Genomic DNA, 72,089 nt, shown 5'->3' with positions numbered 1-72,089 from the left:
GAGCAGCCGGGCAGCTGGTCCTCTCAGGCAGGGAGCAGCAGGGGACAGGCCGGAGCTGGGTGGGACACAGGGGATACGATCTCAGTCCCCTCCCCGGGTGACTTCTAAGAGGCTGACCGGATCTTCCCACTTTCTCCAAGCAGAGGCTTAGAGGACCCTTCTGGACACGAGACCTTTCCAAGAGGAAATCCCACAGTCTAACCCAGGGGTCCCCAAACTACGGCCCGCGGGCCGCATGTGGCCCCTGAAGCCATTTATCTGGCCCCCGCCGCACTTCCGGAAGGGGCACCTCTTTCATTGGTGGTCAGTGAGAGGAGCATAGTTCCCATTGAAATACTGGTCAGTTTGTTGATTTAAATTTACTTGTTCTTTATTTTAAATATTGTATTTGTTCCTGTTTTGTTTTTTTACTTTAAAATAAGGTATGTGCAGTGTTCATAGGGATTTGGTCATAGTTTTTTTTTTTATAGTCCGGCCCTTCAACGGTCTGAGGGACAGTGAACTGGCCCCCTGTGTAAAAAGTTTGGGGACCCCTGGTCTAACCCATGGGGAACTCCACAATGAAAGAGCAGGTTTCTGCTTGATAACCCCACAGTGAAGCCACCAAGAAGCCCTGCACTTGGATGCAGAAACCCCAGTGACTTTGCCCTGCCTTTCCCATATGTGTACAGATGGTTGAAGGCCAGGAAGAATACACCACCCCAGGAACTGATAGCCACAGACCCCCCCGACAACCTGGTGAAAACACGGAGCCCTCCACAGAGTCATGTAAAGTGCATGAAGTAGGCAGGACTACAGAGGAAGCTGATTCCTGAGGAACACAGTTGTTAAAATGTTAGAAAGCAGACCAGTGCTAGAGTAATATGTGTGGTTCTCACAGCACATTAAACATGAAACCTAGAGGTGGCTCCGCAAGTATTTGTTGAGCACAAATGTGGTGAAAACACAGCAACCAGCAGAGTGGAAATGAAGGCATATCTAACTACTAATCAACGCAACAAGTGATTTATTTCTTATAATACATTACAGGCTATGCGGGGTCAGAGGGAGGAGTGTCCACCGTGGGTGGGGTCTGGAAAGGCTCCGTGGGTGGCATAGGGGGGCGGAGGGGGACAATCGACCTGAAAGAGGACGTCTAGCTTGGTGGAGGGTGTGGACGCTCCAGGGGGAAGAGGCCCAGACGGTCACAGCAGAGGACCGCGCTTGCGGAGTGTGGAGGGGAGGCTCAGACCACGTGCTGGAGCAGCCGTCCTCTGAAGGCCCTGCTGTCCAGTCAGGCCATCAGACAGGCCACTTCCAGCTGGGCAGTTAGTGCCCGGAGGAGGGCTTTACCCATCGGTACCTTAATGCTGTGAGGAGCCTTCAATCCTTTGCCCAAGGGGCTGGTTAAGGGAGTAGTTTCAGGCTGGGGGGATGGATGAGCTTGTTGCCTTGGGAACCCAGAAGCCTGGTCGCCACTGTGCACAGTGCTCCTTCCACACCAAGGCTGGCACTGCTTCTGGGGTTGTGCTTGGCCCGGTGTGAGTGAGGGCAGAGAGGCCCTGGCTGCTGAAGGCAGTGGTTGGCAGTGTGCCTGCCTTCCTGGGTAGGAACCTGTCCTCTGTCCCTCCCCTTCCTCCAGCTGGAATTTTCCACGGGGAGGTGGAAGCATGGCTTTCCTTCATTGATACCACTTCTTGGTACAACTTAAGGGGCGGAGACGTGCCGGCTTCCCATAACATAAGAAAGAGAAGTGCATTTTTAGCTGGTTCTGAGGAGGAAAGATCAAATCCATTTTCTGTGTGTGTCTCTACAGAAAGTTCTCTGTAGAATAATCTGATGCAGGTAGATCAGCTCACTTTACCAAGATCTCTTGAAACTAAGCCATCCTGAACAGAGTATTGAGGTTTTTTATTCTTTTTTTTAAAACCTCTTTTAATCTTAGAGTTTCAGCAAGAAAATCAAGACAGTTTTAAAAGAACTTGAATAATCACACTCTCTTCCTTCAGTCCAGACGGAAACTAGCAAATATGCACCTGTCAAATATTATCACCTGCCCACATCTGGATTTCCAAGTCCTGGAAATTGGTTATTGTATGTCCATGACTGAAGAGTCCAGAGACACTTGCAGGTGTTAGAGGTAAAAGAGTGCCCTTGAGACCCAGCAGAAGGTCCACCTCCTCTACACAGCTTCCTGCTCGTGCCAGGTTTTCCCTTCACTTCTTCCCGAGACTCAATCAGCTACAATGATGATGAAGATAAGTGTGATAGACTGACAGCCTGTCATCATCCAGGAGCACTGGACGCATCATCTCGTTGTGATCCCCGCAAAGGCTCCATGATGCCGGAATACTAATGTTGATAACAAGAGTAATGCAAAAGATGATGATGATGATCTGATGATAATGAAACTATAGACAGATTGATCATGAAGCTAAAAAAGCTTAATTTCTAAATTTCAGAGTCCCTCCCTTGTATGGCCCCCTTTCAAGGACCTGGAAGAAGCCCTAATGATGTTACCTGGCTGCATAATTTGTAAATTTGCAGAAGTAAAGTCTTTTTCATGTCAACACCCCTCTGTATTGTCTCTGTAATGGCTACGGGCCTCTTGAGGGTGTCCCTAAAGGGGACGGCGAGTTGGGGATGCATCAGCTTGGGTTTAGTGGATGTACTTGAGTTGTCCAGTTAATTTATACTGTGGTTAAGTGGTGGCATCCCGGAGTACTCCCACTGTCCTCTGGCCAAGTCACCTTGTGTAAAGGAACAAGGACACCAAGAGCAAGGGTTCACCAGCGCTGATTTTTCAAAGGGTCTTTAAGATTGGTCACTTTATAAGAAGACCTGAAATGCCCTGAAATCTTAGCGCATATGTAGAAGAGGTTTTTATTTCTATATTTGACCACAACCCTCAAAATTGACATAGTGCTGCAAATAAGTTGTAAAATTGAGAGGAACTTTTCAGAAATGTCAAAAATAAAAAAGAAAATCTCTTAACTGTGCTAGAGAAAAAGCTGAATCTCAGTTTCCTAGCTTCTCAATAGAACATACACAAAACTGTTGTTCTATGAAGGGAAGGCCTGGAACGTCTGAAAGGGTAGGAAAGGTATGAAGAGTGTGTGTCAGTTGACTAGCAAAAATATTATATTCTAGGTTGTGTAATGTTTTTGATATCTGTCAGCTTTTTATAATTTGTTATGAACTCTTTTCTCATTCTAAAGAATTGTTTTCACTCATAGTCTTCATTCATCACTTTGCATTCTTTTTTTGTGGCAGAGACAGAGAAAGTCAGAGAGAGAGGGACAATAGGGACAGACAGAAAGGAAGGGAGAGAGATGAGAACCATCAATTCTTCGTTGCAGCTCCTTAGTTGTTCATTGATTGATCTCTCATATGTACCTTGACCGAGGGGATACAGCAGACTGAATGACCCCTTGCTTGAGCCAGTGACCTTGGGCTCAAGCTGGTGAGCTTTGCTCAACCAGATGAGGCCGCGCTCAAGCTGGCGACCTCGGGGCTCGAACCTGGGTCCTTTGCATCCCAGTCTGACGCTCTATCCACTGCGCCACCGCCTGGTCAGGCTGCATTCCTTTTCTTAAAGAGGGGTCCTAGCATTGTATAAGGGTCAGGTCCTGCAGAGCCTTGGCTCGGCTCTGGAGGAAACTCAGGGAAGTCAGAGGTCAGGAATTTCTCTCCTCTACTTTGAGCCAAGCATCTGGTAAAAGCACCAGGCACCCTTTATTCCTCAGATGTGTTCTGTCTCCTATCAATGGTGAGAAAGTGAGTATTAAGACTTCCTGGTCATTAAAGATCCATTATTGTGAACAGCAAAGCTATTTTGAAGTTTAGTCATTCTGGAAAAATCATTTTGGGGAGCTAGGAGGGATTACATTCTCTCTGCCTGCTTCAGTTGTCCACAGTTGCTTCTTTTCTGGGGTCAAGATTGAGTGCTGCCTAGCAGAACTCATCATTTTCCCTAGAAGGCCTTGGGGTATCAATGGGTGAGAGACGTCCTCTATATCGGTCATAGACTAGGGAAGCACTTAGGACACTTCGGAAAGAGGACAGAGCATCCACACTGTAGACAACTCTCATAGTTGTCTTCTATGCTAAACAGGGCTGGACTTACAAAGACAGTGGCTTCTGTACACAGGGCATAAATATAGAGAAAGACAGTAGAAACATTTATCCAAAAATGACTCTCCATTTCTAGTCACTGGAGGTTCTATATTAGAATTATTATTTTTTGGTTTCAAGTAAACTCTCTTGAGACAAGAATACCTTAATCCTGACTATCAGATAAACAGTTCTTTCCAAGATTTTCCAAGTGTCTCTCAGCTAAATGGTCTTCTTTCTCCAATTCAGGAAAAAGATGAGGTTGACACATAGAAATCTTATCTTCTGAGAAATTTCTCATACACGTTTCGCAGTGGCAAACAGTCACATGTTAAGAGAGAAAATAAAAACTGAGAATTTTTACCTGCCCTCCCCTGTCACCTAATGGTGACACTCTAACCAAATAGAATCACATGCTAGTTCCCTAGCGAATATGAAAAAGGTGAGGTTTCTCATCTGTCCCGTCTTTCCCCAACTCCCTGATCCATGTCACCATTAGCTAAATGGCCCTTTCCGTAATTTTATGACTTAGGCATGAATGACTATGTGTGGTCAGGCTGAATCATCCAGAGTAAGCACACATCATATAAATATCCAGAACCTCCACACAGGCAAATTTCAGATGGACAGACCCCCACAACCAAAAGTTTTCATAATCAAATGGGGCTATGACCAAGAAATGCCACATGTGTGTGGAGAAGCCCTTTTCCTCTCTACAGGACGTGTCATAAGGTGGTTAAGAGCCTCGGCTCTTAACTGGAGAGCCAGTCATTTTGACTTGCTAGTGTTTGTCTTAAGAGAATTAGCTTATCTTTCTGAGACCCAGTTCTTTCCATGCATGAAATGGGTATGGCAACACTCCCCGCGTCAACTGCTAGTGTGGTCTCAGTCCATCCCTGCACTTCCCTTGCTGTCCCCTGTATCACCGGAGAACTTGTTTCCCAGGACCCTTTGCCCTCTGGCTTCATGAGAGTGTTTTTCAATAGGAGGCCTGACAGAAGACTGCTTAGAAATGGGGACAGGAAGAAGAGAGAGGTCAGAACATTCTTCCCTCCCTCTTTCTCTCTCTGTGCTTCCTGTGGGGTGCTGGACTCAACTTTCTGACTTTGTGTCTCCTCTGTGATTCCATTGCCCAGCAAGTAGCTCTCCTTCCATAGACTCTGCTCTTACATGCAGTCTTCATGGCAGTTCCAGTTCTTGCCAGCTTACGGGCTCTGGGAACATTACCCTCTCCCATCGTCTCCGTAGCCCCACGGTTGGCGGCAGGTTGCTGCAGTCTAGCCGCCCCCGTTTGGCCTCTCAGTGATCTGGTCATGTGCAGAACTAGTTTCCTGTATTCAGTCCCTTCCATCTGGAAGACCTAGAGTGGTTTCCGTTTCCCTAGATCGACTCTGACAGTTACAGATACCAAATCCATAGGGCTATTGGGGAGACTGAGTTAGAGTCTTTAATTGTTCAGTGTGTGTCCTGGAACATAGCAAGTCCTCAATAAATGGTAACTATCAACATGGACCTTCTCAGCAATGATTCTGGGAGTGCAGTATAAGGATGAGAATTCTTTTTAAATCTTAATGGTTACAACGTGATAGCACTTAAAGCAGAGAAATCTAAAATGGACACACCAGCCAGGGAAGACTATTGAGTGTTTCTAGCTCATGTGCAGTTTCCAGTTTCCATAGAAACCAAGCAAAGAAATTTTGCTGAAGGAAGCCTAGAACATAAGTAGATTCAGGTCTGTATGATTATGTCTCAAATCCTTTAACGTACAAGGAGGCTCCTATTACTATTATCTTATTGTCTCTTTAATATCTTTCTCCCCCCTTGTAAACTGCAATAGGCCTGGACTCTTTCTATGCAGAGGGCGACAGAAAGTGTAGGATTTCTTCTGCCACGTTCCCTATCACATCTCCAATAGCAGTGCTCCCAGGCCACTGTTACTGTGTTTATCTGCTAGATAAATCCAGCTTTTGCCATTCTGTGAATATGCAGAGGTTGCTTCTTGTTTGCTGGGTTTTGTTCTTGGAGCAAAGAACCAAAAATTCTAGTTTAAGCAAAACCCTGGAATGGAGAAGGGCAGACAGAAATCCCAATTAGCATTTTGGCAGTGAGACCTCAGCTCGAATGAAAATATTAATTCCCCCTCAGAGGGAGGGGTTGGGTTCTGGGGTCATTTGATTACAGACCTACTCCTTGGAGTCCCTCTGTAGCCATCAGAATTGGTTACAGGAATGAGAGGAACAGCTCTGAGTCAGATCTGCTGAAATTTGAATCAATAGCCATGCAATCTTGCTTCAATTTCCAAGCAATTTTAAATCTTTCCTTAAAATGCCTTCACGAAGGGGGAAATTGAAGCAATGGGAGGGAAATGGAAGCAACTAGAATATCAAATTGAACTTCATTTTTCTGTGCAAAAGGCTTGGAGAGCCGGGCTCCACTATGGCTGTTCCTCGTGCGATGGGTTCTCTTGATGGTTCACCATTGTCAAGTGCTTAGCACAGAGAAAATGAAAACAAACTGTGTGTGTGTGTGTGTGTGTGTGTGTGTGTGTGTGAGAGAGAGAGAGAGAGAGAGAGAGAGAGAGAGAGAGAGAGAGAGACCCTTTACAATAGTAAGACATCTCTATATTGGTCTCTGCCCCGGTTCTTGACACAGAGCTGCTGGAGTCTTTCTAAATAGGGCACTAGGAGACTCTTTTGTCCTAAGAGTTAGTCCTTGACCCTGGTTCCTGAGACAGAGCTCCTGAGACCTTTGTAATTTCTTGAGTGATAGAAGCATCTGACACTGAGCTCCTAACCCCCTTGGAATTTCCTGGGTGATGGAATGTCACCTTGTTCTGATGAGGTGCTTCTTGGTGAGCTCCTAGGTAGCTTCAGGATGGGGGCTTGTCACGAGAAAGATCAAGCTGTGATTTGAAGCTTGGAGATTGCGCCTCATCCCCACACTTTTTCAGAGAAAGGAGAGAGAAGAGGGCTAGAAATGGAATGAACAGTTGCTTGTGCCTGTGTGATGAAGCCTGTGTATAAATGCCCGCAGTCTGAGAGCTTCTGGGTTGATGCACACATCCACATTCCAGGAAGGCGGAGCACCTCAACTCCACGCAGACAGAGGCTCCTGCACTTGGGGTCCTTCCACACCTCACCCGGTAAATCTCTCCATCTGGTTGTTCATCTATATTCTCTATCAGATCCTTTACTATATAATGTGTGGGTAGACATACGTGTTTCTCTGAGTGGTGTGAGCTTTTCAAGATGATGGTGTAACCTAAGGAGGGGAGTCGTGGGAATCTCTGATTGGTAGCCAAGTTGGACAGAAGTTGTGGGTAACTTGGGGACCGACTACTTGCATTTCCCCCATGCCTCTGCTTCCCACTGGGAGTCCCAAAGTCAAAAGCTTTCTCACTGCACTTTGTTTTTTAAAGAAGGGCAGGTCTTCACCTTACGGCTGACGTAAGGAAGCAGAATTGCACAGGGAATAGAGGGATGTAGGTTTTCATCAGGCGTGCCTTGGTCGCCGTGGCATCCAGACGACCACTGAAATCACTCCAGGGAGGGTCAGCCCGAAGGGGACAAGGGGACTCCCAAATGTGCCATCATTTATGTTCCTTCATCGCAAAGTTCCTCACGATTGCCACTGAGCTAATCCTCCCAGCAGGCCTGATGAGGCAGATCAATACTATTATCCCTTTTAGAGCTCAATATTATTATCCACTTTAAGGCTCATTATTTCATCAGCCCAATTACTCCGTTTTTAAAGTCTCATCAGTGTCCTTTTGGAGCAATACCCTAATTTGTGACTGTGAGTCTATGTCACCTGTGAAATGCTGTCTCTGCTTTCCCAAGAGAGCGTGGAGCTGGGGTAGGTGGCACAAGAGGCACCGTGGGGCTGCGTATTATCAGCGTTCATGGTTCCTTCAGTGTGAGGACTGAGTCACAAATGCTGGGCAGCAACCCAGAGGACAGGGCCACCGCCCACTCACTGGGTTACCTTGGGAAAGTCGCTGCATTCTGGGACTCTGTGCATCTGTAGAATGGGGATCAGAATAAATCTTATTTCTCCTTGACTTGACTTTTGTCTTTCACAGAGTTACTAGAATAAAATGAGACCATAGCTGTGAATATACTTTGGAAGAATATGCTGTAGGAAAATACTAGAGATAACGATTGCATGTATCAAGGCAATAATATTGACTCTTCCAGCCTGAGTGGTTTCTGAGAAGTCAGGTGTAGTTCTGAGTGTTTGTTCCTCTACAGGAAAGGTGTTTTTCCCTTTGGTTTTTTTTTTCAGGACTTTTTACTTATCTTTCATTTTGTAAAGTTTGAGAATGATATGCCTAGGTGTTGGGTGGTTTCTAAAACTTAGTTTTATTAATGTGCTTGGTGTTCTCATAGCTTCCTGGATCTGTGGTTTGGTGTCTGTCATTAATTTGATGTGAGATCTGATTTCCCAAACACACCTGACTACCGAGGAACCCGATGGTGCAACCTGGAAATGCAAGGGAGTCAACTCCCTATGGGGTAAAGTTTGACTAATGGAAACCAGGTGACAGGAGGGTAAATATCCTCTCCTTACCTCCTTCCACAGAATCTTCCATGGCAAGGTTTTGCCAGTCTCTGGGGACAACCTGTGTGACTGAGAAGGTGCACCTAGTGAATGACCAGCTGTGTCTCTTTATGGCTCACAATGGAGTCACGCAGTGTATTAACCTGTCACATGGCGTTCTTTCTCGGCTCACGTCCCTTCCCCTTGCTCTCACTGCCTTGGGATTGCACCTCTCACATACCGTCTTAGCACCGAATCCTTTTCTCAGGTTCTCTGTCTTCTAGAAAACCTGAGCTAAGACAGAGCCTATAGAAAAACTCGCATCCTCCAAATTTGTCATTGTACCTCCACCCCCAAATTAGTGTTCTTTTTTTTTTTCCTAGTTCCTTCCCTTCCAAAGTGTCAATCTATTTGTGATTTTGAACCCTCTCCTCTTACCTGGCTCTTGCTTGTAAATATCCTTCTCAATGCGGTGCTGAAAATGGAATGTCACAGGTGATAGGAAGTATTCTGCTTCAAAGAAGTATGAGCTGAGATCATGGTTTCACGTTTTAGAAAGAGAAATAAAAGTAAATGGAAGTGAAACTAGATTGATTAGATATATTGAGAAGACATCTTTGATGATAATCATTATAGTTGAGATTTAAGGGGCTAGGAATTGAGATATAGAGAAAGATCATAGTTTTCCTGAAAACTTTCTATTATATCCTTGTGTGTGGAACATTCCTATTTGTAAAAAAATAAAAAATTCATCTTTTTAATTGTATTTGACCCCAGTAGCCACTGGATCATGCAGTTTTCATCTCCCTACTTTACACCCAAGACAATTGGCTCCATGATAGTTAATGAATATCTCATTGCTAATAAGTGACATGGTGAGGATTTGAACCCGTCTCCAAACCTCGGCTCTTTCTATGACCTAAATCTGTCTCAGTATACTTCAAAAGGTATAACAGTAGTTACTGGGAGTGGAGCTATTAACTTCAGATCTCTCCCCTATCACCAAACTGAGGAATAGCTACTGAATTAAACACCTGGGCTCAGACGCTCCACGGCAGACAGAATGCCAGCAGCCTATTCCCCGAAAGAATGAAGTCAGCCTATTGTTTCTCAAGATGCTACAGTGTGGCTACTGAATCTAATTCCCAACAAGTGTCCCATAGGTGAGAGAAATTAGTAAATACCATTTCACCTCATGAGAGAGGGAGGGTGACTGGATAGAAAGACAAACAAGGCAAAAATCCTTCATTGTACTTGGGCTGTGTATTCAACCAGAGAAGCTGGAAGCTCTGTACTGAGAAACCTAAGAGACTTTCTGAGACCCACAAGACAGTGAAAGAACAATACAGCAGAACATAATCAGTGTCGTAAAGTATGGCCGAGACGGTAAGCGCGGCCAGGGTTGTGCCACCCGTGTGCTGCGGCTATCGAGGAAGGAATGGAAGGATTGAGAAGGCCTTCACCTCAGCAGCAGTACAGCCATGTTTCCTAGTGCCTGGCCACCCACAGGTCCCCCTTATCTCTCAGACTTTTCCTTTCTACAAAGAGTCATCCTGCCTAGGATCACAGACAGGATGAATAGCTTACCTCATAGCCTGCTGAAGAAATGTCAGGAATTGACGCCTAACACGGCTCAGTCAGTATCACCAGGCAATAGCCATTGATGGGTTTTCATCTGAGTTTTTTTTCTCTCTCAGAGTCAGAGCTCTCCCAGTGGAGACACAGTAAAGACATCCTCAGCATCTTTTCTCCTCCATTGCAACTGTGCATGCTCTTGTCAGCTCCTGAGCAAATAAATCATAACCATAATCCAGACTCGTTTCTCTGTCTGTGCTTTTCTCTTCCTTCCATCCACTCTTTACATTGTTGACAGAGTTAATTTTTTAAGACACATAGTCTCTAGTGTGGAAGATTGTATTAATGTACCCAACTTCTCACTCTTTGCCTTGGACTTTGCAGTTCCTCTCACATAAGAGGAAGAGAATATTTTCTACCTCTTGATTTTGGGGTTTGACCGTGTGACTTGTTTCAGTCAATAGAATGGGGTGAAAGTGATAATGCACTAGTTCCCAGCCCAACCCAACACTAATTACATCTGAGAGAGGATTGAAAAGGGTGGACGTTGTTAACAAGTGAGCCAGAAGGTTAAGAGCAGTGTCTTACTATCTATAAAAACACAGAAACCAAAGCTAATAGGCTTCTCTATGTGTTAATGAGTTTGACGCCTCATTAGAACTGGACCGAGCTGAGATGGTTAGGAAGACAACTCTTAACCTCTCCCACCCCTGTGGCCAACTGAAAAGTGTTTTTAAACAAACTTTGGGAAAAAGTCAAACGGACTGAGCAGGATGCATCCTCCCCACCCTTACCAAGGGACCGATGGGGACAGAAGGGGTGGTCTCAGGGCTAACCTGGAATTGTGTTCTCAGCCATCTTCCTAATCCTGAGGACAGCGTTCCAAACCAGTCATTTTCACAGGTTGCAGTTCACAAATGTCCTCATGAGAGGGAGATAGAGGGAAATTTGACACCAGAAGAGGAGAAAAAAAGCAATGCAACCAGGGAAGCAGAGATTGCAGTGATGTGGCCACAAGCCAGGGAATGCTGGCAGTCATCAAAACTGGAAGAGGCAGGGAACGATTCTCTCCTGAAGCCTGTGGAAGAAATCAGCCCTGACAGCACCTCGATTTTAGCCTACTGAAACATAGTTTGGACTTCTGGCATCCAAAACTGTAAGAGAATAGATTTGTATTGTTTTAGGCCTCCAAGCTTATGATAATTTGTTATATTAGTCATAGAAAATGAGTCTAAGGACTCTATGTACCTTCTGGTGTTTGGCTTAAATACTGCCTTGAGTTGTCTTTTGACTGACTCAAATGTGAGAGTTTTACTTCTCCAACTATATTCAAAGTTCCAAGAGGACAGGGCACCCATCCACAACTTCTAGCCCAAATCTGGTCGGCAAAGATCTGTTGGATTGAATTTGGTTGAGTGTCTCAGATGGATAGATTTGCCTCTTAAGTAGAAAAATGGTGCTTACATTGATCAGAACACAACGTCAATGGATTTGACTCTAAACTATTTTTCAAGGTAGTTGTGAAGAAGATTCAAATATCAGTGGTGTCTTCTACTGACCAGATGCATCCTGAGTTCGCCTTGATGTCGCGATTCTTTGACTCCGAGAGGCTCTGGTTTTCTGAGTACTGACGGGCTTTCCCATGTCGCCGTGCCCCGCCTCCCTAAGATCACAGCTCTCTTCCCTTCCCGCCTGGAAGTCAGTGCCCCTCAGCCGATGCTACCATTGCTTCAAGATGGAGATCAGTTATGGCAAACCTTCTCATGTGGAAAGTATTTCATAATTTTCAGAGCATTTTCCATCCATGATCTAGTTCATCACTTGATTCTCATAATAAGCCTCCGCGGTGGCATCGCGGGAAATAGTTTTCTGCTGAGAAATTGAGCTCCACCTAAGTCAAGCACCCTGCCCAACCAGCATGGTTCTACAACATGAGTGGCACCAGAGACACCGAATAGCAACTGCAGTCTGAAAGCCATTCTGCCAAAGAATCAGGAAGCTGCCGTGAAGACGGAACGGGACAATCTCCTGTGTCCCTGCCACTGTCCACCTCTGTGCTCTGCGAGGCAAGTGGAACACTTTGTCCCTGTCTCGGTGAAGTGTGACCAGAGGAGTCCTGAAGTCCTAGGACACGCACCGTGCCTCCTGGGAGGCAGGTATTTGACAGTTTGGGACAAAAGATTGTCTCCTGTTTTCCACTGTTCTTTGCGTTGAAACTTCTAGATCTGGCTTAAATTTCTATTTTATCACATCACATAAAATAAAAATAAAAAAAGAAAAAGAAAGAAACCCACCAATATAACCGCTTTCCATTACTCTTGTTTTTGGCCAAATTCCCTTTCCTTGGGGCCTCTATTCTATAGCCATGAAAATACCTGATTTACATCTGTTTGAAATTGAAATTTGAGTTAAAAGCTACCAAGCAATTATTTCCCACTTTGGTAAGAACATCTTTTTGCAGTAAGAAAAAAAAGAAAGAGGTAACAGAAATTCTCACTTCCATTTTCCCAAAGGCTCTGTAAAAATGTAATCCACTTAAATACTATGTAAGTTTTATTTTATTGTATTATGTTATATTTAAGTAATATATTCATTTTTAAATGTTTTATTGAGGTATGATTCACAAATACTATACAATTCACCCATTTAAAGTGTTTGGCTCTTTTAAAAAAAATATATTCACATGGTTGTGCACCCCATTACCACAAACTAATTTTAGAACATTTTTTATCCCCTTTGAAAGAAACTCCATATTCTATAGTGGTCAGTTCCATATAACCTCATCCCTGCCCCACGTGACCACTAACTACTTTTGTCTCTATAGGTTTGCCTATCTTGCACAAAATTTTTTTTTTTGTATTTTTCTGAAGTTGGAAATGGGGAGGCAGTCAGACAGACTCCCGCATGCGCCCGACCAGGATCCACCCGGCATGCCCACCAGGGGGTGATGCTCCGCCCATCTGGGGTGTTGCTCTACCACAACCAGAGCCATTCTAGCGCCTGAGGCAGAGGCCACAGAGCCATCCTCAGCGCCTGGGCCAACTTTGCTCTAGTGGAGCCTTGGCTGTGGGAGGGGAAGAGAGAGACAGAGAGGAAGGAGAGGGGAAGGGATGGAGAAGCAGATGGGCGCTTCTCCTGTGTGCCCTGGCCGGGAATCGAACCCAGGACTCCTGCATGCCAGGCTGATGCTCTACCACAGAGCCAACTGGCCAGGGCCTATCTTGGACAAAATTTATATAAATAGAATCATACCACATGTGTTCTTTTGTATCTGGCTTATTTCATTTAGCATGTTTTCAAGCTTTATCCACACTGTGGCATATAAGTATTTTATTGTTTTTTTTATGGTCAGCTATTCTATTTTATGGATTTCCTACATTTTGTTAATTCATTCACCCATTGATTTACATCTGAATTGTTTCCAGTTTGGAGCTGTTATGAATAATACTGCTACAGACATCATGTGCAAGGTTTTTGGGTGGCCATCTGTTTCCAGTTCTCTTGGGTATATACCTAGAAGTAAAAATCACTGCTGGGTCATTTGGTGACACTATGTGTACTTTTTTTGGAGACTTCCAAATTATTTTTAATATATTCGTTTTAAAGGATATCATGATAGTTTTGTGAGTGAGAGAGAGAAACAGACAGAGACACAGAGAGGAGAGAAGAGAAGAGGCAAGGAGGATGGGAAGAAGGGCATCTTCATGGTGCTGGTGCTGCTGGGAGCTGTGGACGAGGCTCGGCCAGGAGCATCGGGTCTTAGGCGGACATGGGAACCGATCCAAGTTAATCTACGGAAGTGCACCACATCTTGAAGGCAGTTGGTTGTGTTTTGCCAAGCCCAAAGAGTGACCTAGAATTAGATCTTCTGATTGGAATAAAAAATGGAACAAGTTCATTTTTGACCTTGGAGCAAGATGAGGAGACCAACACATCTTGTTTGTTAGCCGAGGTGATTGCTGTAAATAAGGGGCTAATTGGCAAACAAGTGGTCCTCTCATACCAGCTCACCCCACTCAATGGCGGGTCTGGCTAGAGAATGTTTTCTGGCTACCTTTGTCCTCTTATCTGCTTCAGCTAGTTACACTGTCACTTTGAGCTATGACTCTGCTCTTTCTGGCTCTGAACCCTGTGGAAAGGCTGATGCCCAGATGTTTAGGTATTTAGCAAATGCACTTTTCTGATGCCTTAGCAGGGTTACTTTTAGATGGGGATGAATATTTGATGCTGTTGGCTGTTGGGAACATGTACACTGAAATGACCAGCAAAGTCCCTGCCTCAGACTCCCTGCATCTCTAATTCTCTTTATGGTGACAGCTGATACATCATTTAAAGACAACTCACTGGGGAGCATAGAAAAGCCACCACTGTTGTCTCCCCTTTGCACTCTCTCATGGGCCCCGCACCAGCCTTCCACATAATAGAGAGGAGTGCCCTAAGTGGCTCCCCAGGTTGTCGTCTGTCTCTGATGTCTACTGTCATTTTTCTCTCTGATTTGACTCCCCTCTTTAAATGACTCCTTCCCCCATGGTACAAAATCTCTTATCCACTCTGTTCCACTGCCTAGTTTACTATTTTGTGTCATTTTAAATCTTTTTTGAGCTAAGATGTTAGAGAATATTTAGATCACTCTCATATTTTACAGATGGATAAACTGAGGCTAGAGAGGGAGAGAGACTTTCTCAAGGCCAGTGGTGGATAAGAAGACATCTAACTCCTATAACGCTTCCCATTGTGTCCCTGGGCTCAGGCGTAACCCTTCACCATCCTGCGACTCTGGGGTGTGGTCCGCCGTTATATCTCCATCAGTCTGGTCTAGTGCCTGGCACAGGTGTCTGGAGCCAGGCCGGGTTTGAATCCTGGCTCCAGCATGTAGGCGACTGTGTATTCCTATAGAACTGATGAACACCTGTGTCTCAGTTTCCTTTTGTAGGAAATGTAGTTAACGATGAAACCCATCTTAAAAGATACTTGGGAAAGGCAAACAAGTTATCAAAAACAATGAGGACAGTGCCTTTTATAGAGCAGGGGCTCAATGAATGTTGGCTCTTCCCGTTATTATTGAATAAATGAATGAATGATTCTACGCATGTTCCCTCAAGGTCCAGCTTGATGTCCTCCAATCTGTTACTTGCTTTTCTAAACAACCACGTCGTAACCCTGGGCTAGGAGACTGAGCTAAGAAGGGCAGAGCTGTAGGGCTGATGTTTTTGGTTGGAGGCTTTGTGGTGGAGCAACTCTCTTTTGGATGTTACTGCAACCCTGGGAACTTGCAGGAGAATTTCACAGGGATTTGGAGGCAGAAGCACGGCCTCTGAGCTCTGGATACGACTCGTTGCTCTCATTTATCACCTCTCTGCCTTGGAGTAGATTTTTGTCCCAACCACTTCATTAGTGCAAAAGCCTTTGGACACTTAATATGATTTTGTGAAGGTCTCTAACTCCTTTGGGATCTGCTTAGGAATATAACAAGCCAAGGTTTCAGCATCTCAAAGGGAGGCTTAATCTGATAAAAATACAAATGATCGACAGCTGAGCTTTGGCGAACATTTCACTTCTTGTTATTCAGAGCAAGCTGTCTAGCATGAACGCTGTCACTGAGAGGTTGCTGTGACCCGTAATGGCCAGTGCCTGGGCCGAACTGCACTTGGGAACTCGGAGATCTGTGCAGGAGGGTGTGTGGCCAGCCCTCGTCACAGCCACCAGTCCTGAAAAGCAGCTCAACTAGATGACGTGCCCAGGTCCAGGCAGGACGTAGAATTGGGCAGAGAAACCTGTTTCCGACACTTTCCCTTCTCTGGCTGCACCACCTGTCCATCCCTCCTTTGGTTCCATGAATTCAGTGATGTCACAATGGAAGTTCGACTTCCTGGACAGAGATGTCCCAAAGGAGGGTGCTGGGAGGCAGGGAATGGGTACTGGATGTGGACATTTCAGCTGTGGCCTTTATGTCAGAAAGACACATCGAGGAGCAACGAGCCTCCCAGAGATCCTTCGACTCTGAACATGTGAGAGATACCTGTGATTCCTAAATATCAATCTGGGGCTTACCTGCAATGATATGTTTTGAAAACAAAGATCCTGTGGGCCCTTAGAGTTTCTGATTTTGTGACTATGGAGCAGAGGCTAGGAATCTGAATTTTTACGAATGTTCCTCTGAGTAAGTCTGTTACACGGTCAGACCTGTGAGTATGTGAGTCCGGGGCTCTTTCCCGGCTGCTCGTTACCAGCACTGGCTGGGGAGCTTTCCAGCGACGCCCCCTTGCTTGGGCCTCACTCCCAGGCCTCTGATTCAATAGTTTGGGGGGGGGGGAGGGGTGTTGGGAATTCAGTATTTTTTTAAAGGCTGCTTTGTGAATACAAGTGCAACCATCGTTGAGAACCATAAAGAAAACTAGACAAATAACTACCAGTTTTCTCAGGAAGGGCCGCGCGGAGCTGACCTGCAGCAGGGCGGCGGTCAGGCAGAGGGCGTCTGAGCCGCAAAGGAACTCTGAGAGCTTCCCTTCCATTGGTTCTCAGTCCTGTCAATCTGATGGGTCAGTGCAGTTCAGAAGGTATTTGGGGGACCAACAGAGTTGTCTTTTTTCTTTCTTTCTTTCTTCATTTTACCAAGTTAAGACAGTAAAAACAAAACCAAGCCAAAACAAAATGGTCACTTAATATTTTGAAATGAAGTTTTAACATTACAGGTAAGAAAGACCTAAACGCAGGCTTTTAGACGGACTAGGTTTGGCTTTAAGGGGAGCTCGTTGCATCGTCCTCGTCTTTCTTCATGTCAGTGGGAACTTTGTGACTGGTTCAAAAGTAGCCCGTATCCCAGCCCAAGTCATAATTTTCCAGATGAGGACACTGAGACCTGGGGAAGGAGGGTCCTCGGTTCAGGTCCCGGCTCCTGAGACGGCAGCTGGGCTGGGGCTAGAACCCACTGTCCTGAGGTCCGGTCACACCCCCTCCGTGGGGTTCTGATGGAAAGCCTGGCATTCCAGGGGCCCCCAATTGACACCCATGGGGCAGAGCTGCCGGGCGTGACTGCTCAGTCCGCTTGGCCATCCTCAGCACCGAGAGCAGCAGCATGGACCACTGAAGGACATGAGCGCTGTTAGGAGGGGCTCCATCCTCGCCTCTTCAGAAATGACGGAGAGTGAGTATCCAGGTCTTCTGACTGATGGAGGGGAAACCAGTTGCTTCAGTTGCAGAAGGCAGAGGCATGCTATTGCTCCATCGCAATAGGATGCTGTGCTTTGAAAGTTAAATCTACAAAGAGTTAATTTCTTTTTTATCATTTCTTGCAGAGTCCAAGCCATCCCTTCCCTATGCTGTTATTTTTAAAAAGTCAACACATTGGCTAATTCTCTTGGAAATGGTTTGATTTGAGGAAATGGACATTTTACACAATTCCCTTGGCGAAAGAAGAAAGCAGACTTCCGAAGGCATTATCAATAAGCAGGACATTTGGACCCTGTGATCGGAAATACGGAAGACACGGGGACCTCTGGGGTTCAGTTGTCCGGTTCAGTATGCAGAGAGGGTGGTGAGCACGGGCCCTGGCAGGACGCTCGCTTCCTCTGGATGGCCCAGGGCGGCGGAAGGGCAGGCCCAAAGCCAGCTTGGCTCTCAAGTCACCTTCAAGCGCTCAGGTTCACTGCCTGGAATTGTCAGGGACAGAGGCAAGAGGGGACATTCTCAAGCGTCAGCCTTGCAGCTGCCCCTTGAGGACAGAGCCATGTCCTATTTGGTCTCCTAGCATAGATCTGGTCCCACACAGATAGCAGTACCTATTTGTTGAAATGAAGTGGCTTTTAGGGACCCAAAGGCATTTCCCTACATTGAAATCAGGTGACAGCTAGAGCACTGGACTTAACCAGGGCAGTTTTGTGCAGATGGGAAGAGTCAGGAGGGAGTTGTGTCTGTCACGAAGCCATTGGATGGCTGTCCCAAAAATGGGTCATGAAGGTGCCCTCAATGGGAGGAACACAGAACAGAAATGTCACTGACCTCATAATTTTGCTAAAATCTGGCCCTGCTTCCCTCCATCCATCCTTCCGAAGCCCAGTTCCTAAAGCAGAAGCCTGCAGGTTTCACGCCCCAACTCCACCCAGCCTCCTATGGGGTCCCACCAACGGCGGAAAAGGACGGGAGGCACTCAGTTCCCTTTAAAAGCACCATCTGACTTCCTTCGACCTCTTTCCTGGTTTCTAATTTAGTCAAATAAAACCACATGCCTTAAAGCCACGCCTTGCATTCCACCAATGCCTGAACTCATTTTAAGTACCTTTGGAAGGGAGGAAGGGAGGAAGGGAGGAAGGGAGAAAGGGAGAAAGGCAGGAAGGGAGGAAGAGAGGAAGGGAGGAAGGGAGGAAGGGAGGAAGAGAGGAAGGGAGGAAGGGAGGAAGGGAGGAAGAGAGGAAGGGAGGAAGGGAGGAAGAGAGGAAGGGAGGAAGGGAGGAAGGGAGCTCGCCCGGTCCAACTGGCTTCTTGTACTTGAGCTCCACTGTTTCTTGGGGACCGCGGGCACCTCCCCCGTTTTCCGTTAGAAAGATGAAGAAAGCAGGGAGGGGGAGCAGAGAGCCACGGAAGTTATTGGAATGTTGCGACTGACATTACATTTCATGTTAGAGTTCGGCTAGAGCACAGAGAGGGAAGTGACAGGCCTCAGGTCACATCAGACAGTGGCAGAGTTGGGGCTGGAATGAGGTCCTTTGATCTCTAAGACAACAACATCCTGGTCTGTTGGTCACACCAACTACTGCCTACCTGGTGAAATCCCTTTTCTTAGTTAAAAAAACAACAGCCTGCAGGCTTCCCTCCCTTAAACAACAATCCCCCTGTTTTTGATTCAATATTAATGTTAAATGGCTTAAACAGGTCTTTTGTAGGGATTAGTTTGGGAAAATCCCTGCTGTGTGTATGCATGTGTGTTAGTGTGTATATGTATGTGATTATGTGTGAATGTGTCTAAGCCTGTGTGTGTGTGTGTGTGTGTGTGTGTGTGTGTGTGTGTGTTTTGGTGGGAGTAGGCGGGGGGTGGTCACTGGGGTTGGGCCGGACCAGGACCAGGCTCCGCGGGGCTAATCCCGAGCGTCAGAGGGCCAGAGCCATGCTCCGAGGGGCTGTTGCCTGGTTCCCACACCTGCAGGACTCCCAGACCACTGGGGGTGACCTCACTGAGGCCACCACTGCCCTCTGCTGCACAGAGGTGAATGCTGCTGCTGCACCTGCCTCACCTTGTCCCGAATGGCTGTGGCTGTCCCGAGGCTCCGCTGACCCACCCCTCCTGGGGTCATTCTGCTCTGCCTCGGACGTTCTTCGCTGTAGGCGGTAGAGCAGAAGCACCTGGCGTGTGGTCCTGGGTGCTCGATTGTGGTCAGTGGCCGTCATTACCGCATTGCTCCCCCCCAGGGGTGGGGTGTCTGAAAATGCGGGACGGTGCCGGCAAAGCTCACAGTGAGCTCTTATCTTCCTGGCCCCGCGGGGGTCAGCCTTCAGAGCTCACCCAGTGCCACTCTGATGGAATTCTCTTTAGAGGTAGAGCCTACGCTGGCCGCGGGCCAGGCCTCCCAGTTCTGCAAGCACAGCACCCTGGGGGAAGGAGCCCAAGAACTGCTTGCAAGGAAGAACACAGCACTTTCATACAGGATTTGTCAGCTGTGCTCCCATTGGTCGTCTCAGTTGGTCCTTACAAACCTGTGAGTTGAACAGAGTAGCAATGACTTCTCCTTTACTAGGCAGGGAAACTGGGGTCTAATCTAGAAAGTTCGTCACTCTTTGATTGACTTGGAGGTGATTAGCTAAGACATAAAATGTACTTTCATTAGGCTTTAGACTAAAATAAAGCTACAAGATAGTTAACACCAAGCAAAACCTTAGGCAATCACTCGGGCATTTTAAAGGGACAGTTCAGAGCAGTCCAGCCACTTTCTAACAACTCTGAGGGCTTCAGCCTCTGAAAAAGCCCCCGAGTTCTAAAGCGAATTTATTTTTAACAGAGTCATCAGCATCTTTGGTCAATAACTAACACTCAACAGCTTTCCTTTCAATGCTTAACATGCTTATAGTTTTTCTGTCTTAAAGTTTAAAATAATCTCTGTGTCTTGGTTGATCCTTGTAATCTGTTTGTAACGCAGGGGCCGTAGTTACTGTTGCTTCATTTTGCTGATGCGGAAACGAAGGTCTAATGAACTTTCATATCTTGATGTCATCAGTGTTTGCTCGGTGTTGACTCGGTGCCAGTCCCCCTGCTAGTGTAGAGAACACAACCGTGAACAAGGCAGCCGTGATGAGCCTGGGTCTCCCAGGAGAGACACCGCGAAGCGCCTGCTCCGGTGGTGGGTGAATGCACACGTGATGAGCGCCGTGCAGTCGAACCCGGCACTGTGAGCACACGGGGCCGGGGCCTCAGCTGGCCCGGGGAAGTTCCCCGAGAGGTCAGCTGGGCATGTGGAGTTGGTCCAGCAGGTGGGGTGCACCCCGGGGTGCAGAGTGGTCCAGGCGGAGACACTGGCCGGGTGAGTCTCGAAGGAGGAAGTGGCCTGGGACATCCAAGGACCGAGATCTCAGTTGGAATAGAGAGAGCAATAGGGAGATAGGCCAAGGTGAGTTCGGCTAATACTTTAGCCCAGCCCCAAAGCTAGTTAGGGGCACAGTGGGGACACACCTGCCAAGGCTGTTCCCCCAATTCTGCACGTACTTTCCATCCAGACGCAATGGCCTGGCCTTCCTGGGTCGCAGCCCCTTCTCTGCTCATCGTGCCTGCGGGACTGTGCCCCTGGACGCCTGCCTCTGTAACCCCGCACGCTGGAAATTCTACCGACCCATCAAGCCAAGAATTGTACACACAAACTGGTCAGCGTGGGAAGTAAATGGCTGGATGGCCTACTATGTTGTCAGGTGGTGTGGAGTGGGCAGACTGGGCAGGCATGCTCCATCGTGTATGCCCCCACGTACAAGCCCCATCGTGTGCGGCCCGTGTACAGTATGACTTTCTGCATGACGGAAGTGTTCTATACGGAAGTCACTGGTCACATGTAGCCAGTGTGACTGAGGAGTTAGATTTTTAGTTTATTTAATTTTAGTTCATTTAAATTCCAACTTATACAGCCGCGTGTGGCTGGTGGACGAGCACACGGACGCTACAGCTCTAGCTGTTTGCTTCTGCTGTGAAGTGTGAGTCCAGCATTGCCAGACAGTCCACCTTTTAAAAGAAGCCAGATCTTTGGATTCTTATTTGAAATCTGATTTTTAAACATTGTCAATAAATTCATACTTTAAAGATGTGCTGCGGGTGACTTCCACCTCCGGAAAGATAGAGTAGTAGACATCCTTTTCCCTGTTGCTCCTGCTAAATACAACTAAAATCCTGAATGCTTGAATCAACGGGAGCAAGCTTTCCATGTGGCAAACTGGGCTTAGGTGACACAAGGAGACCCCCCCCCCCCCCACATAAGTGACAGTTGTGAAAGAACACACCTGGCTGGGTTGCTTCGCTGAATCTCTAAGATGGGCCCCGGGCTTTCAGGACTGTGTCTAATATTTCCTGTAGAGGCAGGAAGAGGAGTTTTCTCAGGCAGCCACCTAATCACCTCCCAAAGATCCCACCTCCTCATACCATTGCCTTGGGAGTTTGGTTTCAACATATCAATCTGGCGGGGGGCGGGGGGCCGGACAGAAACAGTTAAACCATAGCAAGGTAACTTCGGGCAGGAGTCACTTCCCTGGAAATGTAATACAAACCTCCAGGTGTACATCTGTTCCGATGTCAAGGGGAGGGGGGAAACCAGAGAGGAGAGAAGGAGGAGGCCCGTGTTTGGCTGAAGGGTAGTTAACACCTCAGTAGAAACACCTCCTTAGTAAACAGCGCGCATCCTAGCTGCCCAGATTATCGGGCAGGAGATCAATAGGTTCAAGCTGAAATGAGAACCATCTGAAAAGCTAAGAAATATTACCCGAAGGATTGCACTAGACGGCATTACACCCACTAGAGCTCGGTCTTGTCAGCCACTCGCCCTGCCTCCGCTTCCGGGAGACTCTTTTTGAGTTTGGAAGTGGTGTGGCAGGGAAGGCTATTAGATATATGATATGTAGACTTTTGCTTTGGGAAAATTGGATCAAGCCCTGTGGGTCCTCTGGGGGTTTAGGAATCCTTTTGCAGGTGAAAACATGATGGCATTAGGTTTACTGTGGCTCAGTTTCTCTCTGTTTCTATGTCTTTCTCTCTATTTCTTTTTCTGTTCTTCTCTTATTCCTGGGAAGCCTATCATTAAGTGAAACTTCCCACACCCTATTATTAAAGCATTTTCCATGGTGACCCATACAATATGAAACAAAACTAAATCAAAAGTTAAAACTCAAGGAAAATGGACCCCCCCCTCCACCATTTTACCTTCCTTCAGAAAAGTCAGTGACAAGTCCAAATAATTTTTCAGTAATAAATAAAATCCTCATCATTCAGGATAACTATAGAAGTGTAATATTCTGGTAAAAGAGGGCTGTCAGCTCTCTTACACACAGACCACTAATGTCCCGATACTTGGAGTACAGTGGAAGCTGTTGTATGAAGCCTAAGGGCTGCTCCTATTAATTCAGAAGGACCATCATGATCTGCCGGGGACTTGTTACTTCATTATGAGTAATTCTCATTATTTAGGACTCCAGCTGGGCAAGTATAGGAGGCTGAGCTGAACCTCTGCGGACATGTGGACTCCTGGGGGGAAATTTATATATAATCTGTCTGATGTAAGCTTGATTTCTTTGACATTTATCTCTTTCATGAAAGTAAAAGGTTGAGAAAAAAATGTCTGTTTATTTTAGCTTTCCTTGTGTTTGGGTTCTGAGAAGCAGGAGACTTATAATCTTCTGAGCTCCTTACCCTCTTCCCAAAGATTTTCTCACCTATGATTTCACTCTATGGTTCTAGCATCTCTATGTCGCTGGAAAGAGACAAGTAGCACCATTCACAGGCTATGGATCGGAGCACCTGTCGTAGGGAAGCGTGTCTGCCAAGTTCCCCTCTCCCTCCCCCTGCCACCTCCCCTACTCTCCCATCCGTCCTCGTCTCTCCCTTGATCTAAGCTGGGCTTCCTCTGTGTCCTGGTCCGTTGCCTTGCCATCAAGAGCACGGTGGTACAGAAACATCCTTTTTTCTTCCAGGTTCCATACCATGTGTTCCAGCTTTCTGCCCCTTGGCCAAATGGTTTGCAATCTTGGGAGCTTTCTTGAAAGAGGCAACATGTGGTAAGAAGCAGAAGCACTAAGCCAGGGTTTGGGGAATCAGGACTCAAACGTTGGCTTCACTGAAACTCCTACACCTTTTACCAAGAAGGGTTTATTTAGATCTCCTGAGCTTCAGTGCTGTCTGTAAAATAGCCTTGGTAACCCTACCATGCCATCCTCCCCAAGTGCTGATGCAGAATGTCTGAGCTCACTGGCAGGGACGCCTGGGCAGGGCGACCTGGATAGGAGAGCTTGGTCTTTCTCTGTCCTTGGGGACCCCCTATGTGGAGCTGCAGTGAGGGCCGGGTCTTGAGCTGGTCCAAGGCTTAGCGTTTGGCAGGCACGTAGCCGGAGAGTAATGAAGCATCCGTGAAGAACTTCCTCCCAGTTCATCCCTAGTTGGGGGACTAGTGAGGCATGACCTGAACCTCTCTTTCTGAGAGAATGACTTGTGACTTCTACCACTCACTGCTGTCACTCACTCTGCTTCTGCAAGTGGCAAGTGGCCTGGCCTCACCTATGGATGCAGCATCTAGAAACCCAAGAGGTATCATTTGAAAGCCTTCAGAAAGTACTTTGTTCACACTTATCTCTCCCTCCTATCTGAATTCCATTATCAGCGTCAGCACTGTCCTAAAAAACTTCCTGAGATGATAAAAATGTCCTATAACTGAGCTGTCCAATGCACCTTCCACTAGCCGCATGTAGCCATCAATATAAATACTTGAACTGTGGCTAGTATGACTGAGGAGCTGAGTTTTTTATTTTATTTAATTTTAATTAATTTAGCCACATGTGGACATCCAGATCCAAGTGTTTCTCCTTTTCATTAAGGCACTGTGTCCAGAAGATACCTGTTAAATTGCTGATGTATTATTATTTTTTAAAAAAAGAGACCATATGGCCAAAGATGAGGTTCTTGCCATGTGCATGGGGACAGGGGAGGGGAGAGAAGAGGAACCTTGCCAGGAGGCCAGCATGCTGGCTCCCAAGTGGCCTCCAGGGGAACATCTGGCTCTCAGTCTTACAGGCTCAGAAACTAGATTTTTCCGGGCATGGAGAGTCAAATTGATCTTGAGAGGTGCAAACCCATTAAAGTTCCTCAAACTGATGCAATCAATCAGAAAGCTAGTATGTGGATGTGCAAGAAAACTAGTATCCACACATCCCTGGGGGCGTGGCAGAGGCCGAGTCATTTTCTACATGGAAACCAGAGTCTTAAGAGGAGGAGGTTTGGTGAGCGTGGACCCAGAGCAGGTAGATAAGATGACTCAGACGGTTGCTATGACAATGCATTTATTGCACAGTGGATCTTCTCTGTCCTGAGAATGGGCAGGTGTATTTCTGCTTCTCTTCCTGAATGGTACCTGGCTGGTTATCAGCAGTTTTAGCTTCTGACTCTACTTTCTAGGCTTTCATGGTTGTCCAACCCCATATCCATGGACTCTTTCTTCAGTTGTGTCTACATGTACCATCAGGTTTCTGTCCTGTACTGCATACCTAGGGAACATTTGTCTCCTTAAGGCAACTTACCCTCCCTCTATTCTGCACAACGGTGGGTTGACTTCATAATTTAACTCTCTTGTTTCCAACATCTTGACTGGCTGTATCTATTTCCTTTGCGGGTTAGCATATTGATTGGGGGTACTGATATCCATGTGTGTTCCCTTTGGAAAATGGCTTGGGCTGGTTGGGGACTGACCATCACAGTGTTTATTGAGAACAGATAGTAACTAAATGAGTGACGAAGGCATGATGGTGGTAGGCTGTTTGGTGTGGATGCCTTAGAATTGGACAAATGCAGCTTATCTCAGGTTGTTTACAGCCATTCTAGAAAGTGGTCCCAGAGTTGCCAGATCTTCTGAGGTTTAAAGAGAAGTTGAACATCTAGATACTAATGTGAAATCTTATCTTTCAGCATCGGAAACTCATTCAGTTAAACCCAACACTGGATACAAGTCTAGCAAAATACATTTCCATGTTGAATGTAACTCGTGGTCAACAGGTTAGAGTTCTTGAGTTTAAGTCAGGGTCCTGGCATGGAAGTCTGTTAGATTGGCTTTAAGCCCAAACTCTGGCTCTAAATGATCATGATGTCAATGTGTTGGCAGATTTGGTTTCTCCTAAGGACTTCCTTCCTCTTTGGTTTGTAGATGGCACCTTCTCGCTGTGTTCCCACATGGTCTTTCCTCTGTGTATGCACAGAGATGTATATACATCTCCTAAGGGCACCAGTTCTATTGGACTAGGGACACATCCTTGTAACCTCATTCAATTACTTCTCTACAAGCCCTGTCTCCAAATATAGTCAGACTGGGGGTTAGGGCTTCAGCATATGAATTTGGGAATGGAGTGACACAATTCAGCCCATAACGTGCTCTGAGGGTCTGTGCTTGGTGGACTATGCCTAGACCATGAGAGCTGTATTCCCTTTCCTCCTACAGATCCCCCGACACCCTGTTTCACCCAGCCCTGTGCCTGGGGAGGCTGGCCTCTACAGATGGCATCATCTAGGGATAGGAAGTAGATTAGCAGGAGAAAGAATGAATTTGGGGTAGTTTTTCTTCTGGCAGCCTTGCTCCAAGGTTGCCATGGGCTTGCTGGGTCCCTTGACCTTGTTGGACAGTTTCTCTGTCTCCAGGTTCCCCATTTCTTTCCTGGCCCTCACACCTAAGGGTGGTAATACCCCTCATGTTTCAAACCCCAGGACAAAGCACCATCTGTATGGCTTTCCTACACCTTACCACACTCTTGAGAAGAGTCACTTTATTACACTTTTCTCAAATCACCCAATATGTGGGGGCAGGGACTCTGACTGATACAATCAGAGTATGAGGTAACCTCACCAGTGGTCAGCTGTCCACTCCCTCCTTTTCCATCCTCAATCTCTTTGTTCTAATCCCCAGGCAGCTCGGCCGCGGACAGAGGCTTGGCAGGCTTCCCTCAGGTCCCTCATTCTCTCTCTGAGGTGAACCACACCACGACTCTTGCTCTTATCCCATTGTAGACCCTTTGGTCAAGGTGGAAGAAAGAGCTAGTTGAAAAGTTTAGCCTCTAGGCTCTGGGCTCTGTTTGGCGGAAGTGATGTGAACTCCTTGACCACTTGCCCCAGCAAGTAGGCATTTCTTTAAGAGTTGTAGAATGTGTTTAGAATGATAGTTACCCTATTCCAGCTCATGGTCACAGACCCCTCCCTTCTCTTATTAAAGTTTCTTTCACTCAAGTGTCAGGCATTGTGCTGGTTATAGATAGAGATAAATAGGACAAAGTTGGGCAATGCATTTACTATCCAGATTGAACAAAAGGAAGACAAAGACACAGTGATAATTATAATTCAAGATGGAAGTGGGATCATGTATACCCTGAGTTAGTCAAGTGCTAGGGGCTAGGGGTAGCAGGAGAGAGGTTGAAAGGTGAGGGCCTCAGACTCAGGCTGCCTGGGTTAAAATCCTGTTTCACTAGTCAATAGTTCTAACATCTTGGGAAAGAAGCCCAACTTTGTAAACTTTGGTTTTCTGCTCTGCAAAGTATAGCTCTAATAGGTTGTTTTTGCTAGGAATAAATGACATATAATGCCTGTAATGGGCTTAGGCCAGTGCCTAGCATCTCTTAAGTGCTTACTAAATGTTAGCTTTTATTGTTACTTAGCAAATATTATACAGAAGAATGGGGATTGTGGTGACCGTGAAGAACAGGAGGATTTTATGAAGAGGGTGAGATCATCCCAGAAGGACAGAGGAACACGTATAAAGGTAGAAGAATATAATTTTTTAGGAATTATTAATCCCTTTGGCATATGAAGGGTTAATTATTTGGAAAAACGAGCAGGGGACACTATCAAAAAGCACACTGGACACCAGGGTTAGGGATTTATATAGAATTTTATACACAGTGAAGTATTTTAAGGAAAATTAATCTTGCAGCTTTGGGTTGAAAGTGGGGAGAAAAGGTGGAAAAACAGACATGAGGCTCTTAACTGTTGTTCAGGAAAATAGTAACAAGACTTGCCTTAGTGAAAAGTTGATACATAATAATCAAACTCCTAACAAGTGACAGACCTAGTGTGGCAGGAGGCAGAATAGCTGGAAACAGAAGTGTTTAGAGCCACTTACAGTCAGGGACAATCCAAAGTTAAAAAGAGACACTTAATTGTAACGTCAACCAATGATAAAATGACATTCACTTTATAAAATTCTGATTTTAACATGTAATTTTTCAGAAGTGAAACTACAGAGCCCACAGTATTGCCATCAAGTGGTGCGCTGAAGAGTCAAGAACCCTGCTTGGGGAAGGGGGATGGGACAGAGATGCACGTGCTCTCGTGCGGGAAACCACATGGAGCAGCACGTGGCGGGAATTCAAGCAGCTTATGACTGTTATCAAAGCCCATGTCCACCTGCTTGTTCAACCCCCCTCACAGCTCCTGCTCGGCTGTGACAAGGAAGCCTGCTAACATTTAGTTACGTTTTATTTAGAAAGATACTGCCTTGGCTGGTGTTTTAACTTGTAGGAGTTGGCTGTCCTACATGTAGTAGAAAATTGCATTGAAACTCACAAATCAGGCCAAGGGAGGTACAGGGAGGGGCCAGATTATTTTCCCCTAAGAAATGAATGTTAGTCAAGAAACACCATCTTTAAGGATGGAGTCAGAACAGAGAGCCCTGCACTCACCTGCAGGGAACAAGGAGCTGTGAAGGATGGCCCCCTGAGGACTTAGCCTCAGGACACAGAAAGGAAATTCACGTATCTAATCCAGCAAGACCTCCGAGCACTTAGATCCCTTTGTCTGGTAAAATGCACTTTCACAGAAAGACAGAGATGGTCTAAGTGGCTACTGTCCTGTTCAAAACCAGATAGTCGTTCTCAATAGAGGAAGACCACCTCCAAAATGGCTGACCAAACAGAGCTGTCCATGGTACTGTAGTTTCCTTTGCTTGTGCCCACTGAACAGTTTCTCTTAGCTGGTGTATGACAGGGGCTGGGCCAGGAACTTTACACACATTGTGTCCTTTAATCCTCCTGGCAATCCTGCAAGGTTATTATTGTAATCAGCAGCCTCATTCTACAGATGAGGGAACGAATGCTCTGGGCTCCACTTCTGTCTTGTCCAGTTTGAATGCCCTGAATAATCTCTTCAGCCATCAGATTTGAGGAGTGTAGGACTTTAAATACGTTTGTCAAAAGACAAGTAAAAATCAAACCCTCCTAATAAAAGAAAAAAAAAAAACCTCTTTTTTTGTGAGGATTAGTAAGGCTTTGTTATTTTTTAAACAATTTTTTCTTCTCTTTTCTTGGTTATAAGGTGAAAAACAAATACAAAGAGATACCAAGTCAGAGGGAAAAAAGAAGACATCCTTCATTAAATTGGAAGAAGTGTTTGTCAGGGCAGTTGAAACCATAGTAAAGGAAACTGTGTGTGAACTTTTGATGCCAAACACTACTAAGTCTGAAAACCCGAAACAGTATTTGGGTTGGAGAAGAAATTTTGCTCTAACTCTAATATTACAAAAACTTAAGGGCAGAGAAGCATAGTTTCTAAGCTGAGAATGGGGGGTGAGAACCAAGTCAGGGGTTCTTGACCTGGGTCTCTAGACCCTGGGGGTTGGGAAAAGGAGAGAGGTTCATGAATGGGCTTCAGGAAATCCATGTGTACTTTCAAAATGTAGCGACATGTTGCTTATGGGTGCATTGTTACAAGGGGGAGCTGATAACTTTGAAGAGATTCTCAAAATTTCCAGGAATACCCATAAGTTAAAGCCCTACTGGTTTAAATAGTCCTTCCAGAAAGTTAAATCTCAATGAGCAAAGCATCTGATTTATACCTATGTGTTTACATGTCTGACTTTGAAATAAGCAACCCACTTAAGTATGGCATTTATGCTAACTCAAATTAATGCCCGTACTTATATGTTTTAATAAAGAATTTAATTTCATAGGAAACATGTCTCATTGAGTAGAAACAGTTGTGTTGCTCTTTTCAATTGGATTTATTCCTCCAGGGAGGATATAAAAGAGAGAAGACACCAATCAGTCAAGAGACACTTGATGTGAGCTCAAGATGTGGGAAGGCTATCACCCACCTGCCGAAAATTCAATAAAGCTCCCCAAATAAGACATTCGCATTATAGTACCAATGCTGCAGGTCACCCTGTGTCCCTACCTCTCACTGCACGGCCCATTAACATTGCTGAGACACGGAGCAGGGGAAGCACCGAGTGTGGTCCGCTCTATTTTTTTCCCTCTCAGCAAAGTTTCTTACTGAGTTCTGATTGCCAAATATTTTACTCAGCTTGAGGCAGATAAGAATCAGGACTCAGCTGGATTTTTAAAGCCCACAGAGTCAACCTGAAGGAAAAATGAGTGAGAGTATATAAAAAAATCCTCCTCTTTCTGCACTCGAACGCTTCATCTTTTACTGACTCTTCCTATATGGTGATTTAAAGAGCAGTGTGTGTGTGTGTGTGTGTGTGTGTGTGTGTGTGTGTGTGTGTGTGTGTGTAAGTGTGGGCAACACCATTTATGAAGAGTATTTGATTTCTCCTGAGTGTCTTTGACGGCTCAGTGAGCTGACATCATCTAGAACACATGCTGTTATTTTGGGCAGGACAAAAACAACTATATTTTAGTTATCTCAAAGTTTCCCTTGAAAAAAAGCAAATCTTACTGAAGGCAAAAAGGATGTGGTCACTAGGCTGTGATCCATGGGGCCCCAGAAAATTTGAGGTACTTAGGAAGGTAGGGGCTTCACAGATGTGGCAGGTGTAATGGACACAGACTTTCCAGCACCATTGTTTCATTGAAGTCAGAGGCAGGGGTGAGTTGAAGGCAGCCGAGACCGAGAATAAGACCTATCCTGTGAGCTGAAGTAGGCAGGAGGGATGCCAGCCAGGGTTTCCAATGGGCACCGCGGCCACATGGTCAGCAAATCACTTCCCCAGAGTGGGGTGTTGGACAGAGGTGCTGGACTCCAGGGCGTCCCTGTCTTCCCCTTGGGAAGGACCATGGGGGCCATCCGAGTCAACCACTGTGGGGTCCCGTGTATAATCCAAGCCAGAACCTGGACTGGAGCCATGTGTCCTGACTGTCCACTCATTGCATTTGTCACTCTCACGCATGTGTTAGGTTCTACTCCGGACCCTCCTTACTCCCGTTTCCCAATTCAGGGGCTGAGGCCAGGAGCTGTTCCTGACTCGTGTCGTTCCCCCGTGCGGAGGACCCGGGAAGGCTGTGCGTGTTGGCTGGTCGCGGTCTCCTCAAAGGCCAGCAGGTGTGGGACCAGCTCCATTTTCTGGCTCTCTTCGTCTCTACAGAATCCCCTTGGCCCCAACAATAATACAGCAAACATGGAGCATGAGCAGGAACTACTCGAGTGCTTCATATGTGTGATGTCATTTAGTGGTCCCAGCATCCCCACGTGGAAGGCTCTGTTATACTCCATTTTGCAGATGAGGGAACCCGTGAACAGAGAGGTGAAGGAACGTGGCCTGACGTCACACTGACAGTGAGCGGAAGAGCTGAGATTTGAACCCAGACAGTCAGGCTCCGGTATGTTACCCACTCTTTCTTGATTCTTGGAAGTGCCTCTTGGTTTTCAGAACAAGGCCGTCTTTCTTCTACATGGCTTTCTTTGCCCCAAGCCCTATCCTCGCTCACTCAGCCTTTCACCCGCTCAAAGGAGAAAGGAGAGGACAGCTTTTGGGTGTACATCAGGGCATACATCAAAGCGAGGGGTCCAAAGCCAACTTTGCTCGGTGGCCCATTTTACCATGAATTCCCACAAATCAGAACAGATGAGGATTGGGGTCCCAGTACCATCCTCAATTCTGTCTTCTGAACCCTAACTGGTTGTCTAGCAGTGAAAAGTGGTTCATGGTGCTAACTCAGATGACAGGTGGGGACAGCCACCCACGCAGATGGGAGGGGAACATCGTTTCAGAAGGAGCATGGACGGCCACACCCTGGTGTCAGCAGAGGGCGCGTCTCTGTCTGCACCTCGACTTCTGAGGCAGGCGGTCCTTGCGGGCGTAGAGGCAAGCGCATCTCAGTTCTCAAGCCTGGGAAGAGGCGTTGGCACCTGCACTGCTGTGAGGTTTCATGGGATCTGAAATAAAACTGCTGTTCCCTCAAATTAAACTTGAGAGCACTCAGCTCGTAAGTCAATGAGCTGGTAATTCATTTTATCATGAGCTTCGTAACTTCTTTCTTATTGTAAAATACAGGCTCTTAATGAGCTATTTAAATATTAACGAGAGGCTGAACATCGTTTTTCCAACTCATTGAAGTGAATTTATGGTGTGTCGAAATGGAGTTACATTACCTTCCCGAGAAGGGCGAGAATAAAAATCTGATGAAGAAAATTTCCCCCTTCCCAGTGAATTCTGACAGCATTTCATGCGTAAAGCTGAGTCTAAGTGGATGACGTTTGAGCCCACAATAATGAAGTTTGACCTCCAGAACGAGGTGTGCAGGGAGAAACTTGCGATCACAATCCCCAGATGCCCTGGGGAAGAGGCAGCTACACGTGATCTGAGGTTTGAGCTCACGCTCAGCCAAGCACCAAGTCGTGCGCGGCGCTGACCGAACACGGATGCGTTTAGGGCTTGAGCAGAATTCCACGGATGTGGTTTGAAGTTCATGGTAGATGTCTGTGTGTGAACTTCATACATACAAAAGGGAGGTCATACTTCACCCCTTTTCTTCCTTCCACTTAAGATGTCTCCTCCCATTGAATGATGAACTGTCAGAGCTTACAGCATCCTCAGAGATGCTCTGCCCTGTGGGAAACTGAGGCCCAGGGAGGGAGAATGACTCACCCAAGTTACCCACAGAGTTGGGAATCCAGGTCAGCTAATATTTTGCGGGCGATGCCTGTAAACCTCGTTCAGTTCCAACTTCAGCCTTTCCCTAGAGGTTGAAATAGAATTGATTCCCTCACCCATTAACTCTGAGCTATGATCATGTTCTCTCACCTAATAGCATTGTCATGGGCCCATCGTCAATATTAATGGAGGGGGGGTGAATGTGTGGGCTTTGCTATAGCTCATAAATGCAAACAAGGGCTGCACTTTATGCTCTGAAAGATACACAGTTTGAATCCCTTGGAAATGTATTTAGGCCTGATTCTTGCATTCTTTAATCTCTCAGTAAAGCAATGAGCTCGTGCCTGGGAACAGTCGGGGACTGGCCTGTGTCAGAGAGCACTTATCACATTGACTTTGGCTATCAGAGACATATTGACAGTGTGGCTCAGAGGGCTGCCACCAGTTGAGACCTGCTCAAAGGCTGGGTTCCAACTTTCCAGCCAGACCTATTGCCCACCACTCTCCTGGAGACCCTTACTTTCTCATCTAACTGGAGGGCTTCTCTTGCTTCCCTCGCCTCCTCTGTGCCCTCTCACCCAGGGGCCTTCCCTTGATCAGATTGTTCCCATTTTCTCCAATATTCTCGCACCCCAGTATGTGCATATCCCAGTATGTGCATACCCCAGTATGTGCACACCCCAGTATGTGCACACCCCAGTGTGTGCACACCCCAGTATATGCACAGATTGAATTTGGTCCATCCAAATTCAAGTGACCATGCCACTTTTGTTAACATAGTAATGCCTTTGATAAAATAACAGTTTTTGCATCTACAGCTAGTGCTTGACTTATCACCATGATTGGTTCTGACAGACCGGTCATAACACGATTTGGTTGTAAGTTGAGTAGGCTCTATGTACAGTACTGTGAAATGATGTTATAAAAATCTTTAAGTTATATTTTATCATAATTTTCTTTCATTATTGTTATATATCATAATTTTCTTTGTTCATTTTATGCCATTTGTATCATCTCTACACCATTTTGTTTCTTATTTTTACATTCGTCAGGTTTAAGTAAAACACTGCATTACCAGTATAACTGCTTTAATATTTGCAAAACATACAAAATTACAAAATGCAGGTGCATACAAAAATAAAAAATACAGGTGTAAAAAATACCATAGGAAACATTTTCCCAATTGCAAAACATATCAAAATATCTAAACACATATGAAACATTTTATTGGCCAGCACTGTCGTACGCCCAGCTGGGCAATGCTTGCGCTGCCAGACACAGAGCAGTTTTGGCTAGTGATTGTGGTCGTGAAGTTGAATGGTCGTAAGTTGCATAGGTTTGAAGTCAATCGATACCTGTATTTTGCTATGCCCCTTGGCATACGGCACAGTGCCTTATACAGAGGTGTTCTTCATTATGCTCACATTGGATAAATGATTAAAAGAATGATTGAACAACAAAGCAATCCTCCCCAGAATCTTTTACCGGATCAAGGACCATAGAAACCAAAGTTTTGTCATCCCACTTAAAAAAAAAGTCCTTACCCTCATACACTGTTGGTGGGAATGTAAAGTAGTACAACCATTATGGAGGAAAGTATGGTGGTTCCTCAAAAAACTGAAAATAGAACTACCTTATGACCCAGCAATCTCTCTACTGGGTATATACCCCAAAACTCAGAAATATTGATACGCAAAGACACATGCAGCCCCATGTTCATTACAGCATTGTTCACAGTGGCCAGGACATGGAAACAACCAAAAAGCCCTTCAATAGGTGACTGGATAAAGAAGATGTGGCACATATACACTGTGGAATACTACTCAGCCATAAGAAATGATGACATCGGATCATTTACAGCAAAATGGTGGGATCTTGATAACATTATACGAAGTGAAATAAGTAAATCAGAAAAAACCAGGAACTGCATTATTCCATACGTAGGTGGGACATAAAAATGAGACTAAGAGACATTGATAAGAGTGTGGTGGTTACGGGGGGAGGGGGGAGAGGGAAAGGGAAAGGGGGAGGGGGAGGGGCACAAAGAAAACTAGATAGAAGGTGACAGAGGACAATCTGACTTTGGGTGATGGGTATGCAACATAATTGAACGACAAGATAACCTGGACATGTTATCTTTGAATATATGTATCCTGATTTATTGATGTCACCCCATTAAAAAAATAAAATTATAATTTAAAAAAGTCCTTAAAAATGTCCTCCTTATCTATTGCTATGTTATAAAACCACTCTCATCTGAGTGTCTTAAAACACCAAAAGTTATTCTTGCTCTTGGTTCTGTGGGCCAAATGAATGCAGCTGGATGTTTTCCACTTGGGGCCTTTCCAGGTGGAGGCTGGGGCTGTGTAGTCAGCTGAAGGCTCGGGCGCACATGGCTGGCAGTTCATGTCAGCTGGCGGACCACCTATACTTCTTGACAAGAGTGAACCACACACACTTGTCGACTGGACTATAGTATCTACCGTAGTCTCTCTATGTGGCTTGGGCTTCTTGTGCCATGGCAGCAGGGTCCCCGAAGAGAGCATCCTAAAAGTGAGTATTCCAAGAGGACCAGGAAGAAGCTATAAGGTTTCTTGTGACTTGGTCTCAGAAGCCCTGGACTGTTACCTCCGCTGCATTTGATTGGTTCAGCAGGCTACTGACAGCCCAATCACAAGGGGAGGGAGTAGCGTGTGCATAGAGAGGAAAGGCATTGATGGTGTCCATCTTTTTGGAGGCTATCCAGCTACCAAACAAACATATTATCCTGATACTCACCCATCTCTACGAGCAACGCCTTTCATCAGGGGAGCGACTGTACTGCTGAGCACTGGGATGGCTTTAATACTAGGAAATAGTTTGGGATGGTGGATGGCAGGGAGAAGGAGAGGAAGAAGTCAGTAGTTTGAACTACTAGGAATTAGGCCTGGGGGAGGTAATATGAGGTCTAAAATAAGGACACTAGGAAGAGCGTGAATGTGGCCATGAATGGTCAAGAACATCTTTGCCTACCTTCTTTACTTGATTAGTAGTATATGTCAGGGGTAGGTTGGAAAGGAAAGTAAGCTCAAATTAGTTAAACTGCATAATTATAATGAAGATTATCTAAGATAAGAAAAGCATCTCACCAGCTGGACACACCATTCATTTCTCTGTCCAATCGCAGTTCCTCCTTACATGTACTTTACATCTCTGCAGTTGTCCTGCTTCGAACGTGGCTTCTGTCCCTCTCATCCGGGCTCATTTTATAACTGCTCCTCCACGGCAGCTGCCGTCCTCACCTGCATGGTCTTGGAGGCTGCATGCCATTTTGGCAGAGGGAGATTTGTTATGGACCCATGAGCTGAACACGATTAGCAAGGGTGAGCCAGGTCTCCCGCCTTCCTGGGGGAAGCTCCAGGGAAGCTGGACTTGGCCCTTTCGAGCTCTGGGGGACCGTCTCTGCCCCGGCGGCCCTACCAGGGAGGAAGCCTCGGGGTTTTTCATAAATGTTTATAGCTGCCAGCAGGGAACACTCTTCCTTTAAGCAAGGAGACAAGCCAGGTTCTTCTCTTCTTCTCTCTTCAACCTTCCAAGGAGATGTTGGTTGCTTAAAACAGTTAAGCTAGGGCACAAAGGTTTAGATTTCTCATCTAACTTTACAAAGGTTTACATTTCTTCCGGAAAGGTGATTTAATTTTACTGCTGTAGCAACTTTTTTTTTTTTTTTTTGCCACAAACATCTGCTTACTTCTTTTTCTGATACTGAGATGCCAATCTTGGCACATCCTGGGCAGATGGAGGGCATCCGCCTTCAGCTTCAATGCCCTCTGCTCTCTGCCTACTTAAATCCCATCTCATATTATTCTATGTACTCCTTGAAGCCTTCTCTTGCCTTCTGCACCTACACTCAGGATTCTGACAGCTGAAAACATTTACCGTTTGCTTATAGCCACCTTCTCCTAGAGGACAGCCTAATGCAGTGGTTCTCAAAGTGTGTGCCGGGGCTCACTGTGCACCCTAGAAGATTTCCAGGTGTACCCTATGGTATTCCAGAGAAATATGTGCCTGTTGGGGACCAAAAACAAACAGGGTTTTTGGAGTTTAGATTTTGGGGGGACAGAGGTGGGGGGAATTGTCTGTAGGCTGACAGTCTGTCCAACCCCCCACCTCACTTGCCTGATTAGGTTGCAAAAGGCTGTTAAGCTGTGGTGCTGGATTGTTTACACTACCCCCCATGTTCCCCGGAAAAACTGGAGGCAAGTTTCTTCTATCCTTTGTTTGGTGTAAAGTTAAGATGATATGTATGGTGGGGGTTTTCTGCACATGGTAAAATTCTTGGGTTGCTTTGGAAATGTGATCAGAGAGCTCATTGATTTGCTAATGGCCTCACTTTGCCCTGTAAATAAAGCAAGATGCGGTTTTGGGGCACGCTTTGTTCTTGCCAGCAGCAATTACATGGCCCTTCTGATTCCGTATTTTCTTAATTCTGCACCGTTCCCATTTGGGACCTGGAATTACTAGCTGTGCTGGTTCACGGCATGTGCCCAGATACAAAAATAAATATAGTTACTCTATTATACCATTTCATTACAGAAATACCGCTCTTTTTGTTTACACATCATTATTATGTTTATTATTAACAAATCATTATATTATTTTTAGATAAATACACCCAAATAAAATGGGTAGATTTCTCAAAAAGAAGCGTGATATTGAAGAATCCAATTCTGGAAGTGAGCAAAAGTTAAGTGTAGATAAAATAGGACTTGAAGGCTAATGGGCAGAATTTAATTTATAGCATTTTCCATCACTTAACACTGAACAATATGATTGGATTAGAAACCCATTCATGGAAGCTTCAAGTGATTTTGGTTTAACATTAACAGAAGAAGAACTGGCAGCTATATCCACTGATTGTGGATTGATGATTAAACATAAGGAATTGTCTCTTGAAACCTTTTGGATTTCTATAAAAGAAGAATATGCGGCAATATCTAAAAAAGCTTTGAGCATTTTACTACAATTTTCAACATTCTATTTATGTGAATTAGGATTTTCTACTCTCAACACAATTAAGAGTAAAAAGAGAGGAATTCTTTAATGTATTGATGAGGAAATGAGAGTTTTCTTTTCAAATATATGCCCAAACATTGAAGAAATTGCTAGGACACATCAGGCTCATGTTTCTCAGAAACACAAGAATAAAAAAACTTAACACATTTGTGCCGAGACCTGCTGAATTTACTAAATCTTACTAAGAATGTATCTATATATTAAAAAAGATAACTGTTTTGTTGTTTTTTATTTTTAACCCCTCTTTTTTACAAATTCTAAAAAGCATAATTCAAAAAATGTAACATAAAAATGTTTTTTAATGTCAGAATAAATTTAATTTTGTCATATTTATTTCATTTAATTACCATAAAAGCACACTTGGACTTTATATTTTTTTCTTTAATATTTGACTTAATTATTATAACATATTTCACAGAAATTTGTATATAGTGTGCCTACGATTATTTGTAGGATTTTAAATGCTCCCCAACTTCAAAAAGTTTGAGAACCACTGGCCTAATGGCATTTACAGACCCTGGCCTGGAAATCAGGATACTTCAAATCTCGTCCCATGGCTGACCATCTCTGCGACCTTGGCGAAATCTTTTTATCCCCTGAGTTTTAGTGTCTCCAGTTTTTTATTTTTATTTATTGATTTGAGAGAGAGAGAGAGGAAAGGTGAGAGAGACATGCATTGATTTGTCATTCATTGGTTGATTCCTGCGTTTTCCTTGACCAGGCATTGAACCTGCAACCTTGATGTATTGGGACAATGCTCTAACCAACTGACCTACCCAGCCAGGGCACTTCTCCAGTTTTAAAATGAGGGGCTGATCTCCATTGTTTTTTTTCCAGCTAGAATTCTATTATCTAAGTCCTTTGACCTTTGAGGTCACTCTTGTCCATTACTCTAGAGCAGAGGTCCCCAAACTTTTTACACAGGGGGCCAGTTCACTGTTCCTCAGACCATTGGAGGGCCGGACTATATTAAAAAAACTATGAACAAATCCCTATGCACACTGCACCTATCTTATTTTAAAGTAAAAAAACAAAACGGGAACAAATACAATATTTAAAATAAAGAACAAGTAAATTTAAATCAACAAACTGACCAGTATTTCAATGGGAACTCTGCTCCTCTCACTGACCACCAATGAAAGAGGTGCCCCTTCTGGAAGTGCGGCGGGGGCCGGATAAATGGCCTCAGGGGGCCGCAGTTTGGGGACTCCTGCTCTAGAAGACTGGAAATTTATCTGGTAAATTCATGCTCATTCTCCCCAATGACCCTGAGCATTCCTGCTCAGAAGACACCATGTCAACAATGTTGGAATCTGTATTGTTATTGAAAACATGGATTGGGAAATTTCCCAACCTGCCTCCTGCCCTACCTCCTGCTATCTCCTTCTTTTCATCCAGTATGCAGACTTCAGACTGTGTTCTTCATTTGGTTGAAGCTCACAGTCCCTGATGATGACCAAGTGCAGCAAATAGAGGCACACTTTCTGAAAACCGTACTTCAAACACTCGATTAATCAGCATGGCACGGACCAATTCCAGTAGAATGCCCACAAACCAGTTGGATTCTCCTTTGACTACTCGTCTGGGGGGGAGAAGTGATTAGCTGGAAGGCAGCTGAGTCCCTGGTATCAGTACCGCTGGAGCATGAAGGCCCGCTGCAAGGACAAGCAGTCTGTCCTAGATGTCCGTGTTTGCTCAGCCCCAAATTGCTGATGATTTGTGCTGGGAAAAAAAAAAAAAGTCATTAGGAACTGTGTTGAGGGAGATAGACATGATTTGACTTCAAACCAGAAAAGCCAGTTCTTTCTAAAGTGATTTTATGTCCTAGAATATGAGGTCCTCTGTAGAAGCCACCATTCTGGCTAGCTAGTGGCCACCCCAAATGATAGAACATCCTTACTATCCAGCCCGGACTCCACCCTGCCTGCGCACACACCCTGCGCCTCTCTGCCTCCGGCTTTCCCTTCTGCTCTCCCCTCCTCGGTGGCCCATGCCACCCCTGCTAACATTCTGTTCATTCCCTGAGGCCAGAGGAGGAGCTCAGATGACGCCTCCACTATGGGCTTTGGAGTCTGCGTGACTTGAGTTGAAACCCCAGCTCTTCTATCTCTAGGGCACTTCGCTTCTCTTAGCCTCAGTTTCCTCGTCTGGAAGATGGGGCCAACGATACTAGCCTTGCAGCACTATCGTAAGGGTCGTAGGAAGTGGCAGGAGGCTTGCAGCCCTGAGTGTGGTGCCTGCCATAACACGGGCCCCAATGAGAGGCACTAACCCTCACTTCCCCTGTGGATGCCTTTTGGGGGCAGGGACAGAGTACTTACTGTATTTATCCCTCTGCTAGATAGACAACTTCTTGAAGGCAGGAATTACGTTGGCGTTCCTCTTTGTCACTTTCTATGCTCAGCACAGAGCTTTGGGAAGAACAGATTCTTAATATATTTTGTTCAGATGAATTAATCATGTCATTTTACCTTTGTTGGTCATACCCAACAAAGTCAGAAGAAAGTCACTGGTAAAAAAATAAATAAATAAATTACAAAACACAGCAAGAAATACTGTATTTTTCTACACTGGTAGCCAGGTTGTGTAGAGTTAGGCTTTGGGGCCTTGCCTCTTAAACCGTTGTTCCTGGGAGTGGGGAAGGGTGGGAGTCCCTGACCTTTCCCCGCCTGCTTTTGTTATTTCGCGCTCTGCAGGGCACTTGCTGAATAGTTAAGTGTGTTGCTATTCAGGATGAAAGCTGGCGAGCACCAGCTCAGGGAGCAGAAAAACAACTTGGTAATGGATTTGTTTCAAATGCGGGAGGAAGGCTTCCTAAGGGCAGTAATTGTCCTCACCGCTCCAGCCCATCCAGAAATCCTGCCCTCCCACAAATGCAGCGCTGGAGTTTCTGGGTTTCATTTCTGTCATGATCCCCTGGGTCTCACTCCTGACAGTGGAGGGAGAGGCCCACTGGTTGGGCAGCTCCTCTCCTCGTATGTCAATGTAAGGCCCTTCAGGCGAGAATGATCTACATCAGGGGTCCCCAAACTTTTTACACAGGGGGCCAGTTCACTGTCCCTCAGACCGTTGGAGGGCCCAACTATAAAAAAACTATGAACAAATTCTTATGCACACTGCACATATCTTATTTTAAAGTAAAAAAATAAAACGGGAACAAATACAATATTTAAAATAAAGAACAAGTAAATTTAAATCAACAAACTGACCAGTATTTCAATGGGAACTATGCTCCTCTCACTGACCACCAATGAAAGAGGTGCTTCTGGAAGTGCGGCGGGGGCCGGATAAATGGCCTTAGGGGGCTGCATGCGGCCCGTGGGCTGTAGTTTGGGGGCCCCTGATCTACATTCTTCTCAGGGGTGGTCCAGGCTGTGAGGAAGCTGTCGACTAAACTGACTTCAGGCTCCATGATGGCGGCCATGGCAAGAGAAATAAAGTTCCCAGCTCAGAGACGTGGTGCGGCATGGCGGTGATGAGCATGGGCTCTGGAGCTGGACTCTGGGTTTGTAACCCTTCTCCTCTCCTTGCTTCCTGGTGGTCTCAGGCAAGTCACTCCATTTCCTTGAGCCTCAGTGTCCCTACCTGTCCAATGGGGATGTGGCAGTAAGAGCGTGTACCTCATCGGGTGTTTATGGGTGGCAAAGGCGGTACACAGAACTGCACCTGGAATGTCGTGCTTGCTCTGGAAGGGTTGGCTATGATGCCTTTTGAGCCATAAGGGCTCTTCTCCCAAATTGTATGAAAACTGCATATCATGTGCTTCTTTTGTGCCTCAGCTTGACTGATCCTCAGCCCTCTGTAGTGAGGTGAAGCCGGGGATGGAGAGGGGAACCTTCCACTCTGTTCCAGGCAGGAGACCAAGGGCACTGTGGCAGGGAGGGTGGAGCAAAGGGGACAGATCTGTGGAAATCTAGGAGGGATCATGGTGATGACATGTGCAGCGGAGGGAAAGGGAGGAGCTTCAGGTGGCTCCTGGGGGACTGAGACACACCTGTGGGTGGCGACGCCATAAGTAAGACAGGGGACGTCACAGAGAGAGGTTCATTTGGGGAGGTCAGCTTGAGCAGTCAGTGGACTACTGGGAGAGTAGGTGGAAATGTCTAAAAGGGTTGCAGGTACCACTCCGGAACTTGGGGGAGTGGTCCGAGTTGAGCTATAGATTTAGGAGTCACCATGTCTGCAGCCAGTCTTGGGAGGAGCAGTGAGACCGTTCAGACAAGAGGCAGTCAGGCGCACGATGTCTAGACTGGGGCTGGCTAGTAAATACCGTAAGTGTTGCTGACCACACGATCCCTGTTGCAAGTACTAACTCTGATATTTTGCCTCAAAATCCACCACAAGCAATACATAAATAATAAGTATGGCTGTGTTTCAAGAACACTTTGCTTATAAAAACTTGTGGGCCCTAGTGTGCCCACCCCAGCTCCAGCATAGTAGGTATACAATAAATATTTATTGGATTAATTGACTAGCTTCAGAAATTGTCTGAAGTCCAGATTTTAAAAAACCGTTTAATTAAATTTCCAGAAACTCAAAACTTTTGTGAGCGATACACCAAGACACTGGCCAAAACTAGTTAGAGAGAGGACATTTGAATTTCTGCTGCCATCCATGAAACAAGCTGCCGTGAAGTAGCGATTTGCCACTGAGTTGCAGACTAGGCTTTTCTGAATCAAGTCCTAGGCCCGCAGCCAAGTGTGATGCCTCAGACCCGTGAATTACAGGTGAGGAGAGAACCCCTGGATGTTAAGCTCCCTGAGGGCCGGGCTCCTGGGTGAGACCAGAGGCCTCAGCTTCTAGGAGAACACTCCCAGGGCCCTCAGGGATCCTGGACGGCACTCTCCTCATGTCCAGGAAATTGGCTGCAAATGGGTTCAATAATTAAGAAACTGCCCACAAGTATTCATAGCTTCTTCCTTTGCAAAGGAGCAGCAATAGAAGGAAATGGGAGGAAATCAAAGAGTAGATGAAGAACTGAAGCTTTGTGAGGGAGTAGGTAGGCATTTTGTACTCAGGGAAGCAGGAGTCATAGAAAACTGGGGGGAGGGAGAGAGAGAGGAAGGAGGGGAGAGGGAGAGAGGAGGGGGAGATGCTGATTCTTCCCTCCAAACATCCAAACAACAGGGAGATATTGCAGATTGTAAGCGGTAGTTGGAATGGTCAACATAAAGACTGAGGGTTTCAGCTGCTATGTTATCGCTGAGTCATCCCGAGTGTGTTCCCCTTCTGTCCTGTCTTAGACTTCTGGCTGGTGAATCAAACCCCCAAAGCCTCTTTCTTGCTTTTGAAGACTGAAGCCGCACAGGTCAATTCCTTGGCCACCTTCCCGGGGACAATTCTGCATTCCTAGATGTCAAGGAAGGGGTGAAAATCTAGCGTGGAGGCTCATATTTGACCACAGCTTGTAAATGGCTTTTCTGCTTCTTTTCAAAAAGAATGTGTGAGAGGGTGAAGAAGCCCATAGTCCCTGGGTGGTCTGTGTGACTCTGAGATACAGAGTTGTCCATGGCTGTAGAAATGGTAGCAGCTGTGTTTCAAATTTGATATCTATATACATAGATATACATGCACCTATATACACATAGGCACACACATACATAGGCATGTACATGTACACATGTATACGTGCCTATACAAACAGTATGCATACATACATGTATGTATATACACATAGGTGCATATGTATTACATACATTAACAAGTATTTTTTAAATGCTTGACTAGGTTGCTATCACAAGGGTCTGCACTGTTCAGATCTGTCCCACCTCTGATTCCTGGCAGCGAGAGCTCAGATAAGGGGTGAGTGCAAGAGAGCTAATGATTCTCTGCATGTGGTCCCTGAATTTGAATAGTGTTTGGATAGCAAAGGATCCAAAGGAATACCAGATTTTAAAGATCAAGATATGTTTAAAAATCTAAAGACTTAAAAAGCCGGTATTTCTGGGTCCTCTCCACCATGGCCCTGGCCGCGGGAGCCGGGCAGGCTACCTCTCCCACTCTGGGCTCAGCCCACACTCTCCAGTCCGCGTGGGCTGGGCTGGCCTGTTTCTCAGGTTGGTGGTACTCGCTTCTCTTGACGGTTTTGTGATTAGTCCCTTGGCTTCCGTGCTCAAGCCCATCCTCCCCACTTTGCCACCAAACTGTTCTTTCTAGAATGGAAGTCCAATCAGACGGCGTGTTGCTAGGGCTCCCCAGTCCCTAAGGCACGGCCGGCGCTCCTTGTCTGGTACACAGCGCGCTCTCTTCCTTCCCCTGCCGCAACCTCTCCCTTCCTGTTCATCTCTCGCCTCTTCCCACCACAGCTCTGCCGTCCAACAACACTCGACCCCCGACTCTTTTGGAAAGGTCCCTGTTCTCTCATTAAGCCATTGCACATGCTCTTCCCACCAACCCAAAGTTCGGTGGATTTTCACTCACGTTTCAAAGCCCAGCTCCTTTGCCACCTTCTGTGTGAGAGCTCGCCTGAGCCCTGTTCCCTCCCCCGTGCTCCCACAGAACTCTGCTGATGCCTCTTTAGTGCTCTCCCTGCACTGTATTATAATCGTCTGTGCATGGGTTTGGGGTTATGTCTAGATTTGAACCCTAGCTCTTTAACTTTCCGGCTGTGGGGCTTTTGACAAATTATATTAACTTCTTTGGGCCTCTGTCTTATCTGCAAAATGTGGATGTTCAGAAGTTTTATGCTAGGGTTGCTGGGAGGTCTGTGTGTAATTATGTGTGTCACGGTACCTAGTGTATAGTAAGTACTCAATACATTTCAGCTTTGCGTCCTTTTCTTCTCTACTTGACCTTCAGATCATAGAGATGGGAGCCATGATTTGACTACCTTGCTAATCCAAATGCCTAGCTCTGGGTCTAGTGTGTGGCTGGTTACAATTTTGTTAGGTTGCTACTGATAAAGACACAGCCCAGTGTACACCAGGAAAGCAGTGCCTGTTCGGTTGAAGGTGTGCTAGTTTGAATTATTGGTCTCAAGTTTTTATTCCCCTGTAGCATATATCCATATCTTTTCCCCATGATAGACAGAATGAAATACCCCTTTTATTGATTTTGGGATTGTCCACATAACTCTTTGGCCATTAGAATATTAGGGAATGTGATTCAAGAAGAGCCCGTAGTGTCTTGTGTGACTGAGTTTACCGTCCTGTGCTGCTGTCATCACCATGAGGAGGACATGCCCTGGAGGCTGGTCCCAGAGTGTGGGACTGCGTGAAGCAGACCTGAATCTAACCCTCGGCCTGGAGTCAAGCCCAGTCGGATCCAGTCTAGATCAGTAAAACTCAAACCTACTCAGTTATGTGGTGGTCTGTTACATAGGAGGAGCGGACTTACACATGCTGATAGCAAGAGGAGAAGAACTGGGTCCTACCGCCTCATTCTTGTGGTCCAGCTTTAAAGACTAGCTGTGTCAACACGAAACAATAGCAAACAGTGCATCATGAGTAAAAAGTCAAGGGTGGCATTGCTGAAACGTGGGAGTTGGGTTGAAGATGAAAAGTATATTAAAATTCAAGTCATATGAAGGTTGATAGCTGAGCCCCCCTGCTTGAGTTCCAGTTTTAGGCCGGAATGAGAAGTCCTCAAACAGCCAGAGTGAAGGGGCCCTTTTCTGACCACCCGTTCCAACCTGGGCTCTTAGGCTCTCTTCACTGGAGAGGTTGCCGAGGTTTATCTGATCCTGCTTTTTGTCCCCTGCACAAATGTGTGCTGTAGCATTCTTGATGAGACGTGATCCAAATTTAGTCACTTACCTGCTCTGTGATCTTGCATAACTGCAAAGATTGTGGGGTTTTGGAATCAGACAGGATTGATGTTAAATCTCAACATTGTGACCTTAAGAATGTACTCATCTCTGGATCACTCATCTCTGCTGAAGATAGAGATAATGGGAATGCCTATGTAGCCATTGGGAGAGTTACCTAGACAACAAAATGGCACTGGCGCGCCCAGAGCCAAGCACCAAATGTAGTGGCTCCCTTCCTTCTTTGGAGCAGCACAGGGTACATAGCCGCTCTGCCATGCGAGAGGTCTTCTGATGTCTCTACAAATAGTGGGGAGAGAAGTAAGTTGAGCTCCAACTGGGCCCCTTCCTTGTGCAGTTTAGATGCGGAGCCTGCTGGCCTGAATCAGCTGTCTACTTCCCAAGTCACTCGATGGGGTGTTTCAATTTTAAATTGTCAGTTGTCATCACATTTAAATGTTTGGGAACTAAGAAAACATGAGAGGCAGTTATGGGCCGTTTTATGGATTCAATCAGCTAGTTTTGCACAGATGGAGGTCCATGAAATTCTGAGCTCCCTATAGTCTTTCACAAGCAGAGTTTCAGTGTCACTTGAAATGGAAAGTCCCGTCCCTGTAGGTGAGGTCTGGGAGAGCAGAGATGGGCGAGTGTGAGCTAAGACAGGCGCAGAAAGTGTGCGTGTGTGTGGGGGGTGTTCAGAGGAAAGAGCAATTTCTAAGGGTGCTGGACTGGGAATGTGTGGGGAGAGAAGGTGAGAGGGGGGAGCAGGGGGCAGGTAAGGGACACCCTGAAGAACATGAGAACTTTGAACTTCGTGGGTATCGGGGCACCATCGAAAGTTTCGAGCAAGGCAGTGGCCTGGTCAGAGCTTTGCTTCAGGGGGAGAACTGGCAGGAAGGTGAGAATGGATCGCTCCATAGGGACAGAGCAGCCCGAGACGGGAGAATACTTAGGCGTCTGTTGCAATTGTCTGGACAGAAGGCGATCAAGGTTGTGCTGGGGTCCTGGAAAACAGCGAACAAACATGACACACCTTGCAGTGCAAAGGCTGCAGGAGTTATTACCTGACCAGGAAAGGCCAAGAGAGAGGGGAGGATGACTCAGGCTTTTTGCCGAGGGAAAGCGCCTGCGTTCTCTAGTTTAACTTGAGGATGTGGAGCGTATCCAGCTTCACCAGGCTCTACTCACTCACTCTGCGTGCGTGCACATGTGTGTATACAGCTCCAAGTACATATAGACGCTGTTAACTAAAGCAATAGCCTACTATCACACACACTATTCCACTTCAGTCTGCATTCACTGTAAGTGTGTGTAATGATGGGTATTGTGAAATAAGGGTATGAGGCTTTCTAGCTTCATCTGAGAAATGACAGTTTTTATACCGATATTATAGGAATTGTATTTTAGGATTTTGAAACTATCTAAGCTAGTCCTAGATCACAGTCGCTGCGATGGATTGAGTACTTATGTGCCCATGCTTTTCACACATCACCTCACTTGTCCTCACAACAATCTGTGAGATGGACACTCCCAACTCCATCTTCCCTTGGTTCCTACAGTAAATACTGGACTCCCTTGCATCAGGGTAGCCTCATAAGCCGGGTCTGGACAATGAGAACGGAATCGTCATCTGCGTAGAGAGTGCCAGGTGAGACACGGGCCTCCTGGTGGAAGAAGGCAGGGTAGGAGGAGTCTGAGTTGGCATGTCTTCTGTCCCCTCCTTCACGGCTTGGGCATGCTGGCTGTGATGCAACTATAGGCGACACACATGAAGATGAAAAGCCTTGGGGTGTCAGAGCAGGAGACAGACAGAGTATGTGGCCCCAGTGACATCACCGAGGCCCTGAACCAGCCTCGGAACCACTGCATCCAGGTTTCTTGGCAAGTGAAACAACAAAAATCTGCCACGGTCAAGCCAACACTGATTGGGTTTTCTGGTAGTTGCAGATAAATGTGCCCTGACGTTCAGTTACTTGCCTGGGGCCAAGCCAGGAAATAGTGGAGCTGGGATCCAAATCCAGATCTTTCTAACCCCAAGGTGATGCTGTTAGCTTCTGCACTTTCTCCCTTCCAGCACCCCCGCAGAGCAATGTGAAGGACTTGTTTTGTCTCATTGATGAATACATCCATCTCTTGTCCTTTCCATGGTCTCCATCTCTCTCATCTTCCTCCATGTTCTGGGATATCTCCTGGCTGTCAGGCACTGAGGCAAACCTTAGGTGATAGTAAGATGATGATGATTTGTCCCTGTTCTCAAACTGTTCACAATATAGAGACGGGGTTGGCAAACTATGGTTCCTGGCCCAACTTTGGCCCCCTGCTTTTTTTTTTTTTTTTTTTTACACTTGCGAGCTAAGAATGGTTTTTACATTTACAAGAGCTTAAAAGAAAAATCAAAGGAAGAACAATATTTTGTGAGCTGTAATAACACTACCAAATTCAAGTTGCAGTGCTCATAAATACAATTATACTAGAGCACGGCTGTGCCCATTTGTTTATGTGTTGTCTATGACAGTTCTTGCACTTCCGCTGCAGAATCGAATAGTTGCAACAGTTACTGTATAGCTTCCAAAGCCTAAAGTATTTCCTATCTGGCTCTTTACAGGAAAAGTTTACTGACCCCTGGTTGCGTGAATGGAGCTTAGAGAGGGATAGGCAACTGGACAACTCATTCCAGGTAAAGGAAAGAAAAGGCTATATCAGGTCTACCGGAAAGTTCTGTCCGTTTCTATCACAACAAGTTTCGACACCTAAGCACGTTTATTTGGCGCATGTGTGCCTTTCTATTTTTATCACTAAATGTATACATACTGACGTAGCAAATTAACTAAAACAAAGTTGATTCACGTTAGTCTTATGTGTGAAGCGATAGTGTACCCATGGCTACTGATCAAGTTCATTTACGCCACTGTAATTTTTACGAATTTCAACAAGGAAGAAATGCTACAGAAGCATGTAGAAATTTATTGAAAGTGTTTGGTGAAGGTACAGTTTCTGATAGGACATGCAGAAGATGGTTCGAAAAATTCAAAACAGGTGATTTCGACCTTTCTGATAAGCCACGTTCTGGGCGACTATCTTTGATCGATGACGATGTTGTTAAGACCATGTTGGAGCAAGATCCTTTTCTGACAACATCGGAGATCGTAGAAAGGCTTAATTCAGCTCAGCAAACCATTTCGGACCATATTCGTAAGATAGGATTGGTGTGGAAATATTCAAGATGGGTGCCACATGAATTAAGTCAGAAGAATTTGGATGATCGAGTCGTCATATGTACATCTCTGCTTGCTCGGAACAAAATCGAGCCCTTCTTGAACCAGATGATAACTGGGGATAAAAAGTGGATTACCTACGAAAACATCGTAAGGAAAAGGGCATATTGTGAACCTGGAAAACCTAGCCCTTCCACCTCTAAACCAAATTTGACTCTGAATAAGAGAATGTTATGTATATGGTGGGACATTTGAGGACCAATACATTATGAGCTTTTAAAACCGAACAAAAAGCTCATTTCGGAGAAGTATTGTCAGCAACTGGATAATTTAAAGACAGCAGTCCAAGAAAAGAGGTCGGCGATGTTCAATAGGAAGAACATCATACTGCATCATGATAATGCCAGGCCACATGCTGCTTTGGGGACTCGTCAAAAAATTGAAGAACTAGGCTGGGAAATTCTGTCGCATCCACCATATTCCCTGGACTTAGCACCCTCCGACTATCACTTGTTTTTGTCCTTACAAAATTTTTTGAAGGGCAAAAAATTCAAAAATGAAGAAGATCTCAAACAAGCACTGGTTCAATTTTTCGCATCAAAAGATAAAACATTTTTCAAAAATGGGATATACAAATTGCCCTCACGCTGGCAAGAAATCATTAATAATAATGGCAATTATATTATTTAATAAGGTTTATTGACGATAAGAAAAATTTGTATTTTGTTTTATTCCAAAAACAGAAAGAACTTTCCGGTAGATCGTATATGTACTTGAGATACCTGGACAAAATATCCCCGAGTACGTAATAGGAGTCTCATCTCTAGGCTTTTTCCCTTTAAAGATAGAGTCTACAGAAGAGGTTGGGGATGGAAGGGACTGGGATATTTGCCAGATTTAGTCACTGCTGTGAAGTGAGTGCCTTTGGTTGCTTGTTGTTTTGTAACTGCGTGCTTTCGTGGGTTTGAACTCCACCCGAACGGAGAGGACAGGTCATGAGTTCTTTTACCGCACGCTGTAAAATTACCGAGGGGAAAGTTGACTGACCTTTTAATGAAGGCCCTCAAAGCCTCCCACACATGGGCTTTCTCCTGAAACTCTTGTGCGCTGGTGACTCCTGTGAGCACACGAGCCACCCCTCCCGATCCCAGCTCCTGTCACGCAGGTCCCACTGTCCTTGGGGACATTGCATACCTTGTGCGCATCCCTGGGTAAGCAGGAAAAGACCTTTGCATGAACCCAACTCTAAAAATAAACAGAACAGTTTAATTTTCTCTCTTTTTATTTTCCCTCCCGAAAGAAAGGGCAGGGAAGTCTCCTGCAATAATAATGATGCTTGTCAGTTGCACAGCGTCACACAACTTAGCGCGTTTCTGTTCATTTTGACTTTGATTCTCAAAATAACCTTGACCCAAAAAAGTTTGATCATGATAAAAAAAAAAAATGATGAAACTACAGTTCTGGTGTACCAGCAAAAGAGACTTTTGAGATCAGTGAGCTCACATACCCTTTCTCGTATAGATGACAACATTGAGACTTAGTGAGAACAGCCATTAAACAGCGGCAAAGCAGGTGTGTGCTTTTCAGTTATAACGATGATGATGAAGGCCAAGTCTATCGAGAGCCTTTGTCAATCACGTGTGTGTGGTCCTCAGGTGGGCGGAGTCTCGAAGTTGTTATCCAAACTGAAATAGTTTGGCTCAGCAGGAGTAAAGCAAGCCTGTTCACCAAGATGTATTGTCACCCTTTCATAGGTAAGGCAATAGGTCATGGAGGACCTTCGGACTCTTTCTGATAATCAGGTGCGTCTCTAAAACTTACTTATATTTTATGATTGTATCTCTATCTGGGGATCTTAGAACCTTTGCATTTGATGAGGACCAGACCCCTGGGACAGCTTCTTAGTGGAGACCCTGGTTTTGCTCACCAATCACTGGTTTTGTAGCCCACTGATCACTGGTTTTGTAGCCTGGGCAAGAGAGAGACCAGGAGCTGGGCCTGAGAGGAGAATCTGGGGGTGGAGGAGGGAGGGGTGTTACTGTACTGACACAACCACTCGCTCTCGCTAAGGTGTTAGGACTGCTGTCTTTAGGTCCAGGGAGAATGCTTTCAAACAGAACTGAGGGCTGGTTCTAGACAGAAGAGCTCGGGTTATCAAGAAGAAGGAAGAGAATCAAGACTTTTTGGACCTTTTTTTGACGTTGTATGCATTTTTTGTTTTTAGAAAAGAATAACAGAGTTTATTGATTTTTAGTGGTGGCCTCATCTCTGAACTATGTGGGACAACTAAGAAAAGTGACGGGAAAGGAAGGGAAAATATCATTGTTTCATTATTGATTATGGGTAAAGAATTCACCAAGGAAATAGAAAGCTAAGGGCATTAGACTAATGCTAAACTTATAAAGGCAGCTATTAGAACAAACATACAAATTGTCCTACGTATCTGAATATACTATACACAAAAACCTTAAAAACTACGTAATGAAAGATTTAAGAAATAGAACTATTCAACAGCAAATTAGTTTAATAATATGATAGAACAAAGAAAGACCTAACATATTTGACCTGTTAATAATGACAAACTAAGATATAAAAATCAATACTTTTATCTATGCAATAACAGCTAATTAGAAGATATGGTGGGAGAAGCCGCCCCCCGTTAGATGGGCCACACACACACAAAGATATAAAACCTAGGAATAAAAGGAATAAAAATGTGAAATTCATGTGTGAAAAAAATGTTTTAAACCTTGAGGATACAAAAGAAGACTTGAACAAATACAATAACTTACTGTGTTCTTGGATATGAAAATTTATCATAATAAAATACCAATTCACCCTAATTTAATTTATACATTTAATATGATCATAATAAGATATGTAGGCTTTTCTTTTTAATCAGATGAGCTTATTCCAAAGTTCTCTTGAAATAAATAAACTAGAATAGTGAGAAAAATACTTACAAAGAGAAATAACTAGACTTCCTAGATATAAAAACATATTATAAAGCCTCAATAATTAAAGCATGGTTGTTGTGGTGGATGAAGCATATACCCTTGAAATGAAGTAGAAAACTGAGAAATCGACACAAGTACTGTGGCTATTCAGAATATGATAAAGAAGAGATCTCAAATCATCGGGGGAAGGGATGGTCAGCTCAGTAAATGATGGAATAGCCAGTTGAAAAAATTTCAAAGGTTTAAATTCTAAATATGAAACCAGAAAAGTACACGAAGATTGGAGAGGGAGAGAGGCCTTTCGAACTGTGACTCAAAACCTAGATGTTGATTTAAAAAAGATCCGCAAATTTAATTTTATTAAAAGCTCATAAAGAACTCTGCATGGGTGGTGGTGAGGAAACTAAGGAAATCAACTGGAAAGAATTATTTGCAACTCTTAGGAACAGAGCAGAGCCACGTGCTGGCGGCGGGGAGCTGGAGGCCAGGTGCTGTCGGTGGGGAGCTGGAGGCCAGGTGCTGGCGGCGGGGAGCTGGAGGCCAGGTGCTGGCCGGTGCCTGGGGGTGAGCGATGACCAGGCTTCAGGGCGCCGTGCAGAGTCACGTCAGCCGCTGTGCGCTGCCGGAGCGGTGGGCTCGGTGTGTTCTATGCCGTGAGGAGCGGTCGCAAGGCCGGGGTCTTCCTGACCTGGAATGAATGAATGTACAGCGCAGGTGGATCCGTTGCCTGCTGCCGGATGCAAGAAGTTTGCCACAGAAGAGGGATCCTGGGCCTTTGTCAGAGACTCTGGGAGCCCCCACGTCTCAGAAGGACAGGAAGATGCACACGGACAGGAATCACAAGTGAAAGTCACAAGCGGCTCTGTGAGCCCCTGGCAGGAGGTGAAGGGGAGAGCTCAGAGCCATGTGCAAAGCATGCCAAACAGAATGTGGAGGCAACGCCTCCCACTGGTACGGACATGTTTTCTTATACGGGCAAGTATGTCATCGTCCACACTGACGGCTGCTGCTGCAGTAATGGGCAGAGGAGGACACGAGTGGGAATCAGGGTCTGCTGGGGGCCCAGCCATCCTTTAAATGTAGGCCTTAGACTTCCTGAGTGACAAATCAACCGAAGAGCAGAAATTCATGCATCCTCAAAGCCATCAAACAGGCAAAGGCTCAAAACATCCATAAGTGGGCTCTATATAAGGACAGTGGGTTTACCATCAATGGCGTTACTAACTGGGTTCAAGGCTGGAAGAAGGACAGACGGGGAACAAGCACCAGGAGGACTTAATGGAGCTGGAGAGACTTGTCAGGGCCGTGGACGTTCAGCGGGTGAGTGTTTCCTCAGTGGCCCTGTCTTGTGGCTGTTAGGGACCAAACCTTCTTAACTAGCCAGAGAGATGGTCCTACTGTGAGCGACTCAGTGACACAAGTTAAAGTAACAGTTTCCGTGAAACTGGTGTCCTGCCGTGTGTTAGAACACGTGATTGTTTTATTGTCATGTAAGCAATCCTGCTGTAACAGGAGGATGTCATTGTAACAGAATGCACTGTTCTGTGTCCTTTACGTTGTCCTCGCCGGCCGCACCTCACTGTAAAAGTGGCTTGAACATGTCAGCCTATCGGTTTCTTTGGAAGCAGCCATCCTATTGAATAAAGCTAATTTATAACATATTCTGTTAAAGGTAAAGTTGTGTGATAAGATCTTAGTAACATGACTTTTTTTTTCCACAATGAAAGTATTTTTCTTATAGTAGACAAGTTTTGTTAAAAAAATTTTTTTTCGAACAATCCAGAGCAAGTTAAATGGCACCTGTTTTCCCGCCCCTGCCCTGCTGTGCCGCCAGGACCGCGTGGCAAGCAGGGCGCGGCAAGCGGCTGTGGAAGCTCTCAGCCCCACGATCGGTGGTTCAGCCGGACAAGGGCAGCCCTTTCTCACAGCGTTTCCAGAGAGTAAGGTGTGTGTGTCGTGTGCACACCCACCCGTTTGTATGCTTTGCCTGGAAAGGTCATCACCTCCATCCTAAGTGTGTGTGGGGGAGAAGTCATAAAAACAGTAAGGTCCAACCTGTGGAGAATTGGACCGGACCCTCGTCGGCGTGTCCGTGACATAGTGCACCAGGAGTAGTCGCTGTGCTGTTTAGAGTGTCGCGAGGGAGGGGCTGTGCGGAGGAGCTCGCTATACGCAGCCCACTCTCAAGACTGAATTCTTGAACACGATGATGCACAAAATGAAAGGAAAATAAAGCCTGTTTAACAAATGCACGTTCCTGGTCATTCGGGCTGGAAGGGCAGCGAGGAAGCCGACCGCTTAGCAAGAGAAGGAGTTAAGCAATCCGGGGACTCAGTGTCATTCTTGGAAAAATCTTTAAGCCAGTGGCTATTTTGTTACTTACTGGTGTGAAAAATGACACTGCAGGAGATGGAGAGGCACTTTCACACTAACTCAGAAAGGCAAGCTGGCGTTCTGTGATTCCGTGCGATAAGAGTGGTTAAGTGTATGATAAATTGAACATCCTTTGAGATTTAAGACTTATTTGAGATTTCAGCATGATGCTTTATTGGGCTTGATACTGTCCTCATTAGTTTTATTGCAGTCTAGACAAAAATTTTTAGGACTTTAATAAGGATGTAGTAATAAAACATTGGTTAAGCAGTATCGACAAGAAGTCTAGAAGTATTCTGAAAGGGGTCATTTACCTTCCAATTGCCGGGGTTGAGTCTCAGGGTGTCCAGGCTGGCTTGCTCCTGTGCGCAGATCAGAGAAAGGCAATGATCCCAGGCCGGAGGCAGCCTGGCCAGGGCCTGCAGGGAAGAGGGCTGGGTCTCACCTGGCTGGGCACCTGTGTCCCGGGTAAACCTGCATGTACATAGCCCTGGTAACTCACCATTATGTAGGAACAGTTACAACTTTTGAAGGTCAAGATGCGCAAATAAATTTTTTAAAATAAAGAAAAATACAGCAGTAATTTCTGTTTTTAAAATCATTATTCTGCCCTGGCTGGTTGGCTTGGTAGTAGAGCATCGACCTGGTGTTTGGAAGTCCTGGGTTCGATTCCCGGTCAGGGCACACAGGAGAAGTCACCATCTGCTTCTTCCTTCTTCCCCGCTCCTCTCTTTCCCTCCTGCAGCCATGGCTCAAATGGTTTGAGCAAGGTTGACCCTGGGTGCTGAGGATGGCTCCATGACCTCGCCACAGGTGCTAAAATAGCATGGTTGCCAAGCAACGGAGCAGTGGCCCAGACAGGCAGAGCATTGCCTGGTAGGAGGCTTGCCAGGTGGATCCTGGTAGGGGTGCATGTGAGAGTCTGTCTCTCTGCATCCCTGCCTCTCACTTAATAAAAAAAACAAAAACAAAAATAGAGATTCAAGTATTAAAAAATAAAGAGCCAAAGTTATGATAGCTTTTGGCTGGCATGATTTAAATAATTATCCCAGGAGCTGGCTCACTTTCCTTAGTGTGTGCATTGCACTTTGTATGACACAGTTTTAATTTTTGTTATTACTTTCTGAAAAAAAAAATTGTAATCTGATTATCACTGTTTCTCCCAAGTTTTACTTAAAAATCATTGCTTACTACATAGATCTTTTTTTCTGGGATCTGAATCATATGAGCTTCTTCCCCTGTGTTATATTATGAACTCGGGAGACCTTGGCAATGTTGCCTACCCATTTTGGGTTTCCCATATTTTAAAACACAAAGGATTATGAGAGTGAAAAGGCGGGACACAAAGAGGGAGAAGAGCTTTATAATATAATATTCAGAACATATAAAGAACTATCAAATTGAAAAATAGACAAGTAACATAATACAAAAATGCACAAAAGACTTGAACAGTTACATCACAAGACAAGATACCCCGACGGCCAATAAACACAGAACCAGGTGCTTGGTCTCATCAGTCATCAGGAAAGGGCAGTTCAGAGTAGGAGGTGCTATTCCACACCCGCCACCACAGCTGAAATGGAAAAGACGTACCAAACAGGCGCGGGTGAGGCTGCAGAGCACCTAGCACCTGGAACCGTCACGCGCTCCTGGCCCCAGTACCGATGAGAACCGTCAGTTGGGAATATGGTGCGTGGATATCTGATAAAGCTGAACATTCACTGCGTGACCTGACATTCCTCTCCTACTGATGTATTCAACAGAAATCTATATACACGTGAGCCATTATTTGGATTAGCCCAAACTGCGAACCACCCACATGTCCGTCGACAGTAGAATGGATAAATAAAGGAGAGTGTTTTCGTATAATAGGATACGACAAAACCAGGAAAATGGATAAGCTACTGCTACTCAGGAGAGTGTGGATGACTTCTGCCAACACGGTGTTGAAAGAACCAGATGCAGAAAGACTACATCCTATAGGATTCTATTGATCAAAGTTTAAACACAGTCGACTTTAGTCTGTAATATTAGAAGTCGGGGTAACGGTTACTTTTGGAAGAGGGAGTGGGAGTGAGTAGGAGGGGGCATCTGAGGGGCTGGTATTATTTTAATTATTATTATTATTTTAGAGTTTCACGTGAAAGAGAGTTTGTTAGTGGGGCAGTGAGACGGAGAGTGGGCCACTCCGCGGAAAGAGTGGCTCTATTTTAATTACTGATGTAGTATGCGTGTGTTCGCTTTGGAGAAATTCATCAAGTACTTTCTGTATGACATGCTAGGCTTTAATGAAAATTTATTAAAACAAAAGAATAGAGGTTTGAGCATTTCTTCCCTCTGTCGGCTCTCCTGGGAGCGGGTACATCGGAGATGGGAAAGGACAATGCATTGCATTTTGCATTACACACTTATAACACGCATCCAAATCACTTAGGTGCATCATTATTGTGTGTGTGTGTGTGTGTGTGTGTGTGATGTATAATGCATAATTAATAATACGTGTGGAACAGTTGCCGTCTCCCCATCCATTTTCTTGTTTAATTCCCACACAGAAATAGGGCAGGCAGGATGCAGAGAGCATACCAGTTTGCCAGGTGAGAAAATTCAGGCTCAAAGCTGTTGACGGGCATACCCAAGGTTACCCTGCTAGGATCCGTAGGTAACGTTTAAAAAATCCTAGGCAACTGGCGGTAGGTGTCGAGCTCGCTGTCCGCGTTTTTATCTTGCCTCGTGGTTCAGAAATCCCCAGGCAGCGGAGTTTCAGAGCTGAGGTCCCTGGGTGCCACTCTTCCCGGCCCTCCAGTGGCCAGATTGCTCAGCCTGTCCGCGTGGCAGTTGATAACCACTAATAGACTCTGGCTGGAACACGACATTTATCTCCTTCTCATTTGTACCGCACAAACGAAGTTAAAATAATGGCGTTTTGTTGGCACGGAGGAAAGCTGGCTCCGGCGTCCCACTTTCCCCCCTTCTATTCACGGTCGATGTAGATGCAGCATAGCAACTGCTCTAGTTTGAGAACGCAGCCCGGCCCGGCCGCCTGGGAAAGATTAGGCCGCATCCTTCCAGTGGGCGGTGCTCCGTCCTCGGGCCTCCCATCCGACGTGGACCCGCCACCTCCCCGCCCCTTGGAGGAGAGAGAGACTTGGGGTGCCCACCTATGAGGTTGAAGCAAGAGGGGGACATGGAGCTGGTGAGTGGGTGAAACCTCCCCTTGAAGCCCATAAAGAGGTAGAGGAAGGAGGCTGCTCTGGTTGACCTCTCCCTTCTCTCCATGCTGATACCCACCAACATCGGGCCCCGGGGCAGGCCACCCACGACCTCACCACGCAGTGTCGTGAAAAGAGCCCTGGACTGCCAGCCACACCTGGGTTTGGATTCCGACTGGGCATCTTACCCGCTGTATGACCTTAGTCCAGTGCATCCCTGTTTCTGGATCTCATTTTCCTCATCAGTAAACCGAAGGGGCTGTTTGGATACATTGGAAGGAGCCATTTCCTGCAGGTCCATATTATGATCTCCAAAGGCCCATGTTCCCGCCTGTGAAGTGGGGGAGAGCCGTTCTCGCCAGTTTATTGGGTTGTTGGGAGAGGCGAGGGGACAAGGCAGTGGTAGACGCCTGGGAGGTTTCCTTCGTGTTAAATGGATTCGGCTTGAGGGCTGCTCCCTGGATTCTCAGCAGCATAACCATTAACCATTAACCCCACTTTCTTTTATGGTCCCTTTGATAGGCTGCATTGTGTCGGCACCATTATCTTACATTAGCTGCCTTTTTAAGGTCTGTTCATTCCTCAGCGAAGAGGCAATTCAGATAACTCACATGGATCCAGCAGCACGGCATTCCACTGGCTGCAGGGAGGGCGAGGGGGGTGTGCTCGGCTCCAGTTCCTCTCACTCCCCTCGCACTGCTCCACCACCTCACCCTAAGTAGCCAGGGGAGTAGCCTGCTCCTTGACCCCCAGCCCCACGGGCGGCTGTAAGGATAAGGAAGCTGTCCCCATCCTCTATACCGGCGTGCGCATGCGTGCGTGCACACACACAGAGTGTCTGAGGTTGATGGCATTGTCCATGGAGCCAGGTAAGAACAAAGCCATGCCCTTGTTGTGGAAGGGCCAGGACTCCCTTGCAGGTGTGGCTGAAACACGCAAGGAGGGGGGGAAACAGAGATGCTGGCCTCAGTGGTCCTCCTCTGGGCCCGTCCAACTTCAGGTAGATCCACACACACTGAGGTCACTCTGGGAGGTAGGGGTCTCAGAGGGTCTCTATCCTGTGAAGATGGCCGAGAGCAAGGCAGGTCCTCCCCCTGAACTTGAGGGAACCATCAGATTGTCTGTCTATCTCTAAATCTGGTGTGTGTGTGTGTGTGTGTGTGTATGTGTGTGTGTGTCAGAGAGGCACAGCACTCCCCAGAGACCAGCATGTCCGTGGTAGAAGAGGTCAGGAAGAGCCCCAGGGGGGCAGGTGTTTCCGGGGTGGACAGCGTAGGCAGGGAGGTCCCCCCATGCCCCTGCCTGATCCGTCAGCGGGAACACGGCCCTGCCAGCCCCTTGATTTTGGAATTGTGGGCTCTAGAAATGTGAACAAATATCCTATTTCTGTTGTTTTAAACCACTGGAGTCTTTGGAGGCTTTGCTGAGTTAAATAGTGTGTCCTAAAACTACATGTTCTCCAGGATCCTCAGAATGTGACCTTATTTGGAAATAGAGTCTTTGCAGATGTGATTAAAATTAAGATAAGGTCATACTGGATTAGGGTGGGCCCTAATCTCATGGCTGGTGTTCTCTGAAGTAGAGGGAATTTGGACAGGAAAAATACGGTGACACGGGGGAGAAGGCCATGTAAAGACAGGGGCAGAGATCGGAGTGCTGCAGCTACAGGCCAAGTGCCGCCGAGGCTTGCTGGCTGTCGCAGAAGCTAGGAGGAGGCGAGGGTGGCTTCCTCCCTAGACCCTTCCGGGGACGTGACCCTGCCAGCACCTCGCTGTTGGACTTCTAGGCTCTAGAAATGTGAAAGAATACTTTTCTGCTTGTTTTTTTTCTAAGACACCCAGTTTGGGGTGCTTTGCTGTGTTCGTCCTGGGAAACTAATACAGAGTCCAAGGTTTGATTCTCCTTGTTTAGTCCATGCTTGTCCGACCCCAGGCAGAACTCGCCCATTCATTTCACCAGCAGCCCAGACAGATGTAAATCTGCCCCCCAAAGCCCCTTTTCCGGAGGAGAAAGGCACCCAGCTGATGCGGACCAGCCAATCCCATAGTATTGGCTCTTTGGACCTGAATGAAAAGCGGGAATGTCTTGTCTTCACTCCATTCCCCGTTTTACGCTTACCTTTGCCGGTCTCTGTAGACTCTCATGTTCATGTAGCTCTCCTCCAGACACCCTGTCCCACCGGATGTGTGACTTCTCTCAGTAGTATCCTCAGCAGGGGGTCACCTTGTCTCCTGCTTGGACCCTTCTGGGTTCTTGGATGATGTCTCATTGCTCCTTCTTCCTCCCTCCTTCCTTCCCACGGGTATTTATCAATGACCAGTGTGTGGCGCTCTCGACAGTGAGCAAACAGACTCAGCCCCAGCCCCCGTGAGGCTCACCGTCCAGTGGAGACGGGATGCTGGAAAACAGGGAGGCTCTAGCAGGGGTCCCCAAACTTTTTACACAGGGAGCCAGTTCACTGTCCCTCAGACTGTTGGAGGGCTGCCACATACAGTGCTCCTCTCACTGACCACCAATGAAAGAGGTGCCCCTTCCAGAAGTGCGGCAGGGGGCCGGACAAATGCGGCCTGTGGGCCGTAGTTTGGGGACGCCTGCTAGAGAGTGATGAGATGTGCACGTTTGGGTGGGGTGTTCAGACATCTCTAGAGGGGGCCCAGTCAGGCAGAAAGCTGAATCAGGTGTTGGGGGAATGGCGGTCTAGGAAGAGGAACTAAAGGTACAGAGGTCCTGAGAGAGAAGGCTGCTTGTGCCCAAGGGGAAGCCCAGAGGCGGGTGGTAGTGGGCAGAGGCCGTATGAGAGGGTGGCAGGGAGGAAGTGCATGACCCGACCAGAGGGCCTTACTGTGAGCAAGATGAGAGGCCGCTGGAGGATTCTGAACAGATTCTCTGGCTGTCGCACGGAGGAGAGACCTCTGGGAGCAAGTTGGAAAGTGAAGCCTCAGCCTTGGAGGCCCCTGAAGCCTTCATGCGGGCTAGTGGCGAGATGAGCAGAGGTCGTTGTAAGGTTCTTGATAGACATTATTTTGGGTGAAGGTATAAAAGCATTTACCCATCCCCATCCTGCCAGTTTCCTTTCAATAGTTTTTGTTTCCCACCTCCTCCCTGAAGCCTCCCTGGATTAGGCAGGAGAGAATCAATGACTTTCCGTGCCCTGTACTCCTTTAGGAGAATAGAAGGTCACATAAAAGCCACAGACTTGTTGGTAATCAATGGAAACATGGTCAACTGGTCTTCTAATCCGCCGTGCACCGAGCACACGGCAGGAGCAATAAAAATGGATTCAAGAAACATCTAGATGGAAGGAGATGTCTTTCTGACCCTAAGGGCTACTGGGGATTTATGAAAGAGAGGAGGACAGGCGCCCGTGGAATCAACTGCCAGGTCTCCTTGGGGTGGGGACCATGTCAATTTCAGATTCATGTCTCCAGCACTTGATGCAGACTTGTTCCCTGGTCCAGAGTGGGTGTTCAGTACTTGTTTGATGAGTGTTCAGAAGGAGGACTCTTGTTGCTACTTAAAGTGTGGGCCCCAAACCAGCAGCAGTGACATTATTTAAGGGCACAGATTTCTAAACAGTCATCCCCTGCAGGGTGACTGTCATTCGAAGGCATCGAGTGCTTCCCGGATGCCCTAGCCCTGCCGAGCTATGCTGTTCTTCTTCCCACCCATACCTCTCTGAGCCGCCCAGACAGCTCACATCAGGCGGGTGGACTCCTGGGCTCTATACAGCTCCCTCCCACTTGTCTGCCTTCCAGCTGATGCTGACACACTGCCAAGCTTGAGAATTCCTGGAATCAACGGCCTCTGAGGCCCCTTTCAGCTCTGACCCAAGGGGTCCCCCCGTCAATGGCCCTGTTCTTTCCCTGGGCGCTAGAGCCCGCCCATTGGCAATGCGGAAGGGCATCATCAGCCTGTAAGCTAAGCTTCGATGCCCCCTGAGAGTGCAGCCAGCTGTCAACGTTGAAGGAAAGCGGTAAACACAGCAGACCTTCCTTTATCATCTGGGCCAATGTGCACGGTGCCCAAGAGGACCGGGGCTGCGGTAAGGCCAGGGAGGCCTTGTGTTGGGACCAAAGGCAGGCCTGGCCCGTGCTGTCTTTGCCTGCTCCCTGCCTTGACCCCAAGGTGGGCACTGGGCAGAGACAGTTACTGCCTGAACCCAGCCCCAAGCCCATCGGGATGACCAGGATCAGCCTTGGAGCAGGTGCGAGTTTATCCCCCCTACACTCTCTCTCTCTCCGGGTCAGCCCCCTTGGTGGGCTAGCTTAATGCCTTGACTCCCAGGAGGACCCAGGAATCAGGCAGCCAGAGGCAGGCTTGTCTCTCCCTCTCTCCACACGGCATGCGGTGATTTTGCGGCAGTAAAATTTATTGTGGGCAATGGACTGTCAAGCTCCTTATTTGCTAACGGATGATTTGAAACGTGGGGAAAGATTTATTAAATAAGTCCAGCCAGTGCCTCTGAGAGATTCCTGTGGATGAAAACGGTTATACAGTTAAACAAGGAGGAAACAAATGTAAAGACATCTTTGAAGTTCTCTACCTTAGTTTAAATGTGTGATTGTAAAAGGGTGGGGGTGGGGGGATTTGTTTCAGCAAATTACTCATCACGTCTGTTTGTTTTTTGATTCCGCAAGAAATCAGCTGCCCTATTTGGCTTCCATGCAAAGAGTGGTTGATGTTTGGGGATGGGTGGGGGGGAACTAGGGAACAGAACATAGTTTGGTAGCTTCCTGCTGCTCCCAGGTTCTGATCTTGGGCTCTCCCTGGAGCAGAAGGAAGGTTTAGGGCAGCAGCAGGAACGGTCACTCAAAGGGAAGGGTCAGGGCCACCTTTCTGGTACTAGGCAACGTCCAGAGCCTTAGAGCCGGAAGGACTTTGGAGACCTTTGGTGAATTTCACGGTGCAGATGGAGAAGGCCTAGAAAGGGGAAAGGACTTTGCCAAGTTGCACAGCTCGGAGATCGGAGATCGCAAGGCCGGAAGCCCGGCTTCCTGGCTGCTCTGTCTGTGAAACGGGAACAGGAATGCTGACCTCACCGGGGGGCGTGGGGAAGAAACCAGGAAATAGGGAGGAAGGTGCTCTGGGAAGTATACACCTTGACTACCTGGAAGGGCTGGGGTAGGCGGGGCTCGTCTGGGGGAGGGGCTCACCCTGCAGCTTTTTCTCCACTCTGCAGCCTAGACCGCAGCTGGCGGAGGTCCCCAGTCGCGATGTCACCCTCCCCTCTGTCCCCTGCCCGGGTCCTGAGCTGAGGAGATGCACAGGCAGCTGCAGCCCTGACATTTTCTTTCAGACAGTGACAGCTGGTGGGACTTTTAACTAAAGGGATAAAGAGCAAGAAGGCAAAAAAGAAAAAAAAAACCCAAAACCCGTTACTGTGTTAAAAAGTGGTTGAAAAATGTGTCGTGCCATCTGTCTGGGCAGCGAGGCTCTCCGGGGGTGTGTGGGGAGCGAGACCTTCCCCTCTCCCACTCCTGGGTCTCACTCCCCACTCGGGGCCCACAGCGAGCAAACTCCTCGGGTCCGCACGGTTTATTTTCCACGTCGCCCAACTCTTCCCGCTCCCTTCTCTTCCTGATGCACCCCCTCACTGCAGCTTTCCCCAAAGACGTTTTTTGATCCCCCCTCCCCCCCCCCCCCTTTGCTAACGAAGTGCTCCGCCTGCAAAGCCCTGCACTTGGGGCTCAAAAGGCAGGCAAGGTTTTGGTCTTGGCCTTTGCTCTCTGAGGGCGGTCCCAGCGGAGAGCTAAACGGCTGTTTCAGCTTTTCTCCACCGAGCAACACCACAGCCTTTATATTTTCTCAGGTCCCTTCATGTCCTAGAACTTTCTACTTTCCTTCTGCTGATATTTCTTATCTAGTTTTTCTGAGGTATTTTTCAGACTCTTTTATTTTCTCCCCTTTTGTGGATAAGGCTATAAAATGCATATTCTAATCAGTTACTGCCGTGGAATAGAAAGTTGTTCATTTTGTATGTTAATTTTATTATCTGTCAACCTGATGGATTCATATTTGGTTATCATAGCCTTTTAGTTTTTCTAGACTTTCTAGGTATATTGTTATATTGACTGTAAATACCAACAGTTTTTGTCTCTTTCTGTTCAAGGGTATATTCCTTGTTTTCTTCTCTTGTCTTTCTCCGTCGGTGAGCCCTCTGTACAATATTTAAAAGTAGCTGCAATTAGGGGCAGTCCTACCTGGATGCTGAAGGTAACGAGACTGTTTCTGATAATTTACCTTTAACTATGATGTGTGCTGTGGATCTATAATAGAAAACAATATTTTTGTTTTTTAAAAGCAGAAATGGGTGCTAAATTTTATTACATTTTGACATTAGTTGAGATTATCGATTGAGATGGTTTCAATATAGTCAAAAACATGCCTGGTGTTCTAAGGTTGAACCATTCTTCTATTCTCGCTCATCATGAATTACTGGTTTTGAATGTCTAAGACTTTTTTCTTGTACATCTTTTAGTTTTTGCGTTATTTATTGAAGCTATGTTATTGGGTGCATAACAGTTCATGGCTGATGCATCTTTTCTGTAGATGTTATATTTTACCAGGCAAAATCTCTCTCTCTCTCTCTCTCTCTCTCTCTCTCTCTCTCTAGGTGGGGGAAGGGGAGATAGTGAGGCAGACTCCCACATGCACCCCAATCTGGATTCACCTGGCAACCCTATCTTGGGCAATGCTCAAGTACCAAGCTATTTTTAGCACCTGAGGTTAGTGCCCGCCAGTGGAGCTATCCTTAGTGCCTGGGGCCACATGCAAACCAATTGAGTCACTGGCTACAGGAGAGGAAGAAGTAGAAAAGAGAGGGGGGAAAGCAGATGGTTTCTCCTTTATGCCCTGACCGGGAATTGAACCCAGGACATTCATAACCTGGGCCAATGATCTATCCACTGAGCCACCAGCCAGGGCACAAAATACCTTTTTGCCTTAGAATTTTACTGTTTTTTACCTTGAGTTGTATTTTGTTTGATATTATTACAACTCTGCCGACTCATTTTGTTGGTATTTGCATGGCATAGCTATTTTCATCCTCTTTTTTTTCTATAATGGTTTGAAATTATTCATCATATTTGTATACTTCCAACTGGGTGCATTTTTAAGACGTATAATGATATCTGAAACCAATTACTACCTAGATCCTTCTAGTACTAAAAACCTTTACTTTTTTTACTACTTAAAAAAAAGCTATTTCTTCTACTAGTCTTTCTTCTCTCTTCTACAGCATTTGCCATTTGATATTAATTGGGAGTTTAGTTTCAAAATATCAGTTTTTTTATTATTAATTTTAATGGGGTGACATTGATAAATCAGGGTATATATGTTCAGAGAAAACATCTCCAGGTTATTTTGACATTTGATTATGCTGCATTCCCATCACCCAAAGTCCAATTGTCTTCTGTCATCTTCTAACTGGTTTTCTTTGTGCCCCTCCCCTCCCCCAACCTTCCACCCCCCCACCCCATAACTCCCATACTCTTGTCCATGTCTCTGAGTCTCATTTTTATGTCCCATCTATTATGGAATCATATAGTTCTTAGTTTTTTCTGATTTACTTATTTCACTCAGTATAATGTTATCAAGGTCCATCCATGTTGTAAATAATCCGATGTCATCATTTCTTATGGCTGAGTAGTATTCCATAGTATATATGTACCAAAGCTTTTTAATCCACTCGTCCACTGACGGACACTTGGGCTGTTTCCAGATCTTCGCTATTGTGAACAATGCTGCCATAAACATGGGGGTGCATTTCTTCTTTTCAAACAGTGTTATGGTGTTCTTGGGGTATATTCCTAAAAGTGAGATAGCTAGGTCAAAAGGCAGTTCGATTTTTAATTTTTTGAGGAATCTCCATACTGTTTTCCACAGTGGCTGCACCAGTCTGCATTCCCACCAGCAGTGCAGGAGGGTTCCCTTTTCTCCACATCCTCGCCAGCACTTATTCTGTGTTGTTTTGTTGATGAGCATCATTCTGACTGGTGTGAGGTGATATCTCATTGTGGTTTTAATTTGCATTTCTCTAGTGATTAGTGATGTTGAGCATTTTTTCATATGCCTATTGGCCATCTGTATGTCCTCTTTGGAGAAGTGTCCATTCATTTCTTTCACCCATTAATATCGGTGGTTTTATTTTAATATAAGTGTTCTTGTGCCCACTGACCTCAGAGCTCCTAGTTCTCTGGCCCCAGGACTCTCCCTAGCGGCTACCCGGTGCTCAAGCCTTCACCTTGCATTAAATTATACCTGTGGCTTTCCTGGCTCTCTGGTTTGCAGGCAGCCGACTCGGAGATGAAATGTAGCTTACAGGAGGGTTACTAAAGGAGGTTTATGGACTTCTCAGCAGATTGGGGGACTTCTCAGCCTCCATAACCATGTGAACCAATTCCTATAATAAATCCCTTTGTGTGTATGTGTGTATGTGTGTATATGTATGTATTGTTTCTCCGGAGAATGTTGACACGGCCATGGAAAGACTCAGGGTTTTGTTCCAAAGGATATGCAAGGCATTGAAGGCTTTGAGTCAAGGAGACACAGCGTTGGACTTTGGTTTTAAAAGATTCCCTTGGATTATTTTCGCCTGCCCAGGCAGTGGCGCAGTGGATAAAGTGTCGGACTAGGATGTGGAGGATCCAGGTTCGAGACCCCAAGGTCGCCAGCTTGAGCGTGGGCTCGTCTGGTTTGAGCAAAAGCTCACCAGCTTGGGCCCGAGGTCGCTGGCTGGAGCAAGGGGTTACTTGGTCTGCTGAAGGCCCGCGGTCAAGGCACATATGAGAAAGCAATCAATGAACAACTAAGGTGTCGCAACAAAAAACTAATGATTGATGCTTCTCACCTCTCTCTGTTCCTGTCTGTCTGTCCCTCTCTATCCCTCTCTCTGACTCTCTCTCTATCTCTGTTAAAAAAAAAAAAAAGATCCCCCTGGCTGCTATGTTGAGAACAGATTGTAGAGGCTAGGGATGGTACCTAAGAGTCTGGCTGGGATGCAATTGCAGTAATCCAAACAATTGGGTGGGGTGGCTGGACTAGGAGGTGATGTTCCTGGTGGTGAGAAAGGATCTGTTTGGGCATCTTTTTTGGTGGTAAAGCTGAGAGAATTTCCTGATGGATTGCATGTGTGATGTTAGAGACTGAGGTCAGAATGACTCTAAGATTTTCGTTTTGAGCAACTGGAAAGCTGTAGTCACCACTTCCTGGGAAAGTTGCAGAAGGAACAGATCTGGGTGGGTGAATCAGAATTGCATGTCTCAGTAGCCGTTGCTTCCTTTGCTTCCCACCTGCCTGCGTGCAGCCTCACGCAGCTCGTTTACCCAAGCCCAGGGCACGTTAATGTTTCTGGAGCCAAATGCAGCCGTGGTGGCACTTTCCCCGACCAGGTGTTCAATTTCCAGGCTGCCAGATTGGGTGGGCGAGGGCCCTCTTCCAGGTTGCAGACTCCTTGTTGTGTTCCTTACAGGGCAGAGGGGACTAGGGTGTTCTGTGGGGCTTCTTTTTCAAGGGCACTGACCCCAATCTTGAGGGATGTAACAGATCAAAGGGGCAGCCGCTCTTGCCCAGCTGTTTTGTGTGAGGACCCTCAGACAAGAAGAGTAAGGATGGACAGGATTGCCTGACCAGGTGGTGGTGCAGTGGATAGAGTGTCGGACTGGGATGCCGAGGACCCAGGTTCAAGACCCCGAGGTTGCCAGCTTGAGTGCAGGCTCATCTGCTTTGAGCAAAAGCTCACCAACTTGGACCCAAGGTCGCTGGCTTGAGCAAGGGGTCACTCGGTCTGCTGAAGGCCCGTGGTCAAGGCACATATGAAAAAGCAATCAATGAACCACTAAGGTCTCGCAACGAAAAACTGATGATTGATGCTTCGTATCTCTCTCCATTCCTGTCTGTCTGTCCCTGTCTATCCCTCTTTCTGACTCTCCCTGTAAAAAAAAAAAAAAGAGAGATAGACAGGATTTACAGGAGAAGCTGGTTTGATGAGTCTGGGATGGCTTTGTGCCTTGGGGCCTCTTTCCCATTCTCTCTGCAAGGTGTCCCTCCGTGACACGGGCTGGCCACCTTGCCCTTGGCTTGAGGTGTGGCCTGACCTGGGGCCCCTGGGTCCATCAGGCCGGGCCAGCAGGGCCCTGCTGCTCTGGCCTGGGGACCACACACTTCCAGATGGACGTGTGGAACCAGTCTTGTCCACATATCCTGCTTTGCGGATCAGGAAAGTCAAGGAAGAAGCTGCCTTTTTTTTTCCTTGTTACCCAATGAAAAGATGATGTTTCTAGTGCTTAAGTGAATTCCAAATGCTACTATAAATTCCATTTATTATTTATGCAGCTTCAGCTCCCTGGAGAAGCCGGGCGCCTTACAGGAAGAAAGGAGCATCAGATCCACGTGGGGTGGGGAGGAGTTCGGGGGTCGGACCGTAGGCACAGGGCGAGGCCGAGGCGCTCACGGCCGTGTCCGTGCGGAGGCGGGCCAGGAGCCTGGTGGAGGGGTGGTGGGGTCAGCATGGACGATGCTGGGAGAAACTCCGAGGTTATCTGGGCCTGGGGTGTTTCTCTAACTTTCCTAGACCCGAGCACCGTAGTCCCTTGTTAAAAGCACAGAGGTCCAGACCTCACCCATGGAGATTCTATTTCGGCAGTATAAAATGGGGTCTAAAAATCCATATTTTGACTAAGGACCCCAGATGATTTTGACAACGAGGCATGGGTGGAAACCAGTGCCCTATCAAGCTGCCTCATTTTCTAGACGAATGAATTGAGCCCCAAGGAAGGGCTTTGCCCCAGATCGCAAAGCCCTAGTTAGTGTTCGAGTTAACCCAGGAAAAGACCCCTGAGAGCCGAACGGCACAGTTTCGGATGGCCGACTTGCAGCCGCCCTGGGACTGACAGTGTAGTCCACAGGCTCACTAGTTTCCTGATTCCTCGCCTTGGGACTCTCATTTTCTTTCTTTAAGAGCAGTGGAAGGTGAGGGTCCTGAAGTCAGGCAGAACCAGGTCCAAATCCTGCCTTTACTTCTGTCTTGCTCTGCAACCTTGGGCAAATTGTTTAACTTCTCTGAGCCATTGATGTGGCTCTTACATTAGCTAATGTACCTACACCTAGTAGGTGTTCAATACATAATTGCCTATAAAGTCCCAGCTCCTCTTCCAAGCACCAAAATGACTTGTGTTAACCCATTTAGTAATTTTAAAAGTCTGATATTAAAATTAATGAATGTGAACAGCAGAGAATTAGAATGACTTGTTCAAAGTCATGCTTCTGTCCAGGAAGGGGCAGAGGTGAATTTGACCTGAAGCGATTGGTCTATAGTTCTTCTTTCCTTTGGGGGCCCGGCCTGGGTCACACTCACTCAGCATGGCCCCTGGTGTAAGTAGACATAAGTGCTTGGTGTACTCAGTTAAGATGTAAAGGCAAGACAGAAAGTCACTTCAAGTATGCAGAGGGTGGGGCGTGGAGAATTTGGAGAGAGAGGGCGAGAGGCCTTCGGGGAGAAAGGCCGGTACCCAGGAAATGGAGCAGGGGCTCCAAGACCAATCCCTGGGAAATAACAATGGATTTCAGGCCCAATAATTACCATCGAAATGCACAGGAGCCAGGAAGTTTCCTTGCATTGTCGTCTGCCATAAAGAAAAATCCAGACTGAACTGGCTGTTTCCATTAGAAGTGATGTAACAAGCTGGCTTTGGCCTAGTTTCCTTCAGCAGGCGGCCCCCTGGCTCTCCCGCACCCTTTTCTGAATCTGCAAATGACGTCTACCGCCATCTAGTGGCCGAAGTGGCACTGCACAGGCATGGGGGGGGGAGGGGTTAGACCACATGGACTTCAAAGATGGCTCTGGCCTCCCTCCCTCCAAAGATAAGAGTTCTTTATCTTAGTAGGGAGTTTTCTTCTGTTCAGAGCATGTTCATACTTTTAGCTTCTTCATGTCTTCTCACCAATCCAGGGAGGTTAACTCATTTTTATGGGTGAGGCAACAGGTCCCTGTAGGGGCGGGGCCTTGCCTGAAGAGCTGTGTGGTCAGTTATTAATGGAACCAGGACGAGGACCCAAGTCTTCACAATGCCAATTTCTGGCTCAGAAGTGACACACAGAGGCACTGTCAGGTCCTCTGAAGTCTCCTTGGACAAGTAAACAAAAGATGACTTATCCTGGAGGTCTTGGGCACCTCTTACCTTGGACAGGGGTCCTTTTCAGCCCAGTGACGGGGGAGATGATTTTCCTCGGAATGAGAGTCCCCAGGTGGGACGTCCGGGTTGCTATTGTTCATAGGGAGGCTTCAGAAGAAAATAACAACTACCCGTCCAGCTCCTGGCGCTCATACAGGGCAGTCACTTAATGCAGGGCTTATCTGTGCAGGTCTCTTGTGTCAAATAAAGATGGGAAAACCACGATTCAGCGAGAGGGGGGGTGACAGGGCTGACATCACACAGTGGCAGAGCCACGGTTTAAGACGTTCCTCTCCAGCTGGTCTTTCTGTTTCTCACACGCTGATCTAAGAGCTGGTGCGTGGAGGCTTCGCTATTTTAAGCAGATATCACTGTTTTAGCTTGGAGTGAAAAGCAGACTCTACTGTCTTACCAGTCCAACCACACAGGGTGCAAAGGAACAGAGAAGTCCCTGGCAATCGTGTTTGTGTTAGCATCGGTACCAGCAGCAATTCTCAGACTGTTCAAAGGAAACCTCAAGCAGAACTTGAGTATGTAGGAGAGATAAGAGCGGTGAGGAAGGTGGGCGCCAACGGTCATGCCACCCGCGGGCATCTCTGCAGTGCCCGAGAACGAGGGAGAACCCAGCTTGAGAACCAAGGCCTTGTGTAAGGAGCGCTGGCTAGGGGGTCCTGACCCCCGGGACCTGGTCCGGGCTCTGGCAAGCGTGAGACCGTCTTGGGAGTGACTCCCTTACCATCTCTCCCAGCATCTCCATTCATGAGATAATCCAATCTCCCCACTTCCCAGGGTTATTGAGGATATAAGATGGAGGGAACAGGAGAATGGGCGAGAAAATGTTTTGGAGAACGTGGGGGGCTATATTCCTAAAGGGTTTTTTTTTCCTTTATACCCAGTGACATACAGATTATATGCAATAGAAATGTACAACTCTTCAGTTCTATGAGTTCAGACAATGGTCATCAGCTGTGAGATCACGTCCCCAACACAAGACATAAAGCATTTCCATTGCTCCAGAAAGTTCTCTTGGGCTCATTGCTAGTCAACTGTTCCCGCAGGCAACTACCGTTCTGATTTCTGTCATCTCAGCTTAGTTGTGCCTGTTTCTAGAACTTTGCATGGGGGAATCACAGTGTGAACTCTCTTGTGCCTGACTTCTTTGGACACTGTGATATTTTTGAGATTCATCAGGTGTTTCTTCCTTTACTGCTGAATAGTAATTCATTGTATGGGTATACCATTATTTATTTTTCTGTTGAAAACAAACCACTAGGCTTAGAAATCTCATTTTGGACTGTTATTAACTACAGATTTGATTTCTTTAATATTCAGAAGACTATTTAAGTTATCAATTTTACCTCAAGTGAGTTTTGGTTGTGGTTTTCCAGGAATTGGTTAATTTTACCTCAGCTGTTGAATTTATATGAATTGATTATTCTTTTGACAGTTTCAGGATCTGTAGTGATACCCCCTTTTTCATTCCTGATATTAATAATTTGTTTCTTCTTTTTTTTGTCAGTCTTTCTAAACATATTTCGATTTTAATCGATCATTTAAGAAAAGAGCATCTAGACTAATTTTCTCTGTTTTCACTTTCCTCGATTCTGTATAACCTATTATTTTCTTTCTTTGGGTTACTTTGAATTTATTTTTATCTTCTTTTTCTAGTTTCTGGTGTTGGAAGTTCAGACTACTGCTTTAAGACCCCCCCCCCCTTTTTTTTCCTTTTCTTTTCTTTTTTACTAGTGTAAGCATTTAATGCTACAAACTTCTCTGTTAAGCACAGCTTCAAATGCAGCGCTGAAAATTTGGTATGCTGTATTTTCATTCAGTTCAAATATTTTCTAATTTTCCTTGAGATATTTTTTGACTCTTATTATTTCGAAGTGTGTTATTTAATATGCTAGGGTTGGAAATTTCCTCTTCTCTTTCTCGTCTTGATTTTTGGCATAATTTTATTATAATTTGAGAACATATTTTGTGTGATTTCAATTATTTCAAATTTGTTAAAGTTTATTTTATGACCCAGGATGTGGCTCGCCTTGCTAAATATTTAATGTGTACTTGAAAATAATGTGTATGCTGCTTTTGTTTTTTGGAAAGAACAAGGTTTCTATGAAGGTCAATAAGATCTAATTTGGTGGTGGTGGCGTTCCGCTCATCTGCATCTGAGGGGTGGGAGTTTCCTTTCCTGTGCTAACCAGAACTACAGAGCTTTTCTCAGAGCTTCGTTCCTGCAAACGGTCCCTCCAAGGTTTCAGGCTGTGTTGCATTCCGATCCAGGGACACCAGAGGGGGAAAAGGTAATTCACAATTGGTTCAGCGATACTTTGAATTCTGGTCTTTTTCTCCTTCCATCTGTTATGATTTACTTTATAGAGTCCTTAGAATACTCTATGTGTTCCACCCAGGTTTTCAGAAATTACCCTTGCCCACCTTTAGTTCGTGAGGTGAAAATGGGGTGGCCTTCACTCCCAGTTCCATGTGCCTTGCTCTGCCCCGTTGGTATCTTCTACCCCGAGGCTACAATGGTTGGTTTATGAATGTGCATGCAACTCAAATTATGCAGCAAGAGTCATTTCTGAGACTTTGGTGGGAACCATTGGAAACCCAAATTTCTTTCCCTGGAGTTAACTGCTAAGATAGAGGCTTGCCAAGCTTGGGAAGAGTTTGGCCTGAGTGTGTGAGGGTGTGTTGAGGACGGTGGGCTGGAGAGAGAGAGACACACACTCTAGTGAGCTTGCTCAGGCACCTGGATCCAGCCATTCCTGAAGCAGCTCAGAATCCCTGGCATTCTAGACTTTTCAGGTACGAGAGAGGGAGAGAGAGAGAGAGAAAGTCACTTTCTCTGCATTTGCCATTTTCAGCTGGTGTTTCTGCCACTTAACCCTGAAAGAATCTCGATGCATATCTTAGTTTCCTTTCAAACCTCTTAAGTGCCTTAGCCAAGATTCTAGGGTCCCATTGTCCCCGTAAGCCTTCAGGTAGAATCCCCTTTTTTGAGATAGCAGAGAGCTGATTTCATAGTTGTCCAAACAGAAGTGGTTGTCCTCAGAGGATCCCAGCCTGAACATTGGCTGGAGAAGCACGGAGCCCGAGAGGGTGTGTGTAAGTCTGCATCTGTTGGCA

General features: G+C 46.2%; 1 pseudogene; it reads left to right on the top strand.

Moving 5' to 3' along the window:
- Positions 1–15,826: 15,826 nt before the first annotated feature.
- LOC136381432 (ribonuclease H1-like) lies at positions 15,827–53,599 on the top strand (annotated as a pseudogene).
- Positions 53,600–72,089: the final 18,490 nt, after the last annotated feature.

Source organism: Saccopteryx leptura, chromosome 9 (genome assembly GCF_036850995.1).
Source record: "Saccopteryx leptura isolate mSacLep1 chromosome 9, mSacLep1_pri_phased_curated, whole genome shotgun sequence".
In the NCBI taxonomy this organism is placed as follows: Eukaryota; Metazoa; Chordata; class Mammalia; order Chiroptera; family Emballonuridae; genus Saccopteryx; species Saccopteryx leptura.
Note: the sequence above shows the minus strand (reverse complement) of the source record. Positions and strands in the feature narration are given on the sequence as shown.